The following is a 72089-nucleotide window of genomic DNA, read 5'->3' on the forward strand; positions in this document are numbered from 1 at the left end:
ATGATTTTATCGTTCCTCATTTTAACCAAATATGCCTCGTTATAGAGGTGTTATAGTTCAATAAGAATTTCATAGGAAATTGAAATTCTTTATTGAAATAGAAATCCTACTAACAATATTTAAATATGAATTTGCTTAATTAAATGTAACATCCAATATACAACACATACAGACTTATTAAAAATTATTTTTTATCCAGGTAAAATATATGTTTTCAGTAATTTTTTAAAATTTGAATTGTCACCGCATTCTTAACACCGGGGGGAAGATGGTTAAATTCATTCATACATTTGTAAAACAACGATCTCATTGTGCTATGTTTATTAGTTTTTTGGACGTCAAAATATTCGATATTTCTTGTGGTATATGAATGAACTTGACCCCTCAATGTAACATATTCATTAAAATATGCAGGCAACATTCCTTTTTTTAATTTAAAAATGAAAACCATAGTAAGGTAGTAAAGTCTTTGTTGAACTGAAAACCAACCTAAAGTAGAGTACATCATCTCAATTGGTGTGTAGCGATTGCATCGAAGAATTGTTCTCATACCTCTGTTATACAAAATTTGCAATGATTGAATTGATCCTTTTTATCACCTAAATATAAAACACTTGAACAGTAGTCAAAATGGGGCTGAATTATACTTCTAGATACAGTAATCCTTGAAAATAATGATAGATCTTTGCTAATTATATTAAAGAAAAATAATTTTTTAGATATTTTCTTGCAAATATATTGAAAATGAGGTTTCAGAGAGAGTGTGTTATCCAGTATAAATCCAAGATATTTAATTTCATTGACCCATTCGATGCATTCATTATTAACTTTTAGTTTCAAATTTTCCATACTTATATTATTTAATTTATATCGACTAGAGACTATCGTTGACTTAAAGGGTCGTTTAAACACAGCGACAAATCAAACAACTTATCAAGGTCAATCGAGTTGTTGCAATTTATCACTGTGTGTAAACGGTGCATCGCACAACTTATCAAAGTTGGAGTTGGGTTGAAGGTGGTATCGCATTGAATCGCAGCGTCTAAACAGCGTTTCAACTTGTCATCACAACTAGTTGCTGTGACTTATCGTTGTGTTTAAACGACGCTTAAAGGGTCGTTTAAACACAGCGATAAATCAAACAACTTATCAAGGTCAATCGAGTTGTTGCAACTTATCATTGTGTGTAAACGGTGCATCGCACAACTTATCAAAGTTGGAGTTGGGTTGAAGGTGGTATCGCATTGAATCGCAGCGTCTAAACAGCGTTTCAACTTGTCATCACAACTAGTTGCTGTGACTTATCGTTGTGTTTAAACGACGCTTAAGGATCGTTTAAACACAGCGATAAATCAAACAACTTATCAAGGTCAATCGAGTTGTTGCAACTTATCATTGTGTGTAAACGGTGCATCGCACGACTTATCAAAGTTGGAGTTGGGTTGAGGTTGGTATCGGATTGCATCAACTTATCACAAGGATCGAGTTGTTTTAATTTATCGTCGTGTCTAAACGGTACAGCGATTTATCATTGGACTTGGGTTGCATCAATTTAGGAAAATCTTACAGAATTAGAATTTATTTACATATCCAATTAAATAATGTACAGGGTGATTGATTAGTGGGGTAAAGCTACGTAGATCCGTTATAGTAATAAATAGCAATAAAAGTTAATAACAAAAATTGTAGCCAACTTTGAGATTCACATTTATAAAATTAATTAGAATGTTACATAGGGTGTTCGATAACATAGTGGCAGACCAAACTTAATTTTTTTTTATTGGAACAACCTGTATTTTATTTTATATTCACAATCTTCTTAACTTCGCCATTACAAATGTATAAAGGATTGTTATGTTATACAGGGTATTTTACAAAGTTATAACCAATTTTATATGAAAATTGTAACAAGTTAACTCATTGTATAAATAAAAATAAGCACAAAAGCAATGGATTATTGATGCCATTTTTTTATTTATTATCAAAATTTTCATAAATTATTATTCTTCTTCTTTTTGTATAGACATGGCTGTCTGTTTTTTCAATGTGCCTCTAGTAAGTTGTCGTTCCATCGTTTTAGTGGTCTTACCACTGATCGTCTGCCTATTGGGAAACCGTCTCTCGCTGTCCTGACTACTCTGTTGTCATTCGGCTTATGTGGTCATTCCATTCTATTGTTCTGTTTCTTACCCTGTCTTCTGTCGTATATCTGCACTTTTAGCTCTGTCCCATAGAGTCTCACCATCGATTTTTCGAAGGGTTTTCATCTCCGCTGTTTCGAGCAATCCTTTTGTCCTCTCTGTGTCGGGTCGTGTTTCTGCCGCGTATGTCATTATTGTTCTGATGACTGTTTTGTAAATTCTGCCTTTCATATCTTTTCCAATATTTTTATTTCTCCATATTGTGTCATCCAGGCAACCTGAATTCAGGTAAATCTTTCATTATGCGTTTAAATTTCTCAAAAATACTATTAGTTTTCTCAGGATTCCATAGTTCTATATTCTACAGTGTGGCAAAACCAAATGGAATAGATTCATTATTTCGTAAACCGACGACTAAAAAATCCGGAAACAGGTCGATTTTTATATTTAAATTATGATTTTTTGGCATTTACATACTAGTGACGTTATCCATCTCGAAGCTAAAATAAAAAATATACATGCGGACCAATGTAAAAAAGGTCATTTCATTGTTGTCTTCTTACCGGCGTGAGAAATACAAAATAAGATTTACTATTTTATTTGGACATAAGCCACAATTCGAGTTTGAAATCAAGTTTACTTGACGTTTCAACTTTCACTTCGGAAATCGTTATCAATATAAAAAAAACATTCATAAATTAAAAATTTAACTTTGTTTCTGGTGAAGCAACGAAGTTGGAACAAGCAGAATATTATAATTGTCACCGGAAAGCGAAAAAGGTAACGCACAACTTGAAAGAACTTATATATTTCTAACTTCGTTTCTGGTGAAGCAACGCAGTTGGAACAAGCAGATATATTATAATTGTGTCACCGGAAAGCGAATATGGTAACGCACAACTTGGAAGAACCTATAGTTTTCTAACTTCGTTTCTGGTGAAGCAACGCAGTTGGAACAAGCAGATAATATTATAACTGTGTCAGCGGAAAGCGAAAAAGGTAGTCCCTGAAAACTATAGGTTCTTCCAAGTTGTGAGTTACCTTTTTCGCTTACCGGTGACACAATTATAATATATCTGCTTGTTCCAACCCTGTTGCTTCACCAGAAGCGAAGTTAGAAAACTATAGGGTCTTCCAAGTTGTGAGTTACCTTTTCACTTTCCGGTGACACAATTATAATATATCTGGTTGTTCCAACCCTGTTGCTTCACCAGAAGCGAAGTTAGAAAACTATAGATTCTTCCAAGTTGTGCGTTACCTTTTTCGCTTTCTGGTGACACAACTATAATACATCTGCTTGTTCCAACTCCATTGCTTCACCAGAAGCGAAGTTAGAAAACTATAGGCTCTTCCAAGTTGTGAGTTACCTTTTTCACTTCCCGGTGACACAATTATAATATATCTGGTTGTTCCAACCCTGTTGCTTCACCAGAAGCAAAGTTAGAAAACTATAGGTTCTTCCAAGTTGTGCGTTACCTTTTTCGCTTTCTGGTGACACAATTATAATACATCTGCTTGTTCCAACTCCATTGCTTCACCAGAAACTAAGTTAGAAAACTATAGATTCATCCAAGTTGTGCGTTAGGTTTTTTGCTTCCCGGTGACACAATTATAATATATCTGCTTGTTCCCACTCCGTTTCTTCACCAGAAGCGAAGTTAGAAAACTATAGGCTCTTCCAAGTTGTGAGGTACCATTTTCGCTTTCCGGTGACACAATTATAATATATCTGTTTGTTCCAACTGCGTTGCTTCACCAGAAACGAAGCTAGAAATCTATAGGTTCTTTCAAGTTGTGCGTTACCTTTTTCGCTTTCCGGTGACAATTATAATATTATATCTGCTTTTTCCAACTGTGTTGCTTCACCAGAAACAAAGTTTAATTTTTAATTTATCAATGTTTTTTTTTGATATTTTCAACTCAGGCGCGCCAAAACCAACAAACCACTCGGAAACCCGTCCAAACACGTATTGCGAACCATCAAAGCTTTTGTTGAAAAACCGACAGAAGTTAGATTGTGGTGCGCCGTGTGCGTGCCGTTTGTGCGCCAATAACAACAATAACATCCAATATACAACACATACAGACTTATTAAAAATTATTTTTTATCCAGGTAAAATATATGTTTTCAGTAATTTTTTAAAATTTGAATTGTCACCGCATTCTTAACACCGGGGGGAAGATGGTTAAATTCATTCATACATTTGTAAAACAACGATCTCATTGTGCTATGTTTATTAGTTTTTTGGACGTCAAAATATTCGATATTTCTTGTGGTATATGAATGAACTTGACCCCTCAATGTAACATATTCATTAAAATATGCAGGCAACATTCCTTTTTTTAATTTAAAAATGAAAACCATAGTAAGGTAGTAAAGTCTTTGTTGAACTGAAAACCAACCTAAAGTAGAGTACATCATCTCAATTGGTGTGTAGCGATTGCATCGAAGAATTGTTCTCATACCTCTGTTATACAAAATTTGCAATGATTGAATTGATCCTTTTTATCACCTAAATATAAAACACTTGAACAGTAGTCAAAATGGGGCTGAATTATACTTCTAGATACAGTAATCCTTGAAAATAATGATAGATCTTTGCTAATTATATTAAAGAAAAATAATTTTTTAGATATTTTCTTGCAAATATATTGAAAATGAGGTTTCAGAGAGAGTGTGTTATCCAGTATAAATCCAAGATATTTAATTTCATTGACCCATTCGATGCATTCATTATTAACTTTTAGTTTCAAATTTTCCATACTTATATTATTTAATTTATATCGACTAGAGACTATCGTTGACTTAGTTTTACTCGCATTAAGTTTTAACTTGTTAGCATCCAAAAATATCTCAGTTCTTTTTAACAACCACTGCATTCTTCTAACAACCTCCACAAACAATATCACCACTGCATACAATTAATGTGTCATCTGCAAAAAGACTAATAAATTCCAGACCCTCAACATAATTTACATCATTGATGAAAATAATAAATAATAATGCTCCAAGTACACTGCCTTGTGGTTTGTGGTACACCAAAACAATTAGGTAGTTCTGTTGATTTACTTTGGCCTAACTGCACATAATGAGTTCTTTTTTGAGATATTCGTTAAACCATTTTATTTTGTTTAATTTTGTTTAAAACCATAGTACATCAATTTTTTAATTAACAAATCTATGTCTATAGTTTCAAAAGCTCTTCTAAAGTCTAAGAATACAGCTACTACATATTAATTGTTATCAATAATTAGTTTCCACTTTTTGATGTTAAGTTGTATTGCTGTTTCGTTTCGCATCAGTGACCCTTTCGAAACCCAGAAATTTTGATTGCCGAGAAAAAGATTATATTTATTAAAGTATTCAATTATTTGGTTGTAAACAGCTTTTTCAAGTACTTTCTCTATACAAGGCAGTGTATTGATTGGTCGATATGTAAATACTTCTGATTTAATTTGAGTTTTTGGGACAGGTGTAATGGAGCTAATTTTTAAGTTTTTAGGAAAGCTTCTACTCTTTAATGAAGAATTAACAAAATTAAGAACAGCATAGCCAGTTGTCTCAAAAGTTTTCTTTAAAAATTATGAATTGAGTACATTATCTAAATTTTTGCAGGTTTTTAAAGAAAAAATTATTTGTTTTAGTTCACATATTGTTAAGGGCTGAAATTCACTCATCTAGCATTTAAGTGCAGGTAAACTATTATCAGACCATTCATGAGAATTGGTAAAGCTAGATACTATCTCCTCAATACTCTTTGTAAAATAAGTATTAAACAAACATACAGCCTTCCCTTTCATTATTTGCATTCACTCTACTTTCATCCATTCCAAAGTTAATTTGTTTATAATTTATATATTGGTCTTTATTTTTTATTAATGTCTTTAAGCATTTCCACATTTCCTTTGAATCATTTCTATTGTTATCAACCATACTTTCATAATATTTAACTTTCTTTTGCTTTAGCAAATTTACAACTAAATTTCTCTTCATCTTATATTTGTTCCATAAATTTATACTATAACTACCATTACTATAATTTACATAATTTTTATATGCCCTATCACGCTCAAATGCCTTTGCCCTAACATCATTATCATACCAAGGAACATTTTCATTTTTACAGGTTATTTGTATTATAGGATACTTATTTTCTACCAGAGCTTTACATTTATCATATTCATATCATATTCACATTTATCATATAAATCATTATATATCACATTAATATCAATAGAGTCATAATTCCAATCACAGTTTGTCAATATTTAATTCATAAAATGCCTGATCACTTAAACACTTAGTTTATTTTTTTTTATTATTACTATTTACACTATCAATATTCTCTAGCCTAATACCTATAATTAACTGATCAGTGATCTTTGGTGTATAAAATACTTTATATTCTAACTTATTAGTGTTTGTAAGGACAATATCAGTAAGAGTACTCGAATTCTCACAAATTCTTGTACTTTCCTTGATCACCTGCTCGACCCCCAGTGATTGTATAAGAGTTATTAGTTTTTTACAGTAAAATTAATCGTTATTAAAATAATTTATGTTAAATTCTCCTACCAATATACATTTTTTTATTTATGGTCATATTTTCTTCAATAATATCCTCGAACTTACTTAAGAAAGCTGCTAAACTACCATTAGGTGACCTATATAGACAACCGATCGACAAACTTATGCTATTAATTTTCACATGTATAAAAGCACACCAACAATTACCATCTTCAGAATAAATACATCCATTTTCATAAATTGTATCATTTCTTATAAACATTATAACTCCTCCTGTATAGCGGTTAGGGGCATCACATCGAACACAGGAATAGCCAGGTACATTGATCTCATTATCATCCATATCAACAGTAGTTCTTGTTTCTGATAGAGCTAGGATATATGGTTGTTTACTAAGTATTTGAGCAGTTATTTCATCTTTGTGGGCAATCAAGCTTTGAGCATTGAGGTAGATAATATGACATTGATCTATTGTCTCCAGTTCCTCCCTCAATTCCTCATGAAAAAATTTCTACATACAGGTCTACGTATAGGACATCTAATGTACCTCGTTATAAGCGAAACCTCGTAATACCTGTGTTTGTTATAGAGAGAGTCTACTGTATATAATGTATGTATTTAATATTGTCAAAAAACGAAACAATATTTCATTATTAAGCTCAAGTCATTTTACCTGAAATGGACTTGTTGTTTTTGAAATGAATTATTCAAATTATATTAACTAAAAAAAGATATGAATACACTTTAACCCTAAACTTGGCACAACCAAGTGGGGTTACTAAAAATATTTTGCAATTTATTTGGTTTGTATGTCAGCTACAATGCTCGAAAATATGAATTAGGTAAAAAAATCAAAATTTAACTTTTATATTGACATGTATATCTGAGTACCTACCATCTGCTAGTTTATGGAACAAAAATGCCTATGTATTGATAGATACATTGCCAAATTTCGAAACGAAATAAAACACAGTACTGTACTTACAAATTTATTTCTTACTAAGATTTGAATACTTATTAGAAAATTGAAAACTCATGTCTCACCTGAGAAAAATCACACAAGAACTATCTAAAAAATTTAGACTGTCAACTTTCTAACAAAAAAGAATTTTGGAATTTGTTATGCCCGTTTATAAGGATGGATGGATTTATATTATATATATTAATTATTCCAAAAATAGTCACTTACTTAATATTGGATTTCATAGAACCAATTATGGTATTAACTCGCCTATTTGTAGAATGAGCAAATTGACTAATGAAATTTTACAAAATTGTGACTTAGATTTGTTTAATGATGGTTTTAATAAATTTAGTGGTAAAATAAAGTTTTTATCAACTGAATCTTAAAATGTGTCTTTTTCTTGCATGTATGTGATCTGATTCTAAAATTGTTACTTCCAAACTTTTTGGTTTTATGTAATTTTTCCTCATTTTATATTTCTTGAAACAAAAAATCTAGTCATTAGGCCATCTTGTTATAGTAATATTATAATCTATTTTAACTTATATGTGTATTTTAAATGTTTTAACTTTGTAAAACTATATAGTTTATACTTGTAACTATTCTTTGTATTTGTATAATTATTTTTGTTTTGTAATTACATCTACTTTAGTATTTTACTAGACATATATCTTATGTTTTGCTATTTTGTACTTAATCTGTAAATGCTATATGAGGCTATCAGCGCAAAAGTGGTGTAACCCAAGACTACTTACTTAGGAGATAATAAGGAATTAAAATTTGGGTAAACTGATTTCTAATTTAATTTTTTTTGTAAACATTATTTTAATTGTTTTGTTTTTGATTTATAAAAAATACTTTAGAATCTGCACTAATTGTATAGTTTTGTGTTAATTAAGCTAATATTTGGAAAAAAAAATGTGGGTTACACCACTTCTGCACGTATCATATTTTGGTTGTATGTGAAATAATAAACAGGTTACACCACATGAGCACAAGTTTTATTAGGAAACAATGCAAATAGTACATAGTTATGGTAATTCTTCGTCTGACTCATAATGAAACACTTCATCTTGGACTCTGTTGGAACTATTAAGGCTAACTATAGAAAGTATGATGTACTGGCGGGATGAACTGTAACAATTCAAGAAGGTCTTTTTTCTTTTTTTCAGCAATATTTGGTTTTTCCAAAGCATCTAGTTGTACTACATTGTCTTTGTGACTAGTTGTACTACATTGTCTAGTTGTACTACATGTGACTGCCTTTTCTTCACACTAACTTCATCAAAGAGGACTTCTTCATTATTTGAGTACTTGTAGAAAATTGAAAATGGATGAAGTTTATGGAATTTTAACCACTGAATTTTCAACCACTCCACTTCGGTATTACCAACTGAAATTTTTCGATTAGTTATATTTTTTTCTAGTGATTTGGAATAGAAAAAATCACTTGCAGTCAATTGTATAACTTTGAATGGTTTTTTTTTTTCGAGCCGTTTTAATTAGGGTAGCAGCACCATTTTTGGCCACTTCACCGTTAGTGGCCACCTAAACCAATAATCTAATATAATAAGGTCCGAGTTTACCGCCTTTACGGAAATCGGAAGAATTTCGACTATATTCGTTCTAACACGATGGCTCTACAATTTGCGACTTATTCTGATTTACAGGTTAGTTTCTACTTATTCTTGAAGTAGGTGACACTGTGTATTAGACCTTCTGTTAACGATATACGTAAGAAAACAGGTAAGTTTATTTAAGCTGTATTTAAGCCAAATATTAAAATTTTGTGATCAACGTATGATTTTAAGTTTTGGGTATGATTTCTTTACGATTTCATCTGTTTTTTTTTAAACTCCTTATTTTATCTCGATACATTATTAAATTGGGTGGCCACAAATGGAACACTTATTTTTGTATTCACACCATTAATGGCCATTTGCTGGCTACTATTAGAACACTTCTGACCTATTTGTGGCCACAGCAACTGTTTAATAGTGGCTACTAATGGAACAGTTAAATCCAATTTTGGTCATATGACATAATTTACTGACTACTTTAAAAACACGCGTGTTCCCATAGTAGCCAGTTATACTCTACAGGGTGTTTTACTCGCAACGGACCGTTCGTTAACAAAATGATTTAAAAATATTTTGTAATAATCAAGGTATCCCAAAATGGGGTTGTAAAACAAAAATATAATTTTTTTATGGAGAACCCTGGAGTATGCATTTACTATACATTGACATTTATTTAAAACAAATAAGAAACCATACCGTTACCGGTAAAACATCATGTACATAAAAATATAACTAATAATTTATTTATAAATGTTTGTTATTATTACAGATAATGGCACGGAGTAAAAAGAAAATTGAAATCAAGAAAAAAAATAATAATGTACGACAACGACCAAAACGAACATTTTTTCAATACGAACCTCAGCAAGTAAAGAATGCATTGGAAGCTATTCGAGGTGGAATGAAAGTAAATACAGCATGTAATTTGTATGAAGTACCCCGTTCCACAATACGCAATAAGTTAAGTGGAAGAGCTCCAGAAACATCAGGCAAAGTCGGAAGAAGTCCAGTTTTAGGGAAGATCATAGAAGATCGGCTGGTACACTGGATCAAAACTACAGCTAAAATGGGTTTTCCTATTTGTCGAGAAGGCCTTTATTTTTCAATAAAAAATTGGTAGAAGACAGTCAACTAAAAACCCCTTTTAAAGCAAATACTCCTGGGAGGAAGTGGTTTCATCTATTTATGCGTAGATTTCCAGAACTCTCATTAAAGCAGTCTGAATACATAAATAGAGCCAGATCATTAATTACTGAAGAAAAAATCCGAAACTGGTTCAAAGAAACTTTGGATTTACTTGGAGATGATAAGCATGTTTTGGATGATCCGGCAAGAATCTGGAATATGGATGAGACGTCTTTCTATTTATGTCCAAAAGGCGGTTTAATTTTAGCGGAGAAAGGTCTTCCAGTTTACAATACTTCATCCTCCTCGGACAAAGAAAATATAACCACTTTAATAACAGCAAATGCTTTAGGGAAAATGGCACCACCCCTTACACTTTTTAAATATGATCGGCTTCCTGAGAAGATCTGCAAAAATATTCCAAGAGACTGGGGAGTTGGAAAATCACCCAAAGGATGGATGACATCAAAGTGTTTTTACGAATACTTTTCAAATGTGTTTATTCCTTTTATTCACGAAAGTAATATTGCGTTGCCGATTATAGTTTTTTTGGACGGACATTCCTCGCATTTAAGTTTGCCTTTAAGTCGATTGTGCATTGAAAATAAAATTATAGTTGTGTGTTTACATCCAAATACGACACACATCCTTCAGCCGTTGGATGTCAGTTTCTTTTTTCCGTTAAAAAGTAAGTGGAAAGCTGAAGTAAAAATGTACAGATTTCACAATGGCAGAGATGTCAAAAAACATGACATTCCACAACTCCTTCAAAAAATTATGGATGAAACTGATTTTACTAAATCTCTACAAAATGGGTTTAAAACATGTGGACTTTTTCCGTTTTCTGCTAATAACGTAGATTATTCTAAAATCACATTAAAGAAAGAACCCATAGTAGTCTCTAGCAAAACGAAAACTTGTCTGACACATTTAAAATATTTGGAGTCTAAAATTCATCCCGACGTTTTAAAACAATTCAAACAGTCCAAATACGATGCTTTTGATGAATCATTGTACAATATATGGGTACAGTTTAAAAACGAAGAAGATTTATTACATGACCCTATTGAGAGTGTCAGCAAATTGTCGGCTGAGGAAATTCCTAACCATTATATGGTAGACAATTCCATTGTAATTGAAGTGGAAGATAATAATGTACTAACATCAACTCCAACAGTCTCTAATATTGTAGAATTTGACTTTCCAGAGTATAATAATCCTTCCTTTAAAGAAAGCAGTTTCATAGACAATGCTACAGAAATGTTAATAGATAAAGAGTTAGCAAAAAATTCTGATGTGGTTATGGACAATGAATCGATGGATCTATTGGAAAATAGCAGTGTTATTAATAAATTGACGGACTGGCCTATACCTTCAAATGTTGACTTAATGACTTCATCTGTTGGTACTACCATTGTCTATACTCCGAAAAGAAGGCCTGTAGACCTATTAAGTAACATTCTAATTTATCCCAGTGACGAAAACATTTCCAAGAAAACCAGAAAGCGTGAAATCTTACCTTCTGTGCTAACATGTAATACATGGTTGGAACTTGCGGTGGCTAAAGAAAAAGAAAAAGAACTTGAAATGGAAAAAAAAGAAAAAAAGAAGCAAGACAAAGAGGCGAAAAGAGCCTGTAAAGAAGAGAATCTAAAAAAAACTTCTAGGAAAAATGGAATTAAGATAAAATCTAAAGAGACTAAAAAAAAACCGAACTAATAAACAAAACAGTTTCCGTGAGTAATGTAAAGGCCCCTGAAGATGTAAAACAAGTAATTGGAAACGGGTTAGAAAAGACCAATCTCACACAAGAATCAGGGGAGGAACCTGTCTGTGAGGAGGCCAAAAATATACAGAATGTAGTTGAAGAGAACCCTCTTGACATATGTACTGCGGACAAAGTATCTACATACGTAATTGTACAGTACGAAAGTAAGTTTTTCCCAGGAATAATTACTGACGAAAAAAATGGCAAGGTTTTAATCAGCACAATGGAAAACTATGGGAATGATTGGAAGTGGCCACAAAAAAAGGATGAAATTTGGTATGAAAAGGATGAGGTAATGGAAGAAATTCAACCACCTTTAAAAAAAATTCAAGGGGTTACTTTTTTGTTGAAGAGATCAATAAATATTATAAATTTTAGTAATTCGTGTTGATTAAAACTGTTGTAATAACAATTTGTTTTATTAAAACTACTATCCTTTTCATGTAATTTTATTAACATTTCTAGTAATTAAATATAATTTTTCTACCTTTAGTAAAAAAATGTGTTAGGTAACTAAAAATACTAGAAACTATCATCCTTATCTATGTAGAATTAAACAAATGGCCACAAATGGTTTCTGAATAAACCACATTAGGAGCAAAGTGGTCACAAATGGTACAAAGTTAGTTTTTATATGCTTTCTGAATTAAAAATACCTAACAAAATGTCCTTATAATTTAACTTCAAACGTAAGTGGCTATTAAATCAAACAAAGTTAACGTCATACGTTTGCTCAATTACAAGTCCGCAGCTCTAATTTTTGATTTTTAATGATTTATTAAGGCCAAGAAATTCCTTAAGATGGCCAAAAATGGTGCTGCTACCCTACTTCAATCCAGTTATATGGTACATATATTTCCTTAAATAATTTTTTATTTTTTTCTATCTATATGGCCAAAATCTTGGTCACAGGGTAGGTATGAATGTCCACTGACCAAAAATTTATTATCTATTTCTTCAATAGTGAACTCCGGATTAGATACCACATACTGGCAAATCAATGACAAATTAATGTTTCTATTTTGCCCCCACACTGATCGGAATACATGATTACTTTTTTAGTAGTCACAAAATTAAAAAAAAAATACATCAAGCAAGATCCTACTTCTTGCGATCCTCGTGAGGCTTCCGACTCGTTCCAAACAAACATGTAGGCATCATCTGTCCCCATGTTGTGAATACCAAAGCAAAAAGTTCATAGCTGTCGTTTGTAGCATACTATTCCAGTACTCAACACAGGGGTAGGTAGGGTTTTCATCAAGTCAAAAGTTATTACAGTGACGTCAGTTGATGATTTTGCCAGAGTGGTATCATCTTTTAATCCCTGTCTAGCTCTGTCTGCTTTTCTCTGGTGTAGCTCTTGTTCACGTTGCAATTCTTTCTTTAGCTGTTCATTTTCAGCACATTAATTTTGTTATTAAAGAGATCACATTTTTTGCAAGAGTCACTGATGAGTGCATGAAAGCGTAGGTTAAAACATTCATTGAAAGTTTTACTGAAAATGAAAGATGACACAGGTTCATGTGTAGTATCTTTATAAATAGAATACATTCATCCAGGGCTCAGATCTGGAGCAATAAATCTCCTATTCTCACTTTTGTGTCTCGTATAATGAGATTCAGAGACTGGAAACCGGCCAATGAATTCTTTTACCTCTGCGATCTTATTGTATGGTATTTTGTTTACAGAACTTTGTCGACCTCTTTGATCAATAGGTGGAACATGCTGAATAGTTTTATGTTTCAGCACTCTAGTAAGACGTCCATCAGAAACTTGAAACGTTCTTAGAAAGAATTTTTTACATACCTGAATTCCAACACCGTCATTACCCAATAAATAGTAAATGTGTGTTTTTGCCTTCTTGATTCGACTCTTTCTGTATAAATTTTGCATTTGTTTGCCACTGTAACTAATGAGAACAGTAATGAATTCTGAGTGTCAAAATTGGCCAGTGCGTAAAAGCTTCTGGATATTTCCAGCTGACGTTCCTCGTTTACTCTTAGATGGCACTTTTTAGGACATGGACATTTGCCTGTTTTAGGTGTCTTGGCAAGAAAAATCTTCTTTTTGGGGTTTTCATATTGCTCACCTTTTGCTCGTTTCAATTTAAGGACATTTCGCTGCCAAGTCTCTGGCTTTTTCACACCCTTTTTACTTTTGACGATAGGAGGTTCATCTATGGTTTCAGCTGCTGACATGCTTATTTGAGATTCTTCTGTTGAAATAGACGTGCTTGGAAGTGGCTGTTGTGAAGTTGTGGCTGTATGGACTTCTTCAAAGTCATCATTGAATGAGGAAGGCACAGGGGATGGTAGATATTCAGAGCCGGAGTCCTCAAAATCTTCAACTGTAACCAAATTGATTAATTAATTTATGAATCTACATAACCTACCTAAACTGTTATAATACTGTAGTTTTTAAAAACAATAAATGTCTATCTATCTAACTAAACGTAAATAAAATTGTTTATTTTGTAGAAACACAATATTTTAACTAACCTGACGTATTATCTTCGTTTTCAACCATGGTTCATCAATTTTTTCGTTTGATTAGATATAATATTATAGCGTTTATTGAAATATTATATGAGGTAGTTTATGTTTTTAAACAATTTTCGTTTTTAACCTCAATTTTTAACACACACGACACTGACAGCTGACGGAATTTTGAAGTAAGTCACAGACAAATATAGTTTTGCCATGATGCAAAAGTGGTGTAACTATGCTACACCACACTTGCTCTGTAGTTTTGCTTAATATGACCCGTGCAAAATCAGAGTTTTTAGCGCCATCCGTTGATGGGTATTAAATGGTGGCTTACACTACTGTTGTATTGAAGATCATAATGTAACGAATGCATTTTACACCAAAACAGCATTTTGCAAAAAATGTGGGTTACACCACTTTTGCGCTGATAGCCTCATATGTGTTAATAAAATTTTGGTTTAATTTTGTCTCTAGTAAACATCCACAAAACAGTTTCTGCTACAAACAACACATAAATGCACCCTACATTTGTCACACATGAGTTACAGTACAATGACCTCTATGATCCAGTATATTCTATCAAACAAATTCAATAAGAAGTTACCACCCGTCAATATTGAACATTCTGGACTCTTGCAATACTAATTGTGACATACTGGAACAGCATATTCAGCATTTCGTCAGCGTCAGTGCCAAACCTTGTATGTGCATGTTGTGAGATTTTTCAGGCAATGAAAAAAACTCTTGTATCTTTTTTAAAATTAATATCATTTTGCTGAAATGTGTTAAAATGTACTATAGTCTTTTTAGAACTAATATTAAGAAGATTATATCATTATCATGTTTTTTAGTTATAAATAAAAAAATAGTGGATTTCGCCAAAAATGTTTAGCAAACGAGGTTTGGCTCTGATGACGACGATTTGTAATTATTGTAAAAAAGCATGTCAACCACCTGAGTTTCAGTCTGATTAAAATCAATATATTTGTAGTCTGATATTAAATGTTATATTTTTAGTCTGTCAATAATAGTCTGATTTTAATATTTCGAATTGTAACTTAAATCTTTGCTAGTGTAAATAAAAGTTTTATTTTAAGTACTCAGTTTTTAAAAAAGTATTTCCAAAGAACATTTACAATTTCATGTGTTTGTGCACCACTACCATTCCTACATCTTCCTTTGACTTAGTATTCAGGACAGTGAGTTGCTTGGTCGTACCCAAACATACAGTCGGAAAAATGAAAAAATAGCCATGAACGAACATATAAAACACCCTGTATTTTCCTGTCACCGTGTCACAAAGAAAATTGCCCAGCGCAAGTACACGTAATAATAATTATTACAATGCCAATTTTTGTGTGACACGGTGACAGGAAAATACAGCGTGTTTTATATGTTCGTTCATGGGTATTCTTTCATTTTTCCTACTGTATACGAATTCATAATGTACTGAAATGTGATTAAAAAAAATTATTTGCATTTAAACGAAATTCATAAAAACTACCAAATATGTTCCTGTCTTAGCAAAAAAGTTGTAGCTTATTTGAGCCATATATATTAAAGTGACTTGGATAATCTGGCAATATGTATCTAAGAATAGTTAATTATTCAAAAGCCGTAAGTTTTTTTATAACTTGATTTATAAACTGTAAACTATGAGTTGCTATTGGTACATCATTAAAATATGTTAGGTATACTAAATAAGATTTTTATTAATTCCGTACCTGAGAACAAGTTGCACACTCATCTTTATCTACTAGTACTATACTTCCAGGAATTTAACAGCAAGTAACAACAAAATTTAAAAAATGGTTTTGATGAATAGATACCAACTCAAGAAATGTGTACTGAAGCAGATATTGCCAAATAAATAAGTTTAAAATCAAATATGATGGGAAAATGAACTTTTGAAATACTTACATGTATCTTATAATGGACTCTGTCAAGAAGAGGGTTAACAAAAGCAGTGGTAGTAGTATGGTATAGTTAGACCCAAACCCAGACATCCAAAGTGAAAGTTATCCTCCAACACCAAATCGTCGGCTTAAGATGCAAATGGCCTAACTCCACTTTTAGCTCAAATTAACATTTTAGGTTGGTTGGGTTCATAAAAATTAACCGCGTCGACTTAAATACGCCTAACAACCGAAATGTCAAAAATGCCGCGACAAAATACCAGTCGAAACTCGCCTATCTCCGGCTTGATTTTCAACAATACGCAGTTGGCCTAACTCCCAGTATGTAATGGTAATAACAGGTGAAACGTTGTTGTTCTTAATTTTATGTGCATAAAACAATATCTGAGGTAAGCATCAATAATTTTTTAATGCTTTAATTACCTTTGACGTTCAAATTATCTAGAGAATATAAATTTAGTATTTAATTTTTGTGCGTTCTTGGGTAAATCTGATGTTAAAATATCGTGTTGGAGTTAGGCAATTTTCATTTTATATTTACTTAGTTTGGATAGGAGATAGGCCATTATAGTTTCGATGATAAACCACATAGGTACCTACCTTTAATATTTTTTTCCCTATAATAACATTCTGAATTTTTGCTTAGCTAGGTACATAAAAGTATACTTTCTAATTAACGCTGTATATTTCAGAATGAATCCGCAATCCCGTGCGATGAAAATGCTTTTATTGGCTAAGCAAAACATCCAGGAAAAGCCCAACAGACAAAGCGATGCCGAAAGCGATGTAACAAGAGATTTGTTAACATTTTGTGATACTTTTGATCAAGATAAGGATTTATCTACACTCTTAACTGATAGTACTAATCTAGCAAGCTCCTCAGCATCTAATCACCACTTATTAGCTGACGACAATTTAATTACTGATGATGATTTACTCACCCTAGCTGAAGAAAAAGTTGCTAACCTGAATTTTATCTCCTCAAATTTTCCTGAAGATGAAATTAACATTGAACCAGAAGATCGTCAGAATTTCGTTCCAGAATCAATTCATGGTGAAGAAGTGCCAACCTCCATTTTGGAAGAAGAAGTTATTGAAGCTTCTTCTAGTCGTTCAGATAAATCTTATGAACCCAGTGAAAATGAAACAAGTTCAAGTGAAAATGAAAATGAAGTAGTAGAAGAGCTACAAAATAACACTCCAATGCAAACCCCTTCACGGACACGCAGAAAGAGACGTCATGTAGATCAAAAGGAATGGAAGAAAAATAAAAATAAGATTTTGAGACAAGAAGGAAAGGAATATTTTGGAAAACAAAAGCAAGAAGAAAAATGGAATTATGATATTAAAAAAAAAGCAAAAGCTATAGGACCGAGATGCAAATGCAGTGGTAAATCAGTAATGAATAATGGGAAATCAGTAATGAAGTGCAATGAGATAACAGAAGATCAAAGAACAGAAATTTTTACAAGATTTTGGAATTTTTTGTGGAACGAAAAACAATTGTTTCTAAGAACGCTGGTTGAAAAGAAAAGTACTTCAAGAGCTAGGGATCGAAAAAAAAGAGAACGAGTAAAGAGAAACAACATCCAAGATAAGAGTGTGCAAAACAATGTTTTGCAATACTCTTTCAGTTGCACCAAGAACTGTTGCACATTGGTTGATTGAAAAAAATAAATCACAACACACTGCAAATGATTTGGTGGATGATGACCTTAATGATACGCGTGATAATAATTCCTCCCAAATAGTTATTCCTAGAAAAGCGAAAATCGACAAACAAAAAGAAAATTTGTGCAATTTCTTTACAGTTCTTCCAAAACTAGAGTCACATTATTGTCGAAAGAGCACAAAGAAATTATACCTTGAAAGATCTTGGCAAACAAAAATGGAATTATACCGGTTTTATAAGAATGACTGGTGTACAAAAAACGATTCACAACCGCTATCTATTGCAGCATTTAATAACAGTTTCCACGATTTTAATTTAGCACTTTTTTCACCTAAAAAGGACGAATGTGATACGTGTGTGGGTTACAAGACTGGTAATATTGACGAAGCTACCTATCAAGAACATCAGAAGAAAAAGGAGGAGGCACGAAAGGAAAAAGAGGTTGACAAAACAAAAGAAGATGTAAAAGTTTTTTCAATGGATTTGCAATCAGTTCTACTGAGTCCAAAATCTAATGTCAGCGCTCTATATTATAAAACAAAATTAATAGTCCATAATTTTACAATTATGGACATTAAATCCTTGGATGGATATTGTTTCCTCTGGCATGAGGGTCATGCTGGACTAACTGCCAACACATTTGCTACCATCATTTACAAGTTTTTAGAGACTAATATTATACCCCAAAAAAACTCTACTAGTAAAGTCATTTTGTACAGTGATGGTTGCACTTGACAAAACAGAAATGCAATTCTTGCCAATGCACTTTTCAACTTTGCACAAAAGCATGGGATTACAATTGAGCAAAAATTTTTAGAAAAAGGGCATACGCAAATGGAGTGCGATTCAATGCACTCCACAATCGAGCGAAAACTAAAAAACCGAGTCATAAATGTCCCAGCAGACCATGTCAATATTTGTCAAACTGCTCGTATAAATCCGAAACCCTACGTGGTGGAGTACTTGGATCATACATATTTCAAAAACTTTCAAGAAGTTCAATACATTAGTTCCATCCGTCCTGGTAGATCGTCAGGTGATCCTACTGTAACAAACATTAGAGCACTTCAGTAGAACACGGAATTCTCTTTAAAATCAGGCATACAGAAGAATGGATGCCTTTGCCTTACAGAATCACGAAAAAAGATAAAAAAATCTGGAATTTAGAAGAGTTGCCGTTAATGTATCCGACTACCAATTAAATCGGAAAAATTTCAACACTTAATGGACCTTAAATCGTCAATTCCTAAGGACTTTCATTTTTTTTATGATAACTTACCACATTTGTAAAATGCCTCTTTCTTTTTGTCTTTTGTCTTGTGTTGCCGTCTTTAAATTTTTTTTATACTTAAGTTGCACAATTAATTAGATTATTGCCTATCTCCTGATGCCAACCCATGCTCAGGGAACGCATATTACCTAACTCCCAATTTTTCAAGAATAAAGCCTATTTTTGACAAGAGCAAGTATTTTCTATGTTGTAGCATTAAACAAAATAAAATATTTTGGAAACTTACCTTGTTTTATTATTATTTTTTAATTCTGACAAGTTTTTGCATCTCCTGAATAATTTAAATTTTTGGAGTTAGGCCATTTGCATCTTAAGCCGACGAAATTGTTCTATATGGTCCACATAATGTTCAGAAAAAAGTCACACCATTTTGAGCGTCGGGTTTGGGGGCGAGAGGGGGGAGAAATCTGCAAATTCGTAGTTTTTTACGTTTTTCGTCAATATTTCTAAAACTAACCATATAGAACAATTTGGTGTTGGAGGATAACTTTCACTTTGGATGTCTGGGTTTTTGGTATAGTTATATCATAAATATTGCCCAAAAAATATAAAAAGTATCGAAAACCTCGACTTTTCACCCTCCGTAACTCTGGAACCGTTGATTTTATAGCAATTATGTATAGAACATTTTTTGTTTTAAATTTCATGTAGAACATTTTTGTATATAACATTGTTTACGCTAAAGCATAGTTTTAGAAATATTGACGAAAAACGTAAAAAAACTACTAATTTACCGGCTTCGCTCTTTTTACTGAACAATATGTGGACCATATAGAACATTTTGGTGTTGAAGGAAAACTTTTACTTTGGATGTTTGGGTTAGGCCTTTTTTTGGACCAGTTATACTATACTACCTCCGTAACTTTGGAACCGTTCATTTTAGAAGGGTTATGCATAGGGCCTTTTTTATTTCAAATTTAATGTAGAACAATTTTGTATAGAGGGTTGTTCATGCTAAACCGCATAGTTTTAGAAATATTGGCGAAAAACTATGAATTTACCGATTTCTCCCCCCTCTCCCCCCCCAAACCCGACGCTCAAAATGGTGTGACTTTTTTCTGAAGATTATGTAGACCATATAGAACAATTTGGTGTTGAAGGATAACTTTCACTTTGGATGTCTGGGTTATGCCATCTTTTGGATCAACTATACTATACTATAGAGAATTATAAAATTAAAACACATTACGTCTCCAAAAATTTTCCATCTGATAAAATTGGAGATGATATATTTGTTATTGCACATATTATTGTAAATATATCATCAACTAATGGAACATAAGCCCAACTTAACTTTCCACTAAGAATTTTAAAAATCTTTAATCTTTGATTAATCCGTTCAATGTGAACTCGAGCTGATGCAATTTTGGCATTTAAGATAGCTTCCTCAGTGGTTAATTGGGATTTTTTTCTTAAAAACGGAGGTCTAATTAATTGTATATTATATAATCTACAACTATCATCAATAAGAAAACCTTTATCTACCATAACTGCATCTCTGCTAGAATCTAATAAAGCAATCACATTGCTCTCTTCAAATATCACTTTATCTGATGCTCTTCCTCCATATGCTTTACTGACATAAGTTATTAACCCACCAGGTGAAACGCCAGTCATAAACTTAATTGTTAAATGAGATTTATATTGTGAATAAAATCGTATTCGGCAACACAAACACTTTGGAGTCTGTACATAAATTTCAGTACAGTCTAAAATTAGCCTAACATTTTGAAAATCTGCAAAACAAACTGTCATGTTTTCAAGAACTTCCTCTTTGGTGGGAAAATGCACCAAAGGTTTTAAAATGTGGCTTAAGATAGGTATTAATTCATAAATATATGTTTTTACTAAGTCAGGTGTTATGCCAAACATAGAACCCAAAGTGACATAGTCAAATTTAACTTAAACTTTGTAAGAACTAACATTATCCGCTGTCGAATGTTTAACCTATGAACTCCTTTGTCTTTAATATAGTTTTCAGTCATACTTACTATACAATTAAAAATAGCAAAGTTATTTACACCAGTATAGTTTTTTAATTGAGTGTCACTATCAATTATTTCACTCAATGTAAGCACTTTTGGAGTGTTCACTTGCACAGCTGCATTTTTCGATGAAAGAGTGCTATTCTCAACTTTTGGAATATCCGCTTGCACAGCTACATCTTTCGATGAAAGAATGCTATTCTGAACAATGTTTTCAGTATTTCTTAAACTCATTAAGATCTCTGCTACCTCTTGATCATCTTCATCCTCAACATCTTCACAAGCAATTAAACTTGGGAGTAACAGTTGTGGTCAATGTTTGTTTAGCATCTGCCCTTAAATATCTAGAGGATGGTCCTGGCTCTGTATTATGTGCCTCTAATGGAAGATTCTGACTAGGTACTGCTTGACACTTCAAAGTCCTGCGTTGTACTCTTTCTAAAATCAGAAAAAAATTACTGGACAATTACATTAATTTTAGAAAACATACCTTTTTGAAGAAAATCAGATGCTTCAAAGTGCAAAGAGCAGACTCTCATATAGTGTAACACTTTCTTCTCAATTTTGAGCCTTTCAATCCAAACTTTCCTTCTGTCAACAAGCTCCTTACTGCCCAAATTGGTTTCAATAATAACATTCGTTTTTTTTTGGCGTTGGAAAAAAATGAAAACTTAATTCTGGGTTTCTTTTAACCCAAGAATTACAACCGGGAACACAACAATGGTAATGCATTTTCAACGCGAAACAACAAACAAAATAAATTACAACAAACGCGTAATATACAGCAACAATTATTAAATCATAAATAAAACAAACAAACAGTCCCCTAACCCTAACATATACCATATGCCATGCCTTCAACCGTCAACGTCAACGTGAAAGAAAATAAACAACGGCCCTTAGCTCGGTTACTGCAATAGCCCCCCGAGGGCGTATTGCTTAGGACGAGTCGCCAATGGAATAGAATAGGTGAAATAGTCGAAATAGGAGACAACACAAAATACATTATAAAAACGCGAAGTTATAGACTTCTAAGAACCAGAAGATTTATTAAAAAGTGTTTCTGATAATAAAACACTAAAGGAGTAGATAAGTAGATGTTGAAAAACAAAAAGGAAAAAGCTTGTTGGTGCATTGATGATGGATGAAATGTTTATTCATCATCATATACATTGGATAGGAAGTAGATCAGTAGGTTATATAAATATAGATGTTCCAATGGAAGGTAGTGAAGAACACCCAAAAGCCACAAAGGGTTAGTCTTCATGGTTGTGGGCATTAACACCAGATATGAAGTTCCAATAGCCTATTTTTTGATTCATTCTTCATCAGCTGAAGAAAAGGCTACCTTTGTGAGGAGGTGCTTGTTACAATTGGAAAGTGCTGGTATTATAATTAAGAGTTTGACTTTTGATGGAGATGCATCTAATTTGCTTATCGCCAATTTATTAGGGGCATATTTAAATTTCCTATGCCAGCCTTTTTTATCAATCCTCATAATAATGAGAAAATATATATCACATTAGATGCATGTCACATGATGAAACTGGTGCGCAATACTCGTCCTAGGTAACTTACGACCCCTAAGAGATAGTAGAGGGAATCCCATTAAATGGGAATATTTTAAACAGCTGGTTAACCTTCAAGAAGATACCGGTCTGCATTGTGCCACCAAACTTAGGAGGAGACACTTAAATTATTACAAAGAAAAAATGAGGGTTAAGTTAGATGTTCAAACATTAAGTTCAAGTGTGAGTGGCGCCTTAGAGTATTGCGCAAAAAACTTAAATATACCAGCTTTCCAATATGTAGAAGCAACTGCAACATTTTGCAGAAACATGAATAACGTGTTTGATCTTTTGAACATAAGAAACTTTTTGGTAACACCCAATTTAAAAAACCATTGTATAAGGGTAGTGAAAATTTTTTAACTAGTTTTATAAATAATTCAATTAATTATTTAAGTACGATAACAGATTATGAAGGAGTACAAATTAAGCCAAAATCATTTGGAAATGTTTTTTGCCGCAATACGCAGGCGAGGAGGATTTTCAAATAATCCAACAGCATGGAATTTTGAGCAGGTCTATAAAAGGTTGCTAATTCATAGTGAAATTACTTCACCAGAAAGTTCAAATTGTCTTGATCAAGACAATACATCTATTTTAAATGTCTCCTCGAAAAAGGTGAAAAATCCTTGTTTAGATTTATTATATGAATTTAAGGAGGATTTCGCACCAAGTTTACAGCAGCAATTCGTTATTAATCACAACAAAATTTTAAATTGTGTTTATATTTGTGATGTGGTTGAGTATATAGCAGTATGTTGAATCTCCATAAGCAGGAACGCCCTAGGTTAGTTGGGGTAGTTACCCCCTATGATGGGAGTTGATGAAGTAGAACACTATTTGTTAGATATGTATTTATTCACCAACTCTAAATGTAACAGTAACTAGTTGGTGGGCAAGTCTATCTTCTCACTAACTTGAAGTCTGAATATTGAATGATGAATAAGGATTGATCCATAAGTCTTTTTCCGTATCTATAAATAAATTTGTAACTGTTTTTATTATGATTGCTGACACGATTCGACCGTGAAATATTCATATTAAAAGAGCTGACAAGAGCGTTCTCGAAACGAGTGCACTATATTGGGAAATCTGTGTCACCTAGTTATTTTACAACAAACAGTAATGTTTGTTTTTAGACCTTTAAAATTTAAATGGATATGAATTGCTCTTATTTTGGAATGCTAATATAATTCCTGTACAGCAGGTTTTGTGAGCAGAAAGCTTGTTCAAAACTTAAATTGCAATGACTATGCCAAATCTTTGACAACAACCGATTCCAGTTACATGCTTCTGAATCGGAAAAACAGAGGAGGTCTAAGCAAGTATACAAAAGATGTGAAAATATGTATGATTGCAGAGAGTATAGTAAAAACGGAAACAAACTTTTCTTCTCCAAATATTATGCTCAAGTTAATCTTTGCCGCAATGAGAAGTTTAAATATAAATGAGATTTTTATGTGCTTGTCTGGGCATTCACTGGAATTCGATAATGTGTCCATTAAGATCCACTTAATGGACACATTATTCAATTGGTTCGATTAGTGTTTAAAAATTATTTCACCATACGGCTTCACCATATAAATTCGACAAAAAATCAATTTCCCGATAGAATCAGGCTAAATTTAACCAAAGCTATACATTTTCGAAGTCAGTAGTATTGTCTGCATATATTATTGTTGTTTAATGTTTTTTTTTCACAAATGTGTTTCATAAAATCCATGAACACAACAACTTTTTGTTTTTTTACACAATTTTTTTAAACAATTTTTAAAAATTGTTTTACCGTGCCGTTTAATTACTATTAAGGGCCAAAGTTAAGTTTTAACATGGGCTCTTATGGGAATTCTTAAAAAGTTAATAACTTTTGACCCAAATTTACGATTTTTAATTATTTGTGCTTAAATTATTAAAGGTTTTTTGGTAAGGAATAACATATTAAAAAATGAGGATTGTTTACCGTCCCATTTATTTTTTATTTATTTATTATAATTAATTCCGTAATTTCCGTAATTTATTATAATTTATTTTTATAAAGTATTCAATACTGAAACATATGATTTGAGTATTCTGTTATAAATGCATTGTTACCAACTTTCGCTTGCATATAAGTTTCCCCTCCTTTCCTCTGAGAGGCATACCCCGCAACGAAGGTGTAGAACGTCGTTAAATTTTGTAAATCAGTTTTTCTCTTAATTAATCTACTTACTGCTTCTACTTTCTCCACTACTTGTCTGGACAATTCATCGACTACGTGCCACTGTTGAACTCGAAATATAACACAAATATGAAGATGCTCTCAATTTATAGTTTATGGTAATCAGATAACAATTGACGTATTTTGTCTTATTTGTTATTCAACGTGATTATATTTTAAGGTCATATAAATAAAAATTTATCAATAATCATGTAACTACTCGTTATTAAAACGTGATTAAATTTTGGGGTCAAATAGTTCAAACTTATCAATATTCATGCAAACACGTTGTTATTTTAACGTGATTGATATTTTTATCACGTCAGAAAGGACGACTCTGACGCAAATGAGTTGTTATTCAAACTTACGGTATTTTTATCGATTAGAAAGGTTACCTTGGTGTAAATAAGTTGTTTTCGATGTGATTGCATGATTGTTTTAAAAATATAAATTTATCAATATCTTACAAAGTCATATTAATGTTAAATATTTTTTATCTCCTTTTCTCGCTATAAATACAGACAACTGTTTAAGACTAATCAAATTGTTAGCAGCAATTACATTGAAAACAACGTACATCATGGCAGGAATTCCATCACAACTAGTCATCTTAACTGAGGATCCCGTCAATTTTCCAATAGGGACGGCATTGATAATCATGAGGGAGCTGTTCATGTAAGTATAATTTTATTATTTATATTTTTTTCTGCTTATTCACCATATCTGTAATTATTTTATTTTATTATTTATTACATTTTCTTCATTATTTGTTTATGTCTATGTACAAATTTATATTTATTTCATTTTTTAATACTTGTTTTATGGACTCTTACTAATGTTTTTTCCTGTATTCTATTTATTACATTTTTATTATAATTTACATTCATTATTTTTAGATTTGGCGTCACAGATATCTCACTGAAGAAAGACAGGATGTCATACACACCCAATTCGAAACACATAAAAAGAAAATTTGGAAATCTTCCAATCCGCTACATGCGGACAAAAATTCAATCAGAGGGAGAATTTCAAAAAGTAGAAGGAGCGGTAAAAAGATATCGCTTCAACCAAATTGACGACGAATATGAGGAGTTCGAAAAACAACAGCAAATTCAAACAAATGCAGGTATAAAGAGGACGCTCTACATCCAGGGAACGTCAGCAAATAAGAAAATAAAACCTAGTACAAGTACAAGCAGTACTCCTGTGGTGGAGTTGCACAATGATGACTATGAGGACATAGAGCATTTTCTAACTCGGAGGACACCAGAATGAAAAGTAAGTGCTTTCTGTTTCCTACTAGAATTATAAAAGCTAACTATTATCTATTTCATTTCAGATCCTCTGATGTACGGTCCTCCGAGGAATAGAGAGAAGAAATAGAACTTTACTTATATAAAATAAAGCTAATAAATATAATGTAAGTTAATTTATATATATATATATATATATATATATATATATATATATATATATATATATATATATATATATATATAATATTGAATAGATTAGGTTAATTTTAATAAAATACTTTTTAAAGTTATTAATTTCTTTATTATTATTTCATAGTTATAATTTTTTATTCAAACAAAAAATACTGATCAATTTTTTTTCTATATCGGCCAACATATGTTTTTTAACTCTTCAAAGTTCATGTCAGTCCCAACATGGTCATTGTAAATGTGCTTTAAATTTAAATCATATTGTTTAAATATAATTAAAACATTTGCATTGTCTCTTATAAGGTGTTTAGGAATTTTAGCATAACTCTGACTCAAATAAAATGGATCTACTTGAACATGTCGAGACATACTGAAGTATTCCCGAATAACATCTTGGTTATCACAAGCCACATCATCAAAGTTAAAAATTGAGTTAGGTTTCGCTTCAGATGGGTGCAGTATAACAGTACTTCCACTGTAAGTACTATCCTATTCCTTTAACTGGTTCTAGTAAGGTTTCTAAATAATTATAATTTGGTTGCATTAACGATTTTGAGTAAATATACACATTTTCAAATTTTAATCCAGTAGCATGTTCCAATAAACTTATCATCACATTTGTCTTACCACAATTTGAGTGACCAACTATAATACATCTAATTGTTGAAGGAAACAACACTCCATGCCTCTTAAACTTATTTTCCATTGGTTCCAATAAATTATTCTCTACATCAAGCTCTGTATTTTGTTTTACAAGCTTCATGTCTGGTTACACTTTGAACACAAACCTAGTGTGTATCCTATAATAAAACTCTTTTTTTTGTTTAATATTTTATTATTATTAACTCTTTTTACAATATTTATAAAAATAATGAATATTATATACATTATCCAAAGCACAGTTTAAGTCCTCATTGATATGTTGAAAACACGGATGAGATTTAAAAATATTCTTTATTGCTGCATCTGGAAGTAGATCAGGTTCCTCTGCTATACAATCTATTGTTTTCCATAAACCGCTCCAAAAAATTTTTGGTTTCTGAATTTTTCACTAATATTATCTCGTCTAATATATGATCATGTAAAAATTTGGAAATTTCTTCATATTTTAGAGGAGAATCATAAAAATGCCACGGTTGCCAGCTCAGACCATGCTGTTAACTAAATTGTTGTTCTATAAACTTGGTATATAATTTGTTTGGCATTTCTTCTTTGATTGGTAGTTCAATCATTCTATGAAGATGATTTTCAGTAAGAGTATTTCTCTTACTATAAATTATTTCTATAAATAGCAATTTCTCTACAGAGAAAAACATCCTCAGTCGGAAAGAAAAAACCTTGAACGTCAACAATGAACATTTTCTAAATCTTTATCTTCTACTATTTCCAAATACAGAATGTTTTTACTTTTAACTATTTACCCCCACCACCACTAAATTACATCTCTTTGGTTTATCCATGAGTTGTGAGAATTATCAAAACCTAACCACTTGACTAAAATTTTATTTCCTTTTCTTTTTAATATTTTTTCTACTAAATAACTATCTTTGTGTTTAACTTTCTGTAACTGCTCTTTATAAAATCCACCCATAATTTGTTCACCTTTAAAATCTTTTAACAAGTATGTAATGGGATTTCCTAATTTTATTTTGTAAACAGAAAAAATTTCATTAGACCAATTTGGATTGTATTTCTTATCAAAATCTCCTCGATATTTTGAAATACGCACATAATCACCAATACCAAATTTTTGACTTTTCAAATCAACAATTTTAATGTGATTGTAGTATACAGTATTTAACAACAGTTTTTCATGCTTCTTTTTCACATCAACTGGTTTCATTCCTGTTGTTCTGTGAACTTTATTGTTGTATTCATTTACAACTTGTTGCAAATTGTCAATCCATTTATAGTTCCCATTGAAACTAAAGTCTTTCCAAAGCATCGATTTAATAGTACGAATAACTCGCTCAGCAATAGCAGCCTTTTTTTCACTAAATACATTGTAATGATTTACTTCATATTTTTTTAACACAGTTTTCATATGTGAATTAAAAAATTCAGTTCCCATATCTGTTTGAAGATTATTTGGTTTTTGTTGTTTAAACACATGCTCCATACCTTTAGCTACTTCAACACCTGTTTTATTTTTATGCGGTAAAGCCCATAAAAATTTTGAAAAACAATTTATTTATTACAACCAAAATATATTTAAAACCTCTATTTGGCTTTGAATACTTTTGCATATCAATCAAATCAGCTTGGAACAAATCATTGAGAGATTTTATAATAATTCTTCGTTTAAAATTAATTCTTGCAGGTTGCCTCTTTTAGTTCTTCAATAATTGAATTTATTTCATTCGTATGACCTGTATGTCCAGCTAGCTGTGATGATAGTAATAACATTAATCTACCTACAAGTTCATTTGGGTCATCCCAGTGGATGTAATCTATTTTATTACTGCTTACTTCCATCAACATTCCTTTGCCTTTTGTTATTGGTGCAATTATTTTTTATATTTTGTTAATTTACTACCATATATCTGGTTACTTGATCTATAATGTCTTCTGTGAGCATTTGTCGCTACAACTATTTTTTGATAGTTATTTTTATCTCGGGGTGTAAAATTAGATGGACTTTTCTTAAAGAAAAGCTCATATAATCCCTGTGTGCCTTTATATCGTTTATTTTTTAAAATAACATCTGAACATTGTGTTCATTACGACAAATTTTTTTTCTTGGCAATATTGTACCATACGTTCACCTCGGTCGTTCCGTTGTCCAAGTCCAAATTCACCAGTGCATCCATCAGTTTTCACCTTACCAACTTAAGCGTTGAAATCCCCCATGATTACGGTGACCTCTTCTTTTTTGGTCGATTCCAGAATGTATTCTAGTTGCTTGTAGAATTCTTCTATTTTCTCATCCTCTTTCTCCGCTGTCGGTGCATAGACTTGAATAATGTAAATTTTTCCTTTGTTCGACTTTAGTTGGATTGCTATGATTCGTTCTGAATATGGGGTAAAACTTAGTACCGATTTGTTGACTTCCCTTTCGACTATTATTACGACGTCATAACGATGGTTTGTATCAGTTCCCGAACAGTAGAACATGCCGCTTCTAGTTGGACATTTGCCGGATCCTTTCCACTGTACGTCGCTGATACCAAGTATTTTCACATGTAGCCTTTTCATTTCTGTTGTTACGTTTATTAATTTCCTGGCTGCATACAAGCTTCTTGTATTTCAAGTAGCTATTCTCATAACTTTATTTTCACGATTTTCAAAGTTTCACGACTTTGTTCGCCACTGTTCCCCCCGGAGATCCGATTGGGGAACATTTTACTCCGGAATATTTCGTTTTAAACATTGCCATTGATGGTTTTTTACAAGAGAATCCATTTGGATATTTAATGCAGTGGTTTCCCGTTGCCTTCTGCATCCTGATGCCGTTGACCACTGTCTTGGTTCCTCCGCCTTCGATACCGATTTCTCAGTCTCAGGACAACAGATTGCCCTGCCATTTACCAGCTCATCTGCCCGAAACCGTTGGTCGGTAGATGGTGGATTACTTATGCCGGTAATAGCTCGGTTACTAGAGGGTGTATTAGAAGGAAATATAGTGACCCGCCTGCTTTCGGAAACCTAATCGCCATTCGGGGTCATAAGAAACAAGAGTTAGCCAAGAGAGCCTGACAGGAAAGATTAAAGACATTTTACTCAAGACAAATTGAAAAAGAGTAAAATGTGAAGGCCCTTATGATGCGCCAGGTGCGCTTCATAAGCGTAAGAGTATTGATACACTTTGTGTTCCCGCTCATACCTCGGGGTGTTGACTACAGACTGTATGGCTCGTCCAGCATGCCATAGCATGGAGGATGGGGTACACGACATTTACAATGTAGATACTCCAACTCCATGGCCTGACGCAATGACCACTATGGAAGATTAAATTACCTCAACTTAAGGTAATGTATGATTCTTTGGTCGAAATAATAGATTGTATCAATATTAATAACTATGTCAGATGTTCAGGATAAGGTGGAAATTTCTAATTCAATTAAATTCAATAGACTTAATAAAAAAGTAATTAAACTTATTCAAGCTAAAACTTTGCTCGATCAAGCTTCGGATGTAGAAATGTCAGAAAGTTTTCAGATTTCAAATTCCGTCCGCGTATAAAAAATCTCACCAACATTAATGTTTCCAACGATGAAATACAATTGCTCAACTACGGTCTTAAACACTCCATTCCTAAAGATTTATCAATCAAAGACATAGATAACCTTTCTATCGAGACAAATCTCTCTGTAACCCTTTCAGACAGAACATCTATTAGAAACTCTTGATACCGTTTTCTCAACAAATTCAAACCAACAATTGATTCTTCTAATAACTCTTCTTTTTAACATATTCTTTCTTTCAAAAAAGCCAACTCTTTTCTTAAGTCATTAAAATCAATCAAACAAAAAATCTTAAATCATCAATTAATTTTCAGTAAAGCAGACAAAGGTAACTGTCTTGTCAACCTTGAACGTGACATATAACAACAGAATTACATCCTTTTTAGAGAGCAATCATTTTACTTCCATAGCGGTAGATCCTACCAAAAGATTCATCACAAAACTTAAAGACATCAAACAATTTTCTGATTTTTTCACTGAATTTGATGCTCCATACAGCAAAATTCCTAGCAACCCATTAGTTCCAAGGTTGTATGGTTTGCCAAAAATACACAAAGTTGACATTCCTATACGCCCCGTTGTAAACTGCATTAACACTCAAGTTTCTATCTTATCTAAATTCCTATTAAATACAATGAAAAACTTATTCAACTTCACTCCTCAATTTGCAGTATCTAACTCTTACCAATTGTTTGAAAAACTTAAGCTCATTAATCTAAATCCTAACATTACAATGCTTTCTTTTGATGTTAGCAACCTATTTACTTCAGTACCCAAAAATAAAACAATTGGTCTGGTAAAAACTCTCCTAACTAATAAGGTTATTCAGCCCCATATCATTTCTCCGATAATAGAGATTCTACAAATTTGTCTGTCACAAGATTTCCTTCATTTTTAACAATAAATTCTAAAAACAACCTGACGGTTTAGCAATGGTCAATTGCTTATCCCCCTTGCTAGCTGATGTCTTTATGGATTATTTAAAATCCAATTACAACATGAAAAATCCTGAAATTCTACATTGGTTCCGATACGTAGATGACTGTCTCGCTTTTATAGATGGTCAACAAGACTCAGTCAATCACCTTTTATCCAAAATCAATCAAATCCATCTTAATATTAAATTTACTATGGAACTAGAATCATCTAATGCCATTAATTTTCTAGACGTATCTGTTACCAGACTCAACAACCAGTTCAACTTTGGTATTTACCGCAAACCTACTCAAACTGACCATGTTATTCATTCTTCATTCAACCATCCACTGTCACATAAATATTCTGCTTTTAGGAGTTTCATCCATAGATTACATACACTACCTCTATCTACAGTTGAATTTAACAAGGAACTTAATATAATCAAACAAATAGCAGTTAACATTGATTACAACCCTAATATAATTGACAACCTCATCCGAAAAAGAGAATCCAATCGCCGTCAGCCACTTGCTTACAATTCAAATCATGTCATCACTCCGATCTATAGGTCCCTACCGTTTCATAATTCTGTCATATTTGAGAAGATCAGACATATTCTCTATTCTTCGGACAATGTCCATATATCATTCAAAGTCAATATCACTCTCAACAAAATCTTATCTAACACAAAAGATCCAATCCACTTTATGAATCGTAATAGTGTTTATAGATTATCTTGTTCTGATTGTGATGCATCTTATGTAGGAAGAACCTATAGATCGCTATCTACTAGATCAGCAGAACACACTAAACGTTACAACATCTGCTTTCTATCACCATCTCAAAGCCAACAAACACCACCCTAACATCCTAGATGGTGTGACTTTGATTCATAACATCTAAGATAAAAATACCCTTCGTTTAGATCTATATGAAGATTTAGAGATTGTCAGAGACAAGGACAAAAACTGTGTTAACTGTGACTTCACCCCCAATCATCGACAATTATTTCCATAATTCTTTACTTCAATTCGTCTTCACATTGACTTTCGTTCCTGTACATACCACTAAAAACCTACATTAAATAAAAATCCAAACAATACAATAATTCAAAAAAAAATTTAGTTTCTTTCTCTCTACGCTTCTGACAATACTTTACCTCTTTCATCTCATTCTTTCAGTATTTTCACTCAATATAATTATATCACTCACTACATTTAGTTCACAACCTAGAATCCTTAATCTTTTCAGATAAGACATTCTAACATAACAACCAAATTTTGATGAATTTCCTACATTTTTCAGTTACTCTGTTTTTCATTACTATTAAAATTGAAAATAAATTCTCAGCTATCAATAATTAATTAATTTTATTCCAATATCTCAACACTCATCAATATAATATTCAAATCTAAATTTTCAATAGTTCAATATGTGGCAAATTTTTACATTCAGAATATTTTTTTTTTGTTGAAGACATGTACATTTCTTTCAACTCAATTTTCCTCATTTAATATCAGTTCTTAATCTATTCAATACCTCTCACAATTTACAGAATTTAATAGTATTTTCTTATTTTATTTATTAGTCTCCTGAAACATATGCAACCAACCATATATTCACCATATTACTCCATTAAAATACCATCTGTTTTTTAAATACTTTTAGTAGTATAAATAATAATAGGTTTGTTCTAGCAAACAGTCAAACTAGTCAAACTGGTCAGAAACCGTCAGCAAACAGTTGGTCAGTGAGAAAACATAATACAGTCACCAGTGCTATCCCCTCTACTCGCGCTGGTCCACTATTCGCTGATGCTTTCAAACCGTTTGAAACTGATGCTAGAACAAACCTATTCATTTATCACAAAATCACACCTTTACTTAAATAAATTTAATTTTTCTCCACTCAGTTAATTTTGAAAAACAGTTTATGACGTCACATAGTATATGAGCAGATTTTTGCTTTTAATTTCAGTTTTTACGAACTCACAATAAACATTTTTAATATTTGTATTTTTTAATATACCAATTAAAGTTACTAATTCTCTGTTAAAAATTTTTCAGATGACAGATGAAAAATCCACCTACCTTCCTTTGACATATTGTCATACATTTCTGGCACCAATCTGTCTGACAATCAGTTGGTCGTTGTTCACTAGAACACAAGTACCTTGTGCAATTTTCGAGCAAGGATGAAATACATGTGACCTTTATAATCTTAAGACATTGACTTAATGTCGACTACTTTATAACATATTATGTAATAATAATGTAATTTAGAGGTTTTTACACCTATTGAAGTGGCTGGTTACAATTACTTGTACACTGGACGTAAGTAACCACATTTTCTATTTTTCAACTGTCAAAATTTCCACCTTTTGCTTTTTAATCAAAGTGGTTCACTTATTTCCAAGTTTACACTGAAGGTGATTAGTTTGACCGAAAACGTTTTGTACTTCCACTCCCTTCTGGATAAATTTTAAGAATTTTAATAAATTCATATACCTATATACAACAGAAGTGTTTACTTCATTCCACGTTGTTTTATTGAAGGTATACAGCCAACTACAGGGTTTACACTTTTTAAAGTTTTTATATAGTAGATACTTTAGAATTATTATAGGTTAAGATTTGCATTGTTTTTTTATTTTTATAAAGCAAGCACCAATGAACTGTCAATACGGATGGAATAGGTACGAAGAAAATTAATGCGGCAGCGACACAAGAGAGAGGTCCTAGAGAGAGACAGAGAATGGGCAGGAAAATTTGACAGGCCGTGTAATTTGAGTTGCCCATATCAACATAAATCGGGGAAATGGACCTCATATTTTTTTAACTTGGTATCAGGGCTGATGGGCAGTATTTCCAAATTTAAATACTTTTTTGTATTTAAATACGCCAGAACTCTCTTCTTCATTAAAAGAAGTACTGGTTTTAATCTGTCTTTTTGTCATTGTCATTAAGTGATACACAATAAAATTACTTATATTTATTAAATATATCATGGCGCCGTTCTACAACCTACAAAATAGAATATGCCAAAAACAAAGACTAAAGCAAGTACTTCTTTTAATGAAAAAGAGAGTTTTGACGTATTTAAAACAAATGAAGCGAATTTAATGCGGCCAGGATGAGAGCAATAGTTAGGGAAAGAGGGAAGATAATCGCCATCTTTCGTAAACAAACAAATTGATAGTGGTAGACGGTAGTTGAAGGTTATAGGAATATTTGTTTTACATCAAAAGACATGAGAGATTATTTGTAAAGGATTGAAATCTATATTAAAAACAACTGTTAAAATTGTTCTACGAATTAAACATATTCCAAAATTTTGTAAAAATGTTATTCAGTTTTCAGATTAAGATGTCAAAGTTAGGCTACACACAGTGCAATAAGGCTCGGACACTGGGCCACAATTTAACTTCTTTAGAATTTAATTCTTTATTATAAAGCTTTTTCAAAAGAAGTGGCAAACGAAAGTTAAAAATATGGAACACAGAGAAATGGAAAAAAAAGCAGTTGTGTATTACAACAAACATGCTAAAAAGTTAGAGTCAATTAAAATAGGTACTTAAGTAACGATTCAAGATAAGAGAAATAAACTATTGGCGATTCGGATTAAGATCGCAGCGCCAATGTGGTATCAAATTGAACCGAGCTAAGGGCCTCTGTGAAGTATTGATGACAGTTGACAGTTGAGAATTTGAGAAACTAGCGGCAATCCATTGTTTATATATTATCGTATGTTTAGTTTTGTGTTTTTGAGTTAGTTTTGTTCGTTTACCTGTGTTTTTCTTTTAAATTTAATTATATTTTGTTTGACTATTGTTTATTCGTTTTAATTAAGACACAATTTTGTTTGTTATAAGTTTTATTTTAGTGAACTTTACATAAGAAAAAAATATCTCAGGTTAGTGTACACCAAAGATTGTAATTATTATTGTTAATGTTCTATTTTTTAGTGATGAAGTTAAGTATCCCGGAATATTTGAAGTTCTTGAGTGGCAGTGAACATTTAAGATGTGTTCAGAAGGAGATCAAGTTCTAAACTCCGGTCATTTAATTTTGGCGGGAAAAATGGAGGAAAGTTCTTCCCATATTATTAAAATATATGGCTTATGCCTTCAGTCAAGCTCAGTAAAGTCCAATCCACATGAAATTAAAGGCACCCTATCGTTAATAAATGGCATGAGTGTTACCGAAATGTCATGTACATGTAAAGCCGGAAAATCTGGAAAATGTAAACATGTCTCTGCTCTTCTTGTTAAATGTGTAAGGTATTGTAAATTTCCAAAAGTACAATCAAATAAGGAATAATTTTTGATTTTACATTAATATTCTTTTAGGGAAGATGTGAAAGAGTTTGAACATATTTCACAAACACAAGTGCAGTGTGTATGGAGTTCACATAAGCAAATTGCAGAAGACAAATACAAGCCAATGCCTACAAGTGAAATGCCATGTTTTAAGCATAGGTCCACTACTACATTAGCAGTAGATGGAGTGGCAATAAGAAACTTCTTCTGTGACAATCTTCCACTTTCCGCTATTGCAAAACACAGGTTAGTATGCCTTTTTTTTATAAATAAAAATTTTAAAACCATTACTTTTTAGAAAGGGTAGGAGAAATATGCCTTCAACATCAAGTGGCATTCATAAACATAAAACTGAAAATTGTCGATTGAGAGCAATTTTAGATAATGCTTGTCAGTCAGTGATAATGATGTATTTGTCTTCAGTTGAGGTAGTTGGTGTTAAGAATTGTTGTTTAGAGAAAATATCTAGTTTTCTCGAGGATGATTTAGATCTTGTCATCAACATACCTCAACATTCCAATGATTGGAAAAAATATAGAAAATTCCGAATCACTGGCAGTAGGTGTTACGAAATATTTACATATGTAAAAAAAGATTGGAAAACCAAATCATTCAAATACTTCCACCCACCTCACTTAAATAACAAATATGTTAAGCATGGGTTAAAATTTGAGGGTACAGCCAGAGAAATGTACAAGAAAATTTCAAAGATGGATGTGGTGGAATGTGGAATGATAATTTCCCCATCAAATAGGTGGCTAAGTTATTCACCTGACGGAATAATTTTTTTTGATGACGAACCGCTATACTTGTTAGAAATAAAATGTATATATGCAGGTAAGCTTGTACTCATTTTGGTTAACTCTCACAAACCAAATGATGATTAACACGTTCTGTGCGGATGGCATACATGTGAGCTACATGATGCCTTCACCAATGTGTGGATGGTGCGTATCATGTATGCCACTGATTATAAATATTTTTAATATGTATTTTTTTGTCAGTTATGAGTGTAAGTCTTTGTATCAGACATCCGCACGCTATGTGTTAACCCTACCAAAGTGTAAAATGGGTTTAATACTAGTGTTGGGAACTATCGAATAATTCGATAGTAACTGAAGTATTCGAATTATTCGATGGTTGAAAAAGCATTCACTATTTATTTTTAATACGCATGTGTCTATTTTATATTCAAATGTTTTTAGTAGAATGAATAGTTTTTAATGGACGAATGTTTTAAGTGAATAGTTTTAGTAATGGACGAATGTTGTTAGTCGAATGTTTTAAGTTAATAGTTTTAGTAATGGACGAATGTTTTAAGTGAATAGTTTTATAGTATAAGAGCTGTGAGACATTTTTGAGTAGGTATTTTAGGCAACCTGAAAATTTTTCAGGTGACTCTTCTATGATAGTATAATACAAAAATGCCGGTCTGGCTAAAGGGTAGCGGTTATTTTCCCCAAAAATCCACCCCAAAGTTAAAAAAAGGGTAAAAATTGTTATTACAAAAAATATCATTGATATGACTTGATAGTAAATTTAAATATTCAAATATAAAGAAAATAAACAGACCAGGCGATTTGAGGGCGATTTTAACTCTGCAAGATACTTCCATGGGCGCCCTAGGATTATTTTTAGGGGGTATATCTAAACTTCAGAAGATTTCATCTGAATCTGTACATACTATTACCGAGTATAAAATATACAACTATACATGCATAGCTATGTACATTTCTTCCGGACAGGGAGGTGCAATTGTTATTTTGACAGGGTATTTTTTAATTTTAAAAATAAATATTCTAAAAAAGACAAGTTTTTTGGTGAAATTATCCAATTGCCATGTGATCAAACACATTACGCGTGCATATAAATGAAACCGCTACAGGTAAGCAGCAGTGTGAGAAAGAGTGTATACCGATAGCTGTTTGCGTCCTCTGTTGTAGCTGAGCGAGTCCGTTCGCTCGAGAAAATCACGTGACCTGGCGATATCCATGTTGTTGTGCCTCGAAACGTTAGAGTAATTATTATATAAATTATAGTTTTTTAAGTAATTTTTCTTATTTAATGGAAAATAATACGTACTATACAATAGATTTGGCAAATATGATAGAAAAAGACAAATTTATTATTATAAATATATAGGTAGAAAAGTATAAAACTATAAAATAAATTAATTCTGTGTCCGAATCTTGTACTTCTTCTTCAAACTTCTCATCTGAGCTTAAATGTTCATTCTCTTCTTCTTCGTCAGACTCCCCTCGAGACTCAGATTCCTCTTCTATATGATCTGTAAATTAATTAGTGAATAATTGATTGAGTTGCTACGTATTCTTACTTATATAACCAATCACATGACGTTTTTTATTTCTTAGTATATGACCAAAGTAGCTCATGTTTCTTTCCTTCATAGTGTTGAGTATTTCTTTTGCCTTTTTCATCTTTCTTAACGTTTCCGTGTTTGTTACGTGTGTCCATGATATATTTAACATTAGTCCATAACTCCACATCTCAAAAACGGCAAGTCTTTCTTCAGATGCGCCCGTGATTGTCCCGGCTTCGACTCTATATAAAAGAACGTAGAATACGTAGCAACTCAACTAATTAATCACTAATTAATTTTTAATTAATTCTAAATACATATTACAACTATTTACAGATCATGTAGAAGAGGAATCTGAGTCTCTAGGGAAGTCAGACGAAGAAGAAGAGAATGAATATTTAAGCTCAAATGAGGAGTTTGAAGAAGAAGTACAAGATTCGGACACATAATTAATTTAGTTTATAGTTTTATACTTTTCTACCTATATAATATTTATAATAATAAATTTGTCTTTTTCTGTCATATTTGCAAAATCTATTGTATAGTACGTTTTATTTTTCTTTAATTAAGAAAAAGTTTTTTAAAAAACTATAATCTATAATAATTACTCTAACGTTTCGAGAAACAACAACATGGATATCGCCAGGTCACGTGATTTTTCTCGAGCTAACTGACTCGCTCAGCTACAACAGAGGACGCAAACAGCTATTGGTATACGATCTTTCTCACACTGCTGCTTACCTATAGCGCTTTTTATTTATATGCACGTGTAATTTGTTTGATCACCTGGCAGTTGGAAAATTTCACCTAAAAAACCTGTCTTTTTTAGAATATTTACTTTTAATATTAAAAAATACCCTGTCAAAATAACAATTGCACGTCCCTGTCCGGAAGGAATGTACATAGCTACGCATGTATAGTTGTATATTTTATACTCGTTAATAGTATGTACAGATTCAGATGAAATCTTCTGAAGTTCAGATGCATCCCGTGAAAATAATGCTGGCGCGCCCATGCAAGTATCTTGCAGAGTTAAAATCGCCCTCAAATCGCCTGACCTGTTTATTTTCTTTATATTTGAATATTTAAATTTACTTTAAAGTCACGGCAATGATATTTTTTGTAATAACAATTTTTACCCTTTTGGTTAACTTTGGGGAGGATTTTTGGGGAAAATAACCGCTACCCTCCAGCCAGACCGGCATTTTTGTATTAGACTATCATGGAAGAGTCACCTGAAAAATTTTTAGGTTGCCTAAAATACCTACTCAAAAATGTCTCACAGCTCTTGGACCATTAGTAATGGACGAATGTTTTATGTGAATAGTTTTAGTAATGGACGCATGGTTTCAGTCGAATATTATTTTAAGTAGCATGAATCCTTTTAGTAAACTCAGATAAATGAATGTTATTAGTTAAAATGAAAATAACCTGTTACAGAGGTAGTTGAAAAAAGGAATAAAAAAAATAACAAAGGAATTAAATTTAATATTGATTTAATAAAGTTTATATAAAGTAGAAAATAAATAAATTTGTTGTTTTTAGTAAAATATTTAAAATGCCTTTATAGGTACCTATTAAATAATCTAAAAAAACTTATTTATATGTTTACAATTTGGAAATTTACATCCTATTAAATAATCTAAAAAAAAAACTTATTTATATGCTTACAATTTGGAAATTTACATCTAATCTAATAAAAGAATTGAATACTTGGTTATATGCCCAATCTAAAAAATAAATAAAGCTTGACTTTCATGTTTTTTTTGGTCTTTAAGTGTTGTATATTTTATAGTCTTGTATGTTAAAAAAGAAACATAGTTGATCCTATTTAAATTTCTACTTGAAAGTTTATTTCTGTGGTTATTTATTATTTTCTTTATTTGTAGTGTAACCCTTATAGTAGGGTTATATTTTTTTGTTTTGTACTAAAATTTGATTGATGAAAAGAAAGGGGTAATGAGAAACGGCTTAACCAGTTAATTAGAATGAAGATAACAAATTATTTATGAGGATGAGGATGAGACGTAAAAGCTCAGGAAGTGGAGATCGGCTTATTTTCGTGCTGTTGTTTAGGGGAGAAAGAGATAGTGATAATGGAAGAAACCAGAAAAATTAAAAAGTAATGAAATACTAAAGAGAAAAGAACTTACCTATGATCAATAAACCAAAGATGGGCGCCAGAAGTAAATGCCTTTTAGAGCCTTTACTTCGTTGATAGAACAGTGTGGGAGACTAGAAAAGAGAGAGACAGAGAGAGAGAGAGAGAGAGAGAGAGAGAGAGAGAGAGAAATATATATAGAGAGAGAGAAAGAGAGAGGGGGAAAGAGAGAGAGAGAAAGAGAGAGAAATAAGGAGAAAGATATAAACAATCCAAATAACTTAATCCTGAAATAAAATATTATATGAACACATATGGTTGAGAGATATCAGGTGCAGGTGAAATGATACAAACCCAATAGGTATACCTTATTTTTATTGTGTAAAAAAAATACCTAGATATATGTAAAGTAAGATTTTGGTAACTAATGTATATATATATATTGTAAAATTTCTAGCTAAAAATATAAATAATGTATAATAATGTAAAACATTGGCTTGCAAGATGAATATATAATAGTAAAATTTAATTAATAATATAAATAATGAATATGAGTAATGTTAAAATTTTGGTTGCCAAGATATAAGCAGATAACGTAAAAGTTTCCGACTATTAAATGATTTCTATGGGTTTACGTTTCTTTCAGATACAAACAATAAAGAGACAGAAAAACAATAGTGAGTGCTAGTCAACAGAACCAGATGATATTCTTCATAATACCGTATTAATATACTTGTATATTATCTACCACAATACCTAAGTTATTATGTAATGAACCCTATAGAGACCAATGCTCCAGGTCTATAAGTACTTATGTTCCCTTACATGCATTGAGATTTAGATGAAAAATTGACAAAATATTATTTGTTGTGTAGACACAACCGATAGTAAAAGATATGATAAGGGAAGTTAAAAAATAATCTAATGCTTAACAACAAATGTAGAATAAATATATAATATATTGCGGAACACAATTCGGTCTATAAATGAGAACATTAATTAAGTACACTTATCTTTGTTCCAATCTAGATGAAATTCCTTCAGCTCTAATTCCAAGTGTTGGCTTATGGACGTGCCGGTTTATCAGACGGTAAGCGGCTCTATGAGTATACACATCTTAGGGAAGATTTACGTTCCAGATAATTAATAGGAATGTTATTCTTAGTGCATTTTCCATATAAGTTGTCTTTGTGGGATATTAAAAGCTTGGTTCTATTTTATAATTCTCTAGGTACGGCTAAAAAGAGAGGTTCTCATTAGGTATCTAGAAATTTTTTCCTGGATACAAGGTGAGACAGACCGGTTACAAAAGATAACCGAACATATTCTTCCACATAAATGGGAAGGTCATTTATCCAAAATGAAATTACATTATTACTTAAGTAATATATTTCTAAAAGTAACTTTGCTAGATTTGACTTTTTAAGGTATAAAATTATTCATTTTGATATATGTGTTTCCTAAATTTCCAAAAGAAATTTTAAAATAAAATCACTCACCAGACGTTCATTTTAGGAATATTATATCTTTACAGATATATTTAGCTTGCTTTTTTAATTGCAATTCCAAAATAGATTTATTGAATATCTCCTATTCTTTTATGTATGACATCTGCCGTTTTTTCTCCAACACATATTTGTCTGTATTTGACCTTCTTAAGTCGTTGGTTAGCTAGCACTAATTCTGTTTTCATTTTCCTACCTCGATCGTAAGGTAACTTTTTGTTATTCGATGTTAATTATTACGGTTGTCGGGAGTGGCTACTCGTAAACGTAGCGGAACGCTACATTCCCCCTCCACTCGATATAATTTTCCTTCTGGCAAAACCCAAAACGAAGTTTATTCTTGGCAGGGTTAGTACTTTAATATGGGTCAGGAGTAGTAGCTCCTAGCAGTTGTAGCTGTAGTTACAGTCACAACCACTCCACAAAGTTAAAGATAGGATTAGTACATCAACTAACTAATCTAATCTAACCTAAAACATTAATTTTGAATTTGGCTCAAAGTGGGTAAACATCCACATTATACCACATATTTACACAAGGGAAATAAAAGGCAACACTTCTCATGCTTCCGAGCATGGAAGAGTGCGGGCACAAAAGTATGACACACTTGTGTGGATCCAACACAAGAGTGCATCAAGGTAAGTTCCCAAGATTCCGGAACCGGTATGGTTTACGGAGATCGCGAGAAAGGAACTTTTCCTTCCTTAACGTAGACAAGGACTAGTCTGATGATCTGCATCCAGACTTTATTTACGAATGAACCGTATACTAGGTATCTTAAAGTTTACTAATAGTTATTCTTGTTGTACCATTACTTACATCAATTAAACTTATTAAATCGTTCACATTAAAGGCTTAGATTACACGTAACCCCAAATTGTGATCAACGTGAATTAAGGTACTAGAAAAAAATATTCCTGACTAAAACAAAGTATCCACCCAACTACATAAAGAACCATTAAATTTGGCCTTACTCACTATCGGACTCACTATCGATTTGGATATTAGCACCTAAGTTAATCCAAAGATGAACACAAAATTTATTGTTGACATATTCAACCGAGAGTAACCAGGATATTCTCCAACCGATTCAAAACATGGTATCAAAGATAACTTAAGGTAAGGAAATAGAGATGTAACATAACTCTCTTAGGTAAGATAAGATAAGATAAGATAAAGTGAAGTACGATACGCTAAGTTAAATATATTATATATCCAATGCAGATATAAACCAGGTAGTTAAGAATGCACAGCAAAACAAAAAAATGGACAAATAAAACCGTTCCACAAATGGATAGCCATTATCGTATCCATCCAAATATGGTTCCGTCAGTATAATTCATAATCCATTCCCGAATTGACTTAATATAATCACAGGTAATAATCATTGAAAGGTAACCTAAAGATAACCTAACTTAATATCTGTATCCGATAAATCTATAGCCTAAGGCTACAGCTGATTTCAGTGTACGATATACCAAAACGTTTGATAATCAGTGTATTTTTATACTAACACATGTATAAGCATCAACACAAGTAAGTTCTTAACTAAAATTTCTCAAAGGTAAAACTAAAATTTAAGAACCAAAATCAAACAATTTCATCTGAAACCGTATATTTATAGATCAGTTCCTAAAATCAATGACAGAAGAGGTCCGAACTGGACTACTATAGTGGACCAATGCATAAGAAAACGAAAACCAAATATTAGAGTAGTCACTAAACAACAGCTAATGAATGTATTCTCCCAAAATTATTGATATAACAACCATCAACGAAATTAATATTAAAGGTATTGTGTTATCGCCTTGTACAAGAAAGAAATCCATTGTATAACTTGATGAAGACTTAATCTATGCTACAGAACCGAAGATGGTCAACGACCATATTCGCCACATAGCGACTCCAGGTAAAAGTACATCCATCACAAAATATAGCATGGATTACGAAATCCGCTAACGATCTAGTCCGGAATTTGATCAACGAATTCGAACCCACGTATTATGCTTAGATACACCTATATACCCATATACAACAAAATTTACTAATAAAAGTGAAAAGACAATATTTAAAAGCAATTTACCTATAACAGTCTAATATTTTGAGAAGTGATAATAATGGAATACCCTGTATAATGCATTTATTACACCAGACAAATGTTATGACATTCCCTGTGCAAACGCTGAGTCCATAATATATGTGAACACTTAACTATCAAGGTAAAATCAAGAGCAGAGGTAAAAATAATAATTACCAAATAGCAAAAATAAGAGTTTTTTTAGGAAACTAGCAAGTTGCAGACTGCGATAAAAGGTTCCAAAATTAATGCAGAACGCAAGTTAATACCTAATCATCCTCTGAGGTCGAGGACTCAGAATCCATGACTGTTTTATCAGGTAGGAGATCTTTGACATGAAAACGACCAATTCGTTTATTGGACGAATTGTCTTTTAGTTCATAGACAAGAGGCGATATGACTTTTAAAACCGTACATTGAATATACTTCTGACAAAATTTCGCCGCTATGGCATCATTTTTACTTGATTTCACAAAATTTCGTTTTAGGACTCGGTCTCCAGGATAAAAACGTAACGGTCTTTTCCTTAAATTATAATATTTCTGGGAACGTAAATAAGAAGATTTCAATCTCTTCCGAATATCGGCAAATATAGGGGGTAGGTTTTGGAGATCCTCTAGTCGATGAAGATTCTCAGAAACTTGTGGTAAAGTAGTTGCATTATCGGAAATTAAACCAAAATAATCGCCTGAGAGAGGAACATTTCGACCAAAGTTAAGATACGCGGGAGAACATTTAGTGACCTCGTGAGTGGAAGTCCTTATGGCTTGGGCAACAGAATGAATGTATTGATCCCACGACCTATGGTCCTCAAATGTATAAGACCTTAAAGCGGTATCAATACTACGATTTACACGTTCTGAGTGGTTAGCTTGAGGGTGATATGCAGCATTATAGAAAATCTTCTGCACCCTATATTTGGACATAAGAGTCTTGAAAGCGTTCGAGATAAATTGGGGCCCATTGTCACAGGAGACAATTTGAGGAACACCAAATACTAAAAATACTTGTTCTTCCAAATACTTAATAATTGCTGGGACTGTGGCTTTCCGAAGAGGGCAAACCAAAGGAAATTTGGTGAAATAGTCCACTACTACGAGACAATAAGTATTTCCTGTATAGCTACGAGGGTATGGACCAATTAAATCGAGAGAAATCATCTGCCAAGGGAAATTAATATTTCTAAAAGAACCCATAAGACCAGCTTGTGGTAAGTTACTTGGTTTACAAGTAGCACAAACTATGCATTTAGAGATGTACCTTTTAATGGATTTGCGCATGCCAGGCCAATAATATAACTCAGCAATACGGTGGTAAGTTTTATAGAAACCAAAATGGCCAGCAGTAACTTCGTCATGACACATACGCAAAATATTTTCCCTGTTTGGCGTAGGTACAACTATTTTCCATTCGGTCATATTCGATAATACCTCAACAGGACTTAAAATGTGTTTGTACAGCACATTGTTCTCCACCTTAAAATCGGGATATCTTTGTGGGTCTTGAGTAACCTTATCGACCATATTTTGATACCACGCATCAGGAGTTAATGAAGATAGATCTAAAACATTAATATCAAAAACACGGGAAAGAGCATCAGCAACCACTACTCCGGCTGCCTTTCGATGGACAATCTTATACGAATAGGCAGTCAGTTTACATATCCATCGGGAAAGTCTCTGAGAAGGGTTTTTCATGCTGTGAAGCCATACCAAAGAACTATGGTCCGTAATTATCGTGAAATTACGACCCTCTAAATAATAACGAAAAGCTTCTAAACCCTGAATAATAGCTAAAAGTTCTTTCTCCGTAGTCGAATAGTTTTTCTGCGCCTTATTCAGTTTCTTACTTGTATAAGCTATTGGGTGTTCAGAGCCATCTTTCACCTGGAATAGCACGCCACCAGAAGCGGTGTTAGAACAATCGGTCATCAGATAAAAATGTTCGTTAAAATTAGGTGAGATCATGACTGGAGCGCTCGTTAGTGCATCTTTAACGCGCCTAAACGCTTCATCGGCCTCAGGAGTCCAAATAATCGTTTGGCCTTTTTTCCTATCCTTCAGAAGATCAGTAAGGGGTGATAGTAAGGTAGAATAAGACGGAACAAACCGACGATAATATCCACACATGCCTAAAATTCTGCGAACTTGGGTGGTAGTTTTTGGGATGGGAAAATCTCTTATAGCGGCGACCTTTTCAGGGTCTGTCCTAAGACCCTGGTTATCAACCATATAGCCTAAAAACTTCAAACTTGGTCGACAAAATTGACATTTATCAAGATTAACCGTTAAATTGGCCTCTTTTAACCGGACAAATAATTTATTCAAAATTTCGATATGAGTAGAAAAATCCGGGGTGACCACCAAGATATCATCAAGATAATAAAACACATAGGGCTCTAACTGAGGACCTATTACTATATCCATGAGACGACACATAGTTTGGGGAGCAGATACTAACCCAAAAGGCATTGTTACAAATTGAAACAATCCTTTACCATTGACGGCAAAAGCGGTATATTTCCTACTCTCAGTACTAAGAGGTATTTGTAAAAAAGCTTTTGAAAGATCTATAGACGATATGAACTTCGAGTTTTGAAGTTTGCTCAAAATAATATCAATTCGAGGGATCGGGTAAGCATCCCGATTTACTGTGATGCTGTTTAACTTACGTCCATCAAAACAGACCCTAAATGATCCATTCTTTTTTTTTTCGTGAGCCATAATGGACTACTATAGGAAGAGGTAGACGGTTCGATGATATTAAGTTTAAGCATTTCATTAATCTCTTGGTCTAAATCTTTTTGCCACGCTTGGGGTATCGGATATTGGTATTGCCTAAATGGTGTGGGATTATTCACTTCAATAGAATGGGAAAGCAAGGTAGTACGGCCTAACTTATCCGTAGAGGAGATAGAATTAAACTTGGAGATAGTTTCTTGTAACTGATTTTGTTCCTCATTTGATAAACTAGAAAAATCTTGTACGGCATTCAAGCTCGAAATATTAAATGAAGATATAGACATAGAAAAATCAGAGCAGTTAAGTGTGCTATTAAAAACATTAAGAAAGTCCATTCCAAGGATAACTGAATTTTGCACTGAGGGGATAACATAAAAAGTAACATTTCTGCGTATATTCGCTACAGAGACTTCTGTTACGAATTTGCCCGTGATGGGTTGTACAGTGCCATCAGCAGTCGATACTTGAAGAGAAGAAATCGGGTTAACTTTGACTTTATCGTTGTCTATTAAACGAAGAGATAAAGAACCTAGTAACGATATGTTTGAACCACTGTCCAGAAGTGCTAAACAAGATTGACCTAATACTTCGATAGGGAGATACGGACGATTATCGTTATGTTTCCTAACTAATAGAGAATTTAAATCTAAGGTTGTTTTATCAATCACTATGGGGTTGCCAGAAAATTGAGATATAGGTAGACAGGTATCTCCTTCCTTAATTTTTCTGGAAGAAGGTAAAGGTAACGGAATTAACGCAGAGTTAAGTTCTTGTTCGAGACCAGGAGATGGGAGATTTAATGAAGATACTGAGAAAGAAACACTATCATTATCTGATTCGACATTAAAGGGTGTCTGCTTCAGAAAACTTAATCTTGAGATAGGTTGTTGTTTGAAGTTGTTGTCTTTTTGGACGAAATACCTTTCCCTTTTCGACTGGTAGAAGGTACGGGAGGGCTTGACGTGTTGAGTCCTGTATTGTTTATGGAAGTTACGGAATTCCCTGATGGAGAGACTGTCAGAGGAGGGCTCAGGGTACAATCCTCTAAACGACCGTTTCCCTGACAATTCCTACACCTGGGTTTAGTGGTATTTTCAAGGCCACACCCAAAACAAAAGGGACGCAATCTGGGGTTTGGGCATGCAGAGAAGGCATGTCCCTGAGTATAACAATTCCAACATACGATCGTGGAGGTAACGGTAGATACATTGTGTTTCGGTACTTTATTTTGCCATGATCGATTTCGTGAAAAGGAATTCTGACTAGAAGACGGGAAAGGACGAGACGAAACTACAGTTGAGGGTTGATTAGACCAAGAAAATGTTTCTTCTAACCGCTTACATTTTTCCGTAAGTTCGTCGATACTACGGATTTCTACAAGAGCTAGTTGAGAGTGATATGAGGGTAACAAAGATTTCATGATGATTCTTACCTTTTCGGATTCCGTGAGAGGAATGTCAAGACGACTACACAACCCAAGGATGTTGTTGATAAACATAGTAACGGGTTCATTCTGGAGTTGTTTCCGCTTTTTAATGTCATCCAAAAGATCATCTTGGTAGGAATATGGTAGGAAATCAGCTTTAAGTTTTTGCACCAGATCTTTCCAGCAAGAAAGGTTAGAGCGATTATTCATAAACCAAGTGAACGCAGGACCGGTAAACAACTCAGCGGAGGCTGCAAATAAGTCATCCTCTGGAATACATCTAGAGATTCGCAAACATTCAACTTTCTCTAAGAAAGCGACAACAGTATCACGATCACCTGTACCAGAAAAAGAAATACCCCATTTATGAACTTGGGCAGATTTAGAAAATGGGAAGGGTGACGCATTGTGTATGGGTGCATTTGGAGTGGAGGTAGCAGCTGGGTTTCCCCGAGCATCGAGGTCACCTTCAATATCCAAGATTTTGACTGCGACGGTTTTCTGGTATAATTCCTGTTCATCGGTATCACACTCTAAGCGACTTACTCGTTCAGATAAATGAGCTACTCTAGACGACAATCTAGCAAAGGTAGGATCCAGTATTGTACCCCTGAATATCCCGATTTTCTGGGTAAGGTCTTTCAGTGTGTCCTCAATCTCCTCCTTATGTTTGTCAAAGGGAATACAGGAGGAAGAAATTTGCCGAAAACTCCTATTTTCCTTCTCCTGTCGCAGAGCTCCACGCAATATTTTGCGTTTAGCCTCGACGGTAGGATATTCAGTAACATCAATACTTCGGATTTTAAGCTCGTAATCTAACTCTTTTACCAGTAAATGATCAACTTTAAAAGTGGACATTTTAAAAAAAGAAACTTTCAGTATCAAGACAAAACACCCCAATGAAGTTTAGATAGATAAACTCAATAAAAAAAATTTTACAGCTGGCACAAAGCCCGCAAATTTAATCGCATACAGTAATCTAAAATTGAGATAGAAATCAGAACCTAATAAACATATACCTATAAACCAAAATATATAATTGTGTGGATACAAGTGCCAGTACAGGATATCATAATAATTATAAGATACCAAAAAATATGTAACGTATAAAAATGTAAAAATTCAGTTTATTAAATATTAACGTCACCTTCAATAAACATTTATATATTACCTTTTAACTTATGTTCGTATACCACCCAACAATTAATGCTATATCCTCAATTCTAAAATAATTTCCCTTACACCTGTATACTCTCTCAAAAAAAAACAAAATGATACACTGCTACTATCAACTTTTTCTTTTTTTTTTATTCCAAAACAACAAACAAACTAAGTGATAATTCGCAATAACCAAATTGAATAAGAGAATGTAGTGTAACTAACACTAAATCACCACCTAAATGAAAAACAACAGCTCCACGATGGGCTCGCCACTTTGTAACCCTTATAGTAGGGTTATATTTTTTTGTTTTGTACTAAAATTTGATTGATGAAAAGAAAGGGGTAATGAGAAACGGCTTAACCAGTTAATTAGAATGAAGATAACAAATTATTTATGAGGATGAGGATGAGACGTAAAAGCTCAGGAAGTGGAGATCGGCTTATTTTCGTGCTGTTGTTTAGGGGAGAAAGAGATAGTGATAATGGAAGAAACCAGAAAAATTAAAAAGTAATGAAATACTAAAGAGAAAAGAACTTACCTATGATCAATAAACCAAAGATGGGCGCCAGAAGTAAATGCCTTTTAGAGCCTTTACTTCGTTGATAGAACAGTGTGGGAGACTAGAAAAGAGAGAGAGAGAGAGAGAGAGAGAGAGAGAGAGAGAGAGAGAGAGAGAGAGAATATATATAGAGAGAGAGAAAGAGAGAGGGGGAAAGAGAGAGAGAGAAAGAGAGAGAAATAAGGAGAAAGATATAAACAATCCAAATAACTTAATCCTGAAATAAAATATTATATGAACACATATGGTTGAGAGATATCAGGTGCAGGTGAAATGATACAAACCCAATAGGTATACCTTATTTTTATTGTGTAAAAAAAATACCTAGATATATGTAAAGTAAGATTTTGGTAACTAATGTATATATATATATTGTAAAATTTCTAGCTAAAAATATAAATAATGTATAATAATGTAAAACATTGGCTTGCAAGATGAATATATAATAGTAAAATTTAATTAATAATATAAATAATGAATATGAGTAATGTTAAAATTTTGGTTGCCAAGATATAAGCAGATAACGTAAAAGTTTCCGACTATTAAATGATTTCTATGGGTTTACGTTTCTTTCAGATACAAACAATAAAGAGACAGAAAAACAATAGTGAGTGCTAGTCAACAGAACCAGATGATATTCTTCATAATACCGTATTAATATACTTGTATATTATCTACCACAATACCTAAGTTATTATGTAATGAACCCTATAGAGACCAATGCTCCAGGTCTATAAGTACTTATGTTCCCTTACATGCATTGAGATTTAGATGAAAAATTGACAAAATATTATTTGTTGTGTAGACACAACCGATAGTAAAAGATATGATAAGGGAAGTTAAAAAATAATCTAATGCTTAACAACAAATGTAGAATAAATATATAATATATTGCGGAACACAATTCGGTCTATAAATGAGAACATTAATTAAGTACACTTATCTTTGTTCCAATCTAGATGAAATTCCTTCAGCTCTAATTCCAAGTGTTGGCTTATGGACGTGCCGGTTTATCAGACGGTAAGCGGCTCTATGAGTATACACATCTTAGGGAAGATTTACGTTCCAGATAATTAATAGGAATGTTATTCTTAGTGCATTTTCCATATAAGTTGTCTTTGTGGGATATTAAAAGCTTGGTTCTATTTTATAATTCTCTAGGTACGGCTAAAAAGAGAGGTTCTCATTAGGTATCTAGAAATTTTTTCCTGGATACAAGGTGAGACAGACCGGTTACAAAAGATAACCGAACATATTCTTCCACATAAATGGGAAGGTCATTTATCCAAAATGAAATTACATTATTACTTAAGTAATATATTTCTAAAAGTAACTTTGCTAGATTTGACTTTTTAAGGTATAAAATTATTCATTTTGATATATGTGTTTCCTAAATTTCCAAAAGAAATTTTAAAATAAAATCACTCACCAGACGTTCATTTTAGGAATATTATATCTTTACAGATATATTTAGCTTGCTTTTTTAATTGCAATTCCAAAATAGATTTATTGAATATCTCCTATTCTTTTATGTATGACATCTGCCGTTTTTTCTCCAACACATATTTGTCTGTATTTGACCTTCTTAAGTCGTTGGTTAGCTAGCACTAATTCTGTTTTCATTTTCCTACCTCGATCGTAAGGTAACTTTTTGTTATTCGATGTTAATTATTACGGTTGTCGGGAGTGGCTACTCGTAAACGTAGCGGAACGCTACAGTAGATATTAAATAATAGAAATTGGTAGATGCATTTGTCATTTTTAGCCTTAAAATATTAAATGATGTATTTTATTGATTATACACGATAATAATATTGTTGTTAATTAATACATATTTTGGCAAGTACTGAAAATCAAATATAAATACAGTTGATACAAGATAAAATGTAATAATGCTGTTATAATTATAATCCCTAACGCATCACGCATCAATTGATCAACACAGTAGAAAACTGAATTTCAACATGGTGGCTGTGCATGAGCTCTTCACATGATAAATGGATAAAAAGTCCTGTAGAGGGACATACTCACTCAATAAATTAGCAATGATTAAATAAATTGATTGACATCATTAATTGGAATAAAAAATTATATGCCTAACCTCTCTACCTCCATTGTTGATCAAAATCTTAGAATTTAAAATTTATTTTTATTTTTAAATAATTAAATTAGTAACGAATAGATTTATTCGAATGAATTCATTCGATAGTTAAATTCATTCATTTAGTAATTATTCGATAGTTCAAATCATTCGATAGTCCCCAACACTATTTAATACTATAAACTTTTTTTAGGAAAAACGCAGACCATTTTGGAAGCCATTAAAAGTTTACAATACATCATAGAAATAGATGGAAAGTATACTATAAAAAAAATCACAAATATTATGGGCAAATACAGATGGGAATGGCCGTTTTGAATTTGCCAAAAACCGCATTTGTAGTTTTTGCTTCATATGACAACAGTGTATTAATAATGGAAGTTGATTTCGATTATGAATTTTCATTCAGAATGTTGTCAAAAATAAAACAGAAATATTTTAAAAACATGGTACACTATCTTTGTAAATAATAAAATACATGTTCATGTTTTTATTTATTTATTAAATAATTCTACAGTATGTTGACAGTAAAATACATACATACTTACTTACATATTAAAGACTTCTATCAATAGCCTATTGGAAACATTCCAATAAAGTAATTCTCTCTCTTACATATTATTTTTGAAGTCTATAAAGAATACTTGTTAAATTCAATCACAATAATAAAATCAGTCACTTTGAAAACAACACATGTCACAATATGACATATATATTTACCAACCTTTCCATTAATAGTTGGGTATTTTGAGGTAATACTATGTATATTTTATATAAATATTATGGGTGATAAATACATAAAGACAAAAAAAGATATGTTACTTAGTTTTTTTGATATTACGATTTTATTTTTGTGGACTTATGTTGTTTTTGAAATGAATCATAATTTCTAATGATTACGCTAAATTTTCAGCAAGAATCAGTCAAAATAAATAGAAACTTAGATATATTATGTATGTATATACAACAAAAAGACTAAATGTTACTTAGTTGTTTAATATTAAGTTTTTAATGTTGTGGACTTATGAATTTTTAATATCACTAAAACTTTATTTATGTTCAGCAAGATACAGTCAAAATACACGCACACACATATAAATGTGTAGGTATGTGTGTGTATTTTATATATTAAATAAAAAAATTAACATAGAGCAACAATTTTATCATTTTTATACATTGTTTTTTATTTGTTAATTTTTTCCCATCCTTTTGAATTAATATAGTATCTAGTCAAACGACATCTTTTTTGAGTGATTTAGTATTGACATATTTCAAAATTATTACGCTTGCTATTATATTTTTAAGAATATTTTCATGTTTTTAAGTTGTATAATGATTTTGTAACCACGAGCAGTACCTAAGTTAAATTTTTTTAAGTGTTATCTAAATTTAAATATTTTCATTTTTAGATTGTCTTGAAAAATAAAATAAAATTTTTCGAAAGCTAGATAACAGTTCAAATATATATTAACGAATATATATTATATACAGTGGGCTCTCTCTATAACGAGAACTGAAATGGCGGACTAATTACCTTATTATAAGCAGATCTCGTTATATCACACAACAATAATATTATGCATACCACCACCACTGAAATGTTTTGATGCCTCTTACGTACTTAGTTTATTAGATGTAGTTGGTCGACCTCAACAATTAAATTTGGCTATCGTACATTGTAAATTTTCTACAATATTCAATATCGGTCGATAAATAAACAAGAAGGAAGAAGTTTATGACCGGCTGTGGAATTTATTACAGCACTAGCCCCGATTTTTGACTCTTCCCTTTATATCGATCATTCGTTATCCTGTAATCTACAGCTACAGATAGCGAATTATCGATAACGAAGAAGGTTGTTCCAACCCTGTTGCTTCACCAGAAGCGAAGTTAGAAAACTATAGATTCTTCCAAGTTGTGCGTTACCTTTTTCGCTTTCTGGTGACACAACTATAATACATCTGCTTGTTCCAACTCCATTGCTTCACCAGAAGCGAAGTTAGAAAACTATAGGCTCTTCCAAGTTGTGAGTTACCTTTTTCACTTCCCGGTGACACAATTATAATATATCTGGTTGTTCCAACCCTGTTGCTTCACCAGAAGCAAAGTTAGAAAACTATAGGTTCTTCCAAGTTGTGCGTTACCTTTTTCGCTTTCTGGTGACACAATTATAATACATCTGCTTGTTCCAACTCCATTGCTTCACCAGAAACTAAGTTAGAAAACTATAGATTCATCCAAGTTGTGCGTTAGGTTTTTTGCTTCCCGGTGACACAATTATAATATATCTGCTTGTTCCCACTCCGTTTCTTCACCAGAAGCGAAGTTAGAAAACTATAGGCTCTTCCAAGTTGTGAGGTACCATTTTCGCTTTCCGGTGACACAATTATAATATATCTGTTTGTTCCAACTGCGTTGCTTCACCAGAAACGAAGCTAGAAATCTATAGGTTCTTTCAAGTTGTGCGTTACCTTTTTCGCTTTCCGGTGACAATTATAATATTATATCTGCTTTTTCCAACTGTGTTGCTTCACCAGAAACAAAGTTTAATTTTTAATTTATGAATGTTTTTTTTGATATTTTCAACTCAGGCGCGCCAAAACCAACAAACCACTCGGAAACCCGTCCAAACACGTATTGCGAACCATCAAAGCTTTTGTTGAAAAACCGACAGAAGTTAGATTGTGGTGCGCCGTGTGCGTGCCGTTTGTGCGCCACTTGAAAACACGTACTAATCTGACGAATATGCTGCGCGCGAGCGGCTCGCACACCGAGCAGAGCGCATATGTATACCTCCCTTTACGATGAATTCTCTAACATTTTCTGCGAGTTAGGAAGTACCACGTTTTCAATGAGGAGTTATCTAAAAAAAAAAAAAAGAAATTAACTATCTATGCCTGCCGCGTGGGAAAGAACTAAACTCTCGTCTCGCGTAACTACCAGCTTCCACTCTGGTTTAGCACTTCTTTGCTCTTTGCTCGTACTCTTTCTTCGCTCCACTCTGAACGTACGCATAGGGAATGTTGTATACAAATGAAAGTATGGTAATGGTACTTTTTAATAGTGATATAAAATACAGGGTATCCCATTTAAATTTTACTGAAAAAATAATGTACTTGAGTTTTAACTCACCCTTTATTAGATATAAAGTAAATTAGCAATATCAATCATTTTTAAAAATTTTGACAATAAATAAAAAAATATGGCATCAATAAACCATTGCCGTTGTGCTTATTTTTATTTATACAGTGAGTTGAACTTGTTACGATTTTCATATAAAATTGGTTATAACTTTGTAAATACCCTGTATAACATACCCAACCTTTATATTTTGAAAGTAACAGGATCTATTTGTTTAGGATGAAAACTAGTTATAATTCATTGAAGGGTCTAAAAGGGTCTAATGTACACAATGGTCCCCTCTTCAACTTGTTGTGGTCAACTTATCGCAGCGTCTAAACAGCGTTTCAATCTCAACAAATCACAGCAACTTGTCATCACAACTAGTTGCTGTGACTTATCGCTGTGTTTAAACGCCCCTTTAGTTTTACTCGCATTAAGTTTTAACTTGTTAGCATCCAAAAATATCTCAGTTCTTTTTAACAACCACTGCATTCTTCTAACAACCTCCACAAACAATATCATCACCACTGCATACAATTAATGTGTCATCTGCAAAAAGACTAATAAATTCCAGACCCTCAACATAATTTACATCATTGATGAAAATAATAAATAATAATGCTCCAAGTACACTGCCTTGTGGTTTGTGGTACACCAAAACAATTAGGTAGTTCTGTTGATTTACTTTGGCCTAACTGCACATAATGAGTTCTTTTTTTGAGATATTCGTTAAACCATTTTATTTTGTTTAATTTTGTTTAAAACCATAGTACATCAATTTTTTAATTAACAAATCTATGTCTATAGTTTCAAAAGCTCCTTTAAAGTCTAAGAATACAGCTACTACATATTAATTGTTATCAATAATTAGTTTCCACTTTTTGATGTTAAGTTGTATTGCTGTTTCGTTTCGCATCAGTGACCCTTTCGAAACCCAGAAATTTTGATTGCCGAGAAAAAGATTATATTTATTAAAGTATTCAATTATTTGGTTGTAAACAGCTTTTTCAAGTACTTTCTCTATACAAGGCAGTGTATTGATTGGTCGATATGTAAATACTTCTGATTTAATTTGAGTTTTTGGGACAGGTGTAATGGAGCTAATTTTTAAGTTTTTAGGAAAGCTTCTACTCTTTAATGAAGAATTAACAAAATTAAGAACAGCATAGCCAGTTGTCTCAAAAGTTTTCTTTAAAAATTATGAATTGAGTACATTATCTAAATTTTTGCAGGTTTTTAAAGAAAAAATTATTTGTTTTAGTTCCAATATCGTTAAGGGCTGAAATTCACTCATCTAGCATTCAACTGCAGGTAAACTATTATCAGACCATTCATGAGAATTGGTAAAGCTAGATACTATCTCCTCAATACTCTTTGTAAAATAAGTATTAAACAAACATGCAGCCTTCCCTTTCATTATTTGCATTCACTCTACTTTCATCCATTCCAAAGTTAATTTGTTTATAATTTATATATTGGTCTTTATTTTTTATTAATTTCTTTAAGCATTTCCACATTTCCTTTGAATCATTTCTATTGTTACCAACCATACTTTCATAATATTTAACTTTACAACATAATATTACAACTAAATTTCTCTTCATCTTATATTTGTTCCATAAATTTATACTATAACTACCATTACTATAATTTACATAATTTTTATATGCCCTATCACGCTCAAATGCCTTTGCCCTAACATCATTATCATACCAAGGAACATTTTCATTTTTACAGGTTATTTGTATTATAGGATACTTATTTTCTATCAGAGCTTTACATTTATCATATTCATATCATATTCACATTTATCATATAAATCATTATATATCACATTAATATCAATAGAGTCATAATTCCTATCACAGTTTGTAAGCTCAATATTTAATTCATAAAATGCCTGATCACTTAAACACTTAGTTTATTTTTTTTTATTATTACTATTTACACTATCAATATTCTCTAGCCTAATACCTATAATTAAGTGATCAGTGATCTTTGGTGTATAAAATACTTTATATTCTAACTTATTAGTGTTTGTAAGGACAAGATCAGTAAGAGTACTCGAATTCTCACAAATTCTTGTACTTTCCTTGATCACCTGCTCGACCCCCAGTGATTGTATAAGAGTTATTAGTTTTTTACAGTAAAATTAATCTTTATTAAAATAATTTATGTTAAATTCTCCTACCAATATACATTTTTTTATTTATGGTCATATTTTCTTCAATAATATCCTCGAACTTACTTAAGAAAGCTGCTAAACTACCATTAGGTGACCTATATAGACAACCGTTCGACAAACTTATGCTATTAATTTTCACATGTATAAAAGCACACCAACAATTACCATCTTTAGAATAAATACATCCATTTTCATAAATTGTATCATTTCTTATAAACATTATAACTCCTCCTGTATAGCGGTTAGGGGCATCACATCGAACACAGGAATAGCCAGGTACATTGATCTCATTATCATCCATATCAACAGTAGTTCTTGTTTCTGATAGAGCTAGGATATATGGTTGTTTACTAAGTATTTGAGCAGTTATTTCATCTTTGTGGGCAATCAAGCTTTGAGCATTGAGGTAGATAATATGACATTGATCTATTGTCTCCAGTTTCTCCCTCGATTCCTCATGAAAAAATTTCTACATATAGGTCTACGTATAGGACATCTAATGTACCTCGTTATAAGCGAAACCTCGTAATACCTGTGTTTGTTATAGAGAGAGTCTACTGTATATAATGTATGTATTTAATATTGTCAAAAAACGAAACAATATTTCATTATTAAGCTGAAGTCATTTTACCTGAAATGGACTTGTTGTTTTTGAAATGAATGATTCAATTATATTAACTAAAAAAAGATATGAATACACTTTAACCCTAAACTTGGCAAAACCAAGTGGGGTTACTAAAAATATTTTGCAATTTATTTGGTTTGTATGTCAGCTACAATGCTCGAAAATATGAATTAGGTAAAAAAAATCAAAATTTAACTTTTATATTGACATGTATATCTGAGTACCTACCATCTGCTAGTTTATGGAACAAAAATGCCTATGTATTGATAGATACATTGCCAAATTTCGAAACGAAATAAAACACAGTACTGTACTTACAAATTTATTTCTTACTAAGATTTGAATACTTATTAGAAAATTGAAAACTCATGTCTCACCTGAGAAAAATCACACAAGAACTATCTAAAAAATTTAGACTGTCAACTTTCTAACAAAAAAGAATTTTGGAATTTGTTATGCCCGTTTATAAGGATGGATGGATTTATATTATATATATTAATTATTCCAAAAATAGTCACTTACTTAATATTGGATTTCATAGAACCAATTATGGTATTAACTCGCCTATTTGTAGAATGAGCAAATTGACTAATGAAATTTTACAAAATTGTGACTTAGATTTGTTTAATGATGGTTTTAATAAATTTAGTGGTAAAATAAAGTTTTTATCAACTGAATCTTAAAATGTGTCTTTTTCTTGCATGTATGTGATCTGATTCTAAAATTGTTACTTCCAAACTTTTTGGTTTTATGTAATTTTTCCTCATTTTATATTTCTTGAAACAAAAAATCTAGTCATTAGGCCATCTTGTTATAGTAATATTATAATCTATTTTAACTTATATGCGTATTTTAAATGTTTTAACTTTGTAAAACTATATAGTTTATACTTGTAACTATTCTTTGTATTTGTATAATTATTTTTGTTTTGTAATTACATCTACTTTAGTATTTTACTAGACATATATCTTATGTTTTGCTATTTTGTACTTAATCTGTAAATGCTATATGTGTTAATAAAATTTTGGTTTCATTTTGTCTCTAGTAAACATCCACAAAACAGTTTCTGCTACAAACAACACATAAATGCACCCTACATTTGTCACACATGAGTTACAGTACAATGACCTCTATGATCCAGTATATTCTATCAAACAAATTCAATAAGAAGTTACCACCCGTCAATATTGAACATTCTGGACTCTTGCAATACTAATTGTGACATACTGGAACAGCATATTCAGCATTTCGTCAGCGTCAGTGCCAAACCTTGTATGTGCATGTTGTGAGATTTTTCAGGCAATGAAAAAAACTCTTGCATCTTTTTTAAAATTAATATCATTTTGCTGAAATGTGTTAAAATGTACTATAGTCTTTTTAGAACTAATATTAAGAAGATTATATCATTATTATGTTTTTTAGTTATAAATAAAAAAATAGTGGATTTCGCCAAAAATGTTTAGCAAACGAGGTTTGGCTCTGATGACGACGATTTGTAATTATTGTAAAAAAGCATGTCAACCACCTGAGTTTCAGTGTGATTAAAATCAATATATTTGTAGTCTGATATTAAATGTTATATTTTTAGTCTGTCAATAATAGTCTGATTTTAATATTTCGAATTGTAACTTAAATCTTTGCTAGTGTAAATAAAAGTTTTATTTTAAGTGTTCAGTTTTTAAAAAAGTGTTTCCAAAGAACATTTACAATTTCATGTGTTTGTGCACCACTACCATTCCTACATCTTCCTTTGACTTAGTATTCAGGACAGTGAGTTGCTTGGTCGTACCCAAACATACAGTCGGAAAAATGAAAAAATAGCCATGAACGAACATATAAAACACCCTGTATTTTCCTGTCACCGTGTCACAAAGAAAATTGCCCAGCGCAAGTACACGTAATAATAATTATTACAATGCCAATTTTTGTGTGACACGGTGACAGGAAAACACAGCGTGTTTTATATGTTCGTTCATGGGTATTCTTTCATTTTTCCTATTGTATACGAATTCATAATGTACTGAAATGTAATTAAAAAAATTATTTGCATTTAAACGAAATTCATAAAAACTACCAAATATGTTCCTGTCTTAGCAAAAAAGTTGTAGCTTATTTGAGCCATATATATTAAAGTGACTTGGATAATCTGGCAATATGTATCTAAGAATAGTTAATTATTCAAAAGCCGTAAGTTTTTTTATAACTTGATTTATAAACTGTAAACTATGAGTTGCTATTGGTACATCATTAAAATATGTTAGGTATACTAAATAAGATTTTTATTAATTCCGTACCTGAGAACAAGTTGCACACTCATCTTTATCTACTAGTACTATACTTCCAGGAATTTAACAGTAAGTAACAACAAAATTTAAAAAATGGTTTTGATGAATAGATACCAACTCAAGAAATGTGTACTGAAGCAGATATTGCCAAATAAATAAGTTTAAAATCAAATATGATGGGAAAATGAACTTTTGAAATACTTACATGTATCTTATAATGGACTCTGTCAAGAAGAGGGTTAACAAAAGCAGTGGTAGTAGTATGGTATAGTTAGACCCAAACCCAGACATCCAAAGTGAAAGTTATCCTCCAACACCAAATTGTTCTATATGGTCCACATAATGTTCAGAAAAAAGTCACACCATTTTGAGCGTCGGGTTTGGGGGAGAGGGGGGAGAAATCTGCAAATTCGTAGTTTTTTACGTTTTTCGTCAATATTTCTAAAACTAACCATATAGAACAATTTGGTGTTGGAGGATAACTTTCACTTTGGATGTCTGGGTTTTTGGTATAGTTATATCATAAATATTGCCCAAAAAATATAAAAAGTATCGAAAACCTCGACTTTTCACCCTCCGTAACTCTGGAACCGTTGATTTTATAGCAATTATGTATAGAACATTTTTTGTTTTAAATTTCATGTAGAACATTTTTGTATATAACATTGTTTACGCTAAAGCATAGTTTTAGAAATATTGACGAAAAACGTAAAAAAAGCTACTAATTTACCGGCTTCGCTCCCATCTCCCTCCCAAACGCTTAAAATGGTAACTTTTTAAAGAACAATATGTGGACCATATAGAACATTTTGGTGTTGAAGGAAAACTTTTACTTTGGATGTTTGGGTTAGGCCTTTTTTTGGACCAGTTATACTATACTACCTCCGTAACTTTGGAACCGTTCATTTTAGAAGGGTTATGCATAGGGCCTTTTTTATTTCAAATTTAATGTAGAACAATTTTGTATAGAGGGTTGTTCATGCTAAACCGCATAGTTTTAGAAATATTGGCGAAAAACTTAAAAAACTATGAATTTACCGATTTCTCCCCCCCCTCTCCCCCCCCACCCAAACCCGACGCTCAAAATGGTGTGACTTTTTTCTGAAGATTATGTAGACCATATAGAACAATTTGGTGTTGAAGGATAACTTTCACTTTGGATGTCTGGGTTATGCCATCTTTTGGATCAACTATACTATACTATAGAGAATTATAAAATTAAAACACATTATGTCTCCAAAAATTTTCCATCTGATAAAATTGGAGATGATATATTTGTTATTGCACATATTATTCTAAATATATCATCAACTAATGGAACATAAACCCAACTTAACTTTCCACTAAGAATTTTAAAAATCTTTAATCTTTGATTAACCCGTTCAATGTGAACTCTAGCTGATGCAATTTTGGCATTTAAGATAGCTTCCTCAGTGGTTAATTGGGATTTTTTTCTTAAAAACGGAGGTCTAATTAATTGTATATTATATAATCTACAACTATCATCAATAAGAAAACCTTTATCTACCATAACTGCATCTCTGCTAGAATCTAATAAAGCAATCACATTGCTCTCTTCAAATATCACTTTATCTGATGCTCTTCCTCCATATTACTGACATAAGTTATTAACCCACCAGGTGAAACGCCAGTCATAAACTTAATTGTTAAATGAGATTTATATTGTGAATAAAATCGTATTCGGCAACACAAACACTTTGGAGTCTGTACATAAATTTCAGTACAGTCTAAAATTAGCCTAACATTTTGAAAATCTGCAAAACAAACTGGCATGTTTTCAAGAACTTCCTCTTTGGTGGGAAAATGCACCAAAGGTTTTAAAATGTGGCTTAAGATAGGTATTAATTCATAAATATATGTTTTTACTAAGTCAGGTGTTATGCCAAACATAGAACCCAAAGTGACATAGTCAAATTTAACTTAAACTTTGTAAGAACTAACATTATCCGCTGTCGAATGTTTAACCTATGAACTCCTTTGTCTTTAATATAGTTTTAAGTCATACTTACTATACAATTAAAAATAGCAAAGTTATTTACACCAGTATAGTTTTTTAATTGAGTGTCAGTATCAATTATTTCACTCAATGTAAGCACTTTTGGAGTGTTCACTTGCACAGCTGCATTTTTCGATGAAAGAGTGCTATTCTCAACTTTTGGAATATCCGCTTGCACAGCTACATCTTTCGATGAAAGAATGCTATTCTGAACAATGTTTTCAGTATGTCTTAAACTCATTAAGATCTCTGCTACCTCTTGATCATCTTCATCCTCAACATCTTCACAAGCAATTAAACTTGGAGTAACAGTTGTGGTCAATGTTTGTTTAGCATCTGCCCTTAAATATCTAGAGGATGGTCCTGGCTCTGTATTATGTGCCTCTAATGGAAGATTCTGACTAGGTACTGCTTGACACTTCAAAGTCCTGCGTTGTACTCTTTCTAAAATCAGAAAAAAATTACTGGACAATTACATTAATTTTAGAAAACATACCTTTTTGAAGAAAATCAGATGCTTCAAAGTGCAAAGAGCAGACTCTCATATAGTGTAACACTTTCTTCCCAATTTTGAGCCTTTCAATCAAAACTTTCCTTCTGTCAACAAGCTCCTTACTGCCCAAATTGGTTTCAATAATAACATTCGTTTTTTTTTGGCGTTGGAAAAAGATGAAAACTTAATTCTGGGTTTCTTTTAACCCAAGAATTACAACCGGGAACACAACAATGGTAATGCATTTTCAACGCGAAACAACAAACAAAATAAATTACAACAAACGCGTAATATACAGCAACAATTATTAAATCATAAATAAAACAAACAAACAGTCCCCTAACCCTAACATATACAATATGCCATGCCTTCAACCGTCAACGTGAAAGAAAATAAACAACGGCCCTTAGCTCGGTTACTGCAATAGCCCCCCGAGGGCGTATTGCTTAGGAAGAGTCGCCAATGGAATAGAATAGGTGAAATAGTCGAAATAGGAGACAATACAAAATACATTATAAAAACGCGAAGTTATAGACTTCTAAGAACCAGAAGATTTATTAAAAAGTGTTTCTGATAATAAAACACTAAAGGAGTAGATAAGTAGATGTTGAAAAACAAAAAGGAAAAAAGCTTGTTGGTGCATTGATGATGGATGAAATGTTTATTCATCATCATATACATTGGATAGGAAGTAGATCAGTAGGTTATATAAATATAGATGTTCCAATGGAAGGTAGTGAAGAACACCCAAAAGCCACAAAGGGTTAGTCTTCATGGTTGTGGGCATTAACACCAGATATGAAGTTACAATAGCCTATTTTTTGATTCATTCTTCATCAGCTGAAGAAAAGGCTACCTTTGTGAGGAGGTGCTTGTTACAATTGGGAAGTGCTGGTATTATAATTAAGAGTTTGACTTTTGATGGAGATGCATCTAATTTGCTTATCGCCAATTTATTAGGGGCATATTTAAATTTCCTATGCCAGCCTTTTTTATCAATCCTCATAATAATGAGAAAATATATATCACATTAGATGCATGTCACATGATGAAACTGGTGCGCAATACTCGTCCTAGGTAACTTACGAGCCCTAAGAGATAGTGGAGGGAATCCCATTAAATGGGAATATTTTAAACAGCTGGTTAACCTTCAAGAAGATACCGGTCTGCATTGTGCCACCAAACTTAGGAGGAGACACTTAAATTATTACAAAGAAAAAATGAGGGTTAAGTTAGACGTTCAAACATTAAGTTCAAGTGTGAGTGGCGCCTTAGAGTATTGCGCAAAAAACTTAAATATACCAGCTTTCCAATATGTAGAAGCAACTGCAACATTTTGCAGAAACATGAATAACGTGTTTGATCTTTTGAACATAAGAAACTTTTTGGTAACACCCAATTTAAAAAACCATTGTATAAGGGTAGTGAAAATTTTTTAACTAGTTTTATAAATAATTCAATTAATTATTTAAGTACGATAACAGATTATGAAGGAGTACAAATTAAGCCAAAATCATTTGGAAATGTTTTTTGCCGCAATACGCAGGCGAGGAGGATTTTCAAATAATCCAACAGCATGGAAATTTGAGCAGGTCTATAAAAGATTGCTAATTCATAGTGAAATTACTTCACCAGAAAGTTCAAATTGTCTTGATCAAGACAATACATCTATTTTAAATGTCTCCTCGAAAAAGGTGAAAAATCCTTGTTTAGATTTATTATATGAATTAAAGGAGGATTTCGCACCAAGTTTACAGCAGCAATTCGTTATTAATCACAACAAAATTTTAAATTGTGTTTATATTTGTGATGTGGTTGAGTATATAGCAGTATGTTGAATCTCCATAAGCAGGAACGCCCTAGGTTAGTTGGGGTAGTTACCCCCTATGATGGGAGTTGATGAAGTAGAACACTATTTGTTAGATATGTATTTATTCACCAACTCTAAATGTAACAGTAACTAGTTGGTGGGCAAATCTATCTTCTCACTAACTTGAAGTCTGAATATTGAATGATGAATAAGGATTGATCCATAAGTCTTTTTCCGTATCTATAAATAAATTTGTAACTGTTTTTATTATGATTGCTGACACGATTCGACCGTGAAATATTCATATTAAAAGAGCTGACAAGAGCGTTCTCGAAACGAGTGCACGATATTGGGAAATCTGTGTCACCTAGTTATTTTACAACAAACAGTAATGTTTGTTTTTAGACCTTTAAAATTTAAATGGATATGAATTTCTCTTATTTTGGAATGCTAATATAATTCCTGTACAGCAGGTTTTGTGAGCAGAAAGCTTGTTCAAACCTTAAATTGCAATGACTATGCCAAATCTTTGACAACAACCGATTCCAGTTACATGCTTCTGAATCGGAAAAACAGAGGAGGTCTAAGCAAGTATACAAAAGATGTGAAAATATGTATGATTGCAGAGAGTATAGTAAAAACGGAAACAAACTTTTCTTCTCCAAATATTATGCTCAAGTTAATCTTTGCCGCAATGAGAAGTTTAAATATAAATGAGATTTTTATGTGCTTGTCTGGGCATTCACTGGAATTCGATAATGTGTCCATTAAGATCCACTTAATGGACACATTATTGAATTGGTTCGATTAGTGTTTAAAAATTATTTCACCATACGGCTTCACCATATAAATTCGACAAAAAATTAATTTACCGATAGAATCAGGCTAAATTTAACCAAAGCTATACATTTTCAAAGTCAGTAGTATTGTCTGCATATATTATTGTTGTTTAATGTTTTTTTTCACAAATGTGTTTCATAAAATCCATGAACACAACAACTTTTTGTTTTTTTACACAATTTTTTTAAACAATTTTTAAAAATTGTTTTACCGTGCCGTGTAATTACTATTAAGGGCCAAAGTTAAGTTTTAACATGGGCTCTTATGGGAATTCTTAAAAAGTTAATAACTTTTGACACAAATTTACGATTTTTAATTATTTGTGCTTAAATTAAAGGTTTTTTGGTAAGGAATAACATATTAAAAAATGAGGATTGTTTACCGTCCAATTTATTTTTTATTTATTTATTATAATTAATTCCGTAGTTTATTATAATTTATTTTTATAAAGTATTCAATACTGAAACATATGATTTGAGTATTCTGTTATAAATGCATTGTTACCAACTTTCGCTTGCATATAAGTTTCCCCTCCTTTCCTCTGAGAGGCATACCCCGCAACGAAGGTGTAGAACGTCGTTAAATTTTGTAAATCAGTTTTTCTCTTAATTAATCTACTTACTGCTTCTACTTTTTCCACTACTTGTCTGGACAATTCATCGACTACGTGCTGGCTGTTCATTTTTTCTTACTGTTACTTCACACTGTTGAACTCGAAATATAACACAAATATGAAGATGCTCTCAATTTATAGTTTATGGTAATCAGATAACAATTGACGTATTTTGTCTTATTTGTTATTCAACGTGATTATATTTTAAGGTCATATAAATAAAAATTTATCAATAATCATGTAACTACTCGTTATTAAAACGTGATTAAATTTTGGGGTCAAATAGTTCAAACTTATCAACGATCATGCAAAGACGTTGTTATTTTAACGTGATTGATATTTTTATCACGTCAGAAAGGACGACTCTGACGCAAATGAGTTGTTATTCAAACTTACGGTATTTTTATCGATTAGAAAGGTTACCTTGGTGTAAATAAGTTGTTTTCGATGTGATTGCACGATTGTTTTAAAAATATAAATTTATCAATATCTTACAAAGTCATATTAATGTTAAATATTTTTTATCTCCTTTTCTCGCTATAAATACAGACAACTGTTTAAGACTAATCAAATTGTTAGCAGCAATTACATTGAAAACAACGTACATCATGGCAGGAATTCCATCAAAACTAGTCATCTTAACTGAGGATCCCGTCAATTTTCCAATAGGGACGGCATTGATAATCATGAGGGAGCTGTTCATAAGTATAATTTTATTATTTATATTTTTTTCTGCTTATTTATATTTTTTTCTGCTTATTCACCATATCTGTAATTATTTTATTTTATTATTTATTACATTTTCTTCGTTATTTGTTTATGTCTATGTACAAATTTATATTTATTTCATTTTTTAATACTTGTTTTATGGACTCTTACTAATGTTTTTTTCCTGTATTCTATTTATTACATTTTTATTATAATTTACATTCATTATTTTTAGATTTGGCGTCAAAGATATCTCACTGAAGAAAGACAGGATTTTTGTCATGCTGTCATACACACCCAATTCGAAACACCTAAAAAGAAAATTTGGAAATCTTCCAATCCGCTACATGCGGACAAAAATTCAATCAGAGGGAGAATTTCAAAAAGTAGAAGGAGCGGTAAAAAGATATCGCTTCAACCAAATTGACGACGAATATGAGGAGTTCGAAAAACAACAGCAAATCCAAACAAATGCAGGTATAAAGAGGACGTTCTACATCCAGGGAACGTCAGCAAATAAGAAAATAAAACCTAGTACAAGTACAAGCAGTACTCCTGTGGTGGAGTTGCACGATGATGACTATGAGGACATAGAGCATTTTCTAACTCAGTGGACACCACAATGAAAAGTAGGTGCTTTCGGTTTCCTACTAGAATTATAAAAGCTAACTATTATCTATTTCATTTCAGATCCTCTGATGTACGGTCCTCCGAGGAATAGAGAGAAGAAATAGAACTTTACTTATATAAAATAAAGCTAATAAATATAATGTAAGTTAATTTATATATATATATATATATATATATATATATATATATATATATATATATATATATATATATATATATATATAATATTGAATAGATTAGGTTAATTTTAATAAAATACTTTTTAAAGTTATTAATTTCTTTATTATTATTTCATAGTTATAATTTTTTATTCAAACAAAAAATACTGATCAATTTTTTTTCTATATCGGCCAACATATGTTTTTTAACTCTTCAAAGTTCATGTCAGTCCCAACATGGTCATTGTAAATGTGCTTTAAATTTAAATCATATTGTTTAAATATAATTAAAACATTTGCATTGTCTCTTATAAGGTGTTTAGGAATTTTAGCATAACTCTGACTCAAATAAAATGGATCTACTTGAACATGTCGAGACATACTGAAGTATTCCCGAATAACATCTTGGTTATCACAAGCCACATCATCAAAGTTAAAAATTGAGTTAGGTTTCGCTTCAGATGGCTTCAGTATATCAGTACTTCCACTGTAAGTACTATCCTATTCCTTTAACTGGTTCTAGTAAGGTTTCTAAATAATTATAATTTGGTTGCATTAACGATTTTGAGTAAATATACACATTTTCAAATTTTAATCCAGTAGCATGTTCCAATAAACTTATCATCACATTTGCCTTACCACAATTTGAAGGACCAACTATAATACATCTAATTGTTGAAGGAAACAACACTCCATGCCTCGTTAAACTTATTTTCCATTGGTTCCAATAAATTATTCTCTACATCAAGCTCTGTATTTTGTTTTACAAGCTTCATGTCTGGTTACACTTTGAACACAAACCTAGTGTGTATCCTATAATAAAACTCTTTTTTTTTGTTTAATATTTTATTATTAACTCTTTTTACAATATTTATAAAAATAATGAATATTATATACATTATCCAACGCACAGTTTAAGTCCCCATCGATATGTTGAAAACACGGATGAGATTTAAAAATATTCTTTATTGTTGAATCTGGAAGTAGATCAGGTTCCTCTGCTATACAATCTATTGTTTTCCATAAACCGCTCCAAAAAATTTTTGGTTTCTGAATTTTTCACTAATATTATCTCGTCTAATATATGATCATGTAAAAATTTGGAAATTTCTTCATATTTTAGAGGAGAATCATAAAAATGCCACGGTTGCCAGCTCAGGCCATGCTGTTTACTAAATTGTTGTTCTATAAACTTGGTATATAATTTGTTTGGCATTTCTTCTTTGATTGGTAGTTCAATCATTCTATGAAGATGATTTTCAGTAAGAGTATTTAAAACAGCAATTTCTCTACAGAGAAAAACATCCTCAGTCGGAAAGAAAAAACCTTGAACGTCAACAATGAACATTTTCTAAATCTTTATCTTCTACTACTTCCAAATACAGAATGTTTTTACTTTTAACTATTTACCCCCACCACCACTAAATTACATCTCTTTGGTTTATCCATGAGTTGTGAGAATTATCAAAACCTAACCACTTGACTAAAACTTTATTTCCTTTTCTTTTTAATATCTTTTCTACTAAATAACTATCTTTGTGTTTAACTTTCTGTAACTGCTCTTTATAAAATCCACCCATAATTTGTTCACCTTTATAATCTTTTAACAAGTATGTAATGGGATTTCCTAATTTTATTTTGTAAACAGAAAAAATTTCATTAGACCAATTTGGATTGTATTTCCTCGATACAAAATCTCCTCGATATTTTGAAATACGCACATAATCACCAATACGAAATTTTTGACTTTTCAAATCAACAATTTTAATGTGATTGTAGTATACAGTATTTAACAACAGTTTTTCATTCTTCTTTTTCACATCAACTGGTTTCATTCCTGTTGTCCTGTGAACTTTATTGTTGTATTCATTTACAACTTGTTGCAAATTGTCAATCCATTTATAGTTCCCATTGAAACTAAAGTCTTTCCAAAGCATCGATTTAATAGTACGAATAACTCGCTCAGCAATAGCTGCCTTTTTTTCACTATATACATTGTAATGATTTACTTCATATTTTTTTAACACAGTTTTCATATGTGGATTAAAAAATTCAGTTCCCATATCTGTTTGAAGATTATTTGGTTTTTGTTGTTTAAACACATGCTCCATGCCTTTAGCTACTTCAACACCTGTTTTATTTTTATGCGGTAAAGCCCATAAAAATTTTGAAAAACAATTTATTACAACCAAAACATATTTAAAACCTCTATTTGGCTTTGAATACTTTTGCATATCAATCAAATCAGCTTGGAACAAATCATTGAGAGATTTTATAATAATTCTTCTTTTAAAATTAATTCTTGCAGGTTGCCTCTTTTAGTTCTTCAATAATTGAATTTATTTCATTCGTATGACCTGTATGTCCAGCTAGCTGTGATGATAGTAATAACATTAATCTACCTACAAGTTCATTTGGGTCATCCCAGTGGATGTAATCTATTTTATTACTGCTTACTTCCATCAACATTCCTTTGCCTTTTGTTATTGGTGCAATTATTTTTTTTTTATATTTTGTTAATTTACTACCATATATCTGGTTACTTGATCTATAATGTCTTCTGTGAGCATTTGTCGCTACAACTATTTATTGATAGTTAGTTTTATCTCGGGGTGTAAAATTAGATGGACTTTTCTTAAACAAAAGCTCATATAATCCCTGTGTGCCTTTATATCGTTTATTTTTTAAAATAACATCTGAACATTGTGTTCATTACGACAATTTTTTTTTCTTGGCAAAATTGTACCAAACGTTCACCTCGGTCGTTCCGTTGTCCAAGTCCAAATTCACCAGTGCATCCATCAGTTTTCACCTTACCAACTTAAGCGTTGAAATCCCCCATGATTACGGTGACGTCTTCTTTTTTGGTCGATTCCAGAATGTATTCTAGTTGCTTGTAGAATTCTTCTATTTTCTCATCCGCATTTCTTTCTCCGCTGTCGGTGCATAGACTTGAATAATGTTAATTTTTCCTTTGTTCGACTTTAGTTGGATTGCTATGATTCGTTCTGAATATGGGGTAAAACTTAGTACCGATTTGTTGACTTCCCTTTCGACTATTATTACGACGTCATAACGGTGGTTTGTATCATCAGTTCCCGAATAGTAGAACATGCCGTTTCTAGTTGGACATTTGCCGGATCCTTTCCACTGTACGTCGCTGATACCAAGTATTTTCACATGTAGTCTTTTCATTTCTGTTGTTACGTTTATTAATTTCCTGGCTGCATACAAGCTTCTTGTATTTCAAGTAGCTATTCTCATAACTTTATTTTCACGATTTTCAAAGTTTCACGACTTTGTTCGCCACTGTTCCCCCCGGAGATCCGATTGGGGAACATTTTACTCCGGAATATTTCGTTTTAAACATTGCCATTGATGGTTTTTTACAAGAGAATCCATTTGGATATTTAATGCAGTGGTTTCCCGTTGTCTTCTGCATCCTGATGCCGTTGACCACTGTCTTGGTTCCTCCGCCTTCGAGACCGATTTCTCAGTCTCAGGACAACAGATTGCCCTGCCATTTACCAGCTCATCTGCCCGAAGCCGTTGGTCGGTAGATGGGGAATTACTTATGCCGGTAATAGCTCGGTTACTAGAGGGTGTATTAGAAGGAAATATAGTGACCCGCCTGCTTTCGGAAACCTAATCGCCATTCGGGGTCATAAGAAACAAGAGTTAGCCAAGAGAGCCTGACAGGAAAGATTAAAGACATTTTACTCAAGACAAATTGAAAAAGAGTAAAATGTGAAGGCCCTTATGATGCGCCAGGTGCGCTTCATAAGCGTAAGAGTATTGATACACTTTGTGTTCCCGCTCATACCTCGGGGTGTTGACTACAGACTGTATGGCTCGTCCAGCATGCCATAGCATGGAGGATGGGGTACACGACATTTTTACAATGTAGATACTCCAACTCCATGGCCTGACGCAATGACCACTATGGAAGATTAAATTACCTCAACTTAAGGTAATGTATTATTCTTTGGTCGAAATAATAGATTGTATCAATATTAATAACTATGTCAGATGTTCAGGATAAGGTGGAAATTTCTAATTCAATTAAATTCAATAGACTTAATAACAAAGTAATTAAACTTATTCAAGCTAAAACTTTGCTCGATCAAGCTTCAGATGTAGAAATGTCAGAAAGTTTTCAGATTTCAAATTCCGTCCGCGTATAAAAAATCTCACCAACATTAATGTTTCCAAAGCCGAAATACAATTGAAATAAATGGCGACTCGATTCTAGTTTTCTGTTGACCTAGATATCAAAATATCAACAGGCACCGCTGGGAAATATTCCAAAAATGCGGTTCAGAGAAACTATATGAAACGAGTCTTTGTACTCTTATACAGAGTATGGCATTAGTAAAAATACAAAAATAGGAGTAGGAATAGGAGGAGAGAAAAAGTAGGATTTCATCCAAATGTTGTTAAATATTATGCGTCTTGGAAAGAGGACTGTAAGGCATACATGATAATAGAACCATGGCAGATGAGTCTTTCACAATTTGAAGCTGA

General features: G+C 32.1%; 2 protein-coding genes and 1 long non-coding RNA gene across 3 annotated transcripts; 2 read left to right on the forward strand and 1 right to left on the reverse strand.

The window, feature by feature from the left end:
* The first annotated feature begins 886 nt into the window (after positions 1–886).
* Positions 887–1481, forward strand: LOC126892417 (uncharacterized). The gene is made up of 2 exons (XR_007700817.1): positions 887–938; positions 1155–1481. It is a non-coding gene; the product is annotated as an uncharacterized LOC126892417 (long non-coding RNA).
* A 19175-nt stretch (positions 1482–20656) lies between these two features.
* On the reverse strand, positions 20657–21226 carry LOC126891533 (uncharacterized). Its single transcript, XM_050660709.1, has one exon. The coding sequence runs from the start codon at positions 21224–21226 to the stop codon at positions 20657–20659; it is 570 nt and encodes a 189-aa protein (XP_050516666.1).
* Positions 21227–25556: 4330 nt separating this feature from the next.
* Positions 25557–26677, forward strand: LOC126892415 (uncharacterized). The gene is made up of 3 exons (XM_050661944.1): positions 25557–25896; positions 26118–26499; positions 26561–26677. The coding sequence occupies exons 1-2, from the start codon at positions 25802–25804 to the stop codon at positions 26494–26496; spliced, it is 474 nt and encodes a 157-aa protein (XP_050517901.1). The 5' UTR covers positions 25557–25801; the 3' UTR covers positions 26497–26499; positions 26561–26677.
* Positions 26678–72089: the final 45412 nt, after the last annotated feature.

This window comes from Diabrotica virgifera, chromosome 9, assembly GCF_917563875.1.
Source record: "Diabrotica virgifera virgifera chromosome 9, PGI_DIABVI_V3a".
Classification (NCBI taxonomy): Eukaryota; Metazoa; Arthropoda; class Insecta; order Coleoptera; family Chrysomelidae; genus Diabrotica; species Diabrotica virgifera.

Coding starts and splice junctions, on each gene's coding strand:
- LOC126891533 (XM_050660709.1), bottom strand. CDS start 21,226: ATGACAGTTTGTTTTGCAGATTTTCAAAATGTTAGGCTAATTTTAGAC.
- LOC126892415 (XM_050661944.1), top strand. CDS start 25,802: ATGGCAGGAATTCCATCACAACTAGTCATCTTAACTGAGGATCCCGTC. Junction 25,897..26,117: donor ATCATGAGGGAGCTGTTCAT/GTAAGTATAATT, acceptor CATTATTTTTAG/ATTTGGCGTCACAGATATCT.